Source organism: Coptis chinensis, chromosome 2 (assembly GCF_015680905.1).
Source record: "Coptis chinensis isolate HL-2020 chromosome 2, ASM1568090v1, whole genome shotgun sequence".
Taxonomy (NCBI): Eukaryota; Viridiplantae; Streptophyta; class Magnoliopsida; order Ranunculales; family Ranunculaceae; genus Coptis; species Coptis chinensis.
The window spans coordinates 51,451,304-51,520,678 of record NC_141457.1 but is presented as its reverse complement, the minus strand read 5'-3'; the positions used below and the strand labels follow the sequence as shown (position 1 = coordinate 51,520,678).

The 69,375-nt window shown below is 37.5% G+C and overlaps 3 protein-coding genes, 2 long non-coding RNA genes and 1 pseudogene across 6 annotated transcripts; 3 read left to right on the top strand and 3 right to left on the bottom strand.

The window, feature by feature from the left end:
- Positions 1-2,803: 2,803 nt before the first annotated feature.
- On the bottom strand, positions 2,804-3,724 carry LOC147516467 (uncharacterized). Its single transcript, XM_086593280.1, has one exon. It carries the CDS (start codon positions 3,722-3,724, stop codon positions 2,804-2,806), a length of 921 nt encoding a protein of 306 aa, XP_086449406.1.
- Positions 3,725-23,908: 20,184 nt separating this feature from the next.
- Positions 23,909-26,394, top strand: LOC147516466 (uncharacterized). The gene is made up of 2 exons (XR_015211049.1): positions 23,909-24,099; positions 25,577-26,394. It is a non-coding gene; the product is annotated as an uncharacterized LOC147516466 (long non-coding RNA).
- Positions 26,395-29,691: 3,297 nt separating this feature from the next.
- Positions 29,692-38,869, bottom strand: LOC147516465 (Dynein light chain type 1 family protein). Its single transcript, XM_086589054.1, has 3 exons — positions 38,487-38,869; positions 38,302-38,407; positions 29,692-30,068 (listed from the first exon to the last, which is right to left on the bottom strand). The coding sequence occupies exons 1-3, from the start codon at positions 38,667-38,669 to the stop codon at positions 29,986-29,988; spliced, it is 372 nt and encodes a 123-aa protein (XP_086445180.1). The 5' UTR covers positions 38,670-38,869; the 3' UTR covers positions 29,692-29,985.
- Positions 38,870-40,175: 1,306 nt separating this feature from the next.
- LOC147516464 (uncharacterized) lies at positions 40,176-41,737 on the bottom strand (annotated as a pseudogene). The gene is made up of 6 exons (XR_015213028.1): positions 41,672-41,737; positions 41,402-41,597; positions 41,114-41,228; positions 40,854-41,022; positions 40,341-40,585; positions 40,176-40,243 (listed from the first exon to the last, which is right to left on the bottom strand). The product of XR_015213028.1 is annotated as an uncharacterized LOC147516464 (transcript).
- A 1,617-nt stretch (positions 41,738-43,354) lies between these two features.
- Positions 43,355-45,064, top strand: LOC147516463 (glutamate--glyoxylate aminotransferase 2-like). The gene is made up of 5 exons (XM_086593279.1): positions 43,355-43,393; positions 44,127-44,300; positions 44,392-44,523; positions 44,629-44,694; positions 44,914-45,064. Exons 1-5 carry the CDS (start codon positions 43,355-43,357, stop codon positions 45,031-45,033), a joined length of 531 nt encoding a protein of 176 aa, XP_086449405.1. The 3' UTR covers positions 45,034-45,064.
- Positions 45,065-46,876: 1,812 nt separating this feature from the next.
- On the top strand, positions 46,877-51,401 carry LOC147516462 (uncharacterized). Its single transcript, XR_015213677.1, has 5 exons — positions 46,877-47,382; positions 48,121-48,211; positions 48,611-48,757; positions 49,613-49,761; positions 50,798-51,401. It is a non-coding gene; the product is annotated as an uncharacterized LOC147516462 (long non-coding RNA).
- Positions 51,402-69,375: the final 17,974 nt, after the last annotated feature.

The following is a 69,375-nucleotide window of genomic DNA, read 5'->3' as shown; positions in this document are numbered from 1 at the left end:
TGGCCCTATGCATCTCGATAGAGGGTTTGAAACTCTTTTTGTACAAATCCCCATCTAACAAAACATATCTTTGGCTAACCTGCTCCATCTGGCGTCTCTCCTTGGTATTTTCTATCTCTGCTCCTATAAGAAAAGTTTTAATGGGCGTCATCCATCCTATCTCCTTTTCAACGGTGAGACACACACTCTCAGTTTCTGATGTACTAGGCCTGCTCAAAACTCTTACTTCAATAGAACGACCCTCTGTTCCTGGAATCACCGCGGCAACAAATGCTAACGCGTCGGCATGTCTGTTCTCACCGCGGCCCAAATGAGCAAATTGAATTCTTTTGAACTTACTAGCTTTTTGTTATAGAACCTCTAAATATCGTGCCATCCTTGGACAACGCGCCACAAACCCCCCATTCATCTGACAAATAACCAAGTTAGAGTCCGAGAACACCGATAACTCACTTACTCCCAGATCCTGTGCCATATTCAAACCTGCTATCACTGCTTCATATTCTAACTCATTATTAGAAGCCGCAAATCCTAGTTTCATCGATAACTCCAGCCTTGTGTTGTCAGGAGTCACCAAAACCACGCCAATCCCATTTCCAGTGTCTGTAGCTGATCCGTCCGCGAATACTCTCCAACCATTGCGCATATCCCAAGGGTTCAAGGGATCACGACCAGATTCTTCCTCCTGATCCATAACCATTTCCTCTCCCCAAGTGGGATCCTCGGCTGGAAATTCTGCTAGGAACTCCGCCATGGCTTGCGCTTTTTCCATTTGTTCTAACCTCGATATTTGATTTCAGTAACAACTAAGCATCACCGCCCATTTCAGCATTCTCCTCGACTTTTACGCCTTCAACGCGGCGCGAGAGGCGATTTGTTATCACTACCACCGAGTGCGCGATCGAAATAGGGTTTCAACTTTAATGCAGAGAACATCAACGCTTAAAGCATACTTCGATTCTATCAGTATCGGCGTCTCAGCGGCTAGCATGGTTTTACTCTGAAAATAAACCGGCTTCTCTATCTTCTCTACAATACGCACAAGAACTGAACTTATCGCGTACAAATAGAGATACAATATCTCTCCTTCCTCTGGCCGTGATAGCAAAGGGGCTTTCCCTAAATAAACCTTCAACTCCTGAAAGGCTTCCTCACACTCAGTGGTCCATCGAAAATCTGGCGTTTTCCTCAGCAAGCGATACAACGGTCTGCATTTGTCCGATGATTTAGATATAAATCTGTTCAATGCTGCGACTCTTCCTGCCAACCGTTGCACTTCTTTTACATTCTGAGGGGACAGCATCTCCACTAGGGATCTGATCTGCTCGGGATTGGCCTCTATTCCACGATACGCGACTATATAACCCAAAAACTTCCCCGACGATACCCCGAATGTGCATTTCTCTGGGTTCAGTTTTAGACTTTGCTTCCGCAGTATGTGAAAGGTTTCCTGGAGACCCTTCAAATGTTCCTCTTCCGACATGCTTTTCTCCACCATATCATCAATATATATTTCCATGCCCTTTCTAATCTTGTCCTCGAACATTTTTTCCCCCAACCGCTGAAATGTAGCCTCCGCATTCTTCAACCCAAAAGGCATTCTTGTATAACAATAAGTACCTCCTTCCACCACGAATGTAGTCTTTTCTTGATCTGGGCCAAACATCGCGACCTGGTTATATCCCATGGAAGCATCCATGAAAGAGAATACCTTGAAACCAGTTGTTCTATCTACTAACTCATCCACCGCGGCATAGGATAAATCTTTAGGACACTCTTTATTTACATCGTAAAGTCCACACACATTCGAACCTTTGCCGTTTCTTTTTGGAACCCGCGACCACATTGGATGACCATTCCAGTACATCCTACGCCCCGATTATACCCGCGATCCCTAAGCAGTATAACTTCTTTCGAATCCCTTCCGCGTATTTGGGTCTTACACTTCTCATCTTCTGTCTTATAGGCTTCGCACCCTCCTTCATGTGTAAGTGATGGCAAGCAAACTCTAGATCTATTCCTGTGATATCTTCAATCGCCCAAGCAAATACGTCAACATTCTCTGCTAACAATTGTGTCAGTTTGAATTTCCACTCTTTTGGCAAGTCCGACCCAACTGAAGTAAACTTTTCTTCCTCTCCCACCCCCAGGTTCACGATCTCAATTTCATCCAGAGTTTTTGGCCTTTGATGAAACTCGCATCCTTCAGTGAGTACTGCTTCCTGTAATTGCTACGCTTCTCCCTTATCATTCGTCGGCTTTTCACCCCCTATTCCACGGACCATACTTTTTACCGTCACTTGGTGTATATTCTGAGCCGCGACCGATCCCCTTTATTTCATTACACCCCCGCCGGGGAAGCGGATCACGATAATAGGTAGGCGGAATAGCCTTCATTTCATGAATCCATCTTCTCCCTAGAATGGCATTATCTTTGGACCCCGTGATCTACCACCATAAATCTGGTGAATACCGTCGCCGAACCTCTTTATTCATCGGGCAAGCGTTATTTCCCCATAGGCTTTGTCATGCTTCCATTGAAGCCATACAAATTTGTCGAGAAACCCTCAACGATGATCCCTATCTATACTCATCTCTTCCGCGGGCCCTTATAAACAACATGTCTCTTGAACTTCGCAGTCTATCAACACTTTCGCTTCACTAGATAATTACCCATTGCTATGGTAATCACCAATGCATCTTCATGCGGCGAAATCATCGATTCCAAGTCTTTCGGAGTGAAAGTTATGTTCCTTTTCGCAATCGCGGGTTCGAAACTAACCGCGTCATGCTTGTCACCTCATTAACTTTGTTGTAAGCTCGCTGTCCTTCTCATCTTGTCACGGTGGGCGTTCCTCCCGAGTGTCTCTCCACTGTAAATGACATTTATTGTTCCCAAGATCCTAGCGGGAGCCTGTCCTCTCTCCGCATGACAAACCTCCGCGACATACTCTCTAAGCATCCCCTTCTCAATCATTCTTTCCACCAGCCACTTCAAAGCATAACATTCGTTAGTGGCGTGGTTTCTAATCTGATGATAGGCACAGAAAGGTTTTCCCTCAATCTCTCCAGGTGTATTCCGCGGTCCTTCATAATGCTGCAGCCCCTTGATAAGTGGCAAGATTTCCTCTAACGGCCTATTAAGAGGTGTTTGTTCTATCTCACGGTACGGCTTTCTTTCACGAATATCTCTCCTATTTCGATCTCCCGATCTGTCGGGTCCACGTCTTTCCCCTCTGTTGGATCCCCCTTCTCTCTCTTCTCTCTTACCCCTATCTCTTCTGTCGTCCTTATCCACCGCCTGCACTGCCTTCCCCGATCTCTTTTGTTCCCTCGCATTTCTTTGCATTATATCTTCGTACCGAATATACTTTTCTACCTTTGGGTACAGAGTGTGCAGAGTGGTGATTTCAATTTTGGACACTGATTCGTGCACCCTAGTCCCCTGCTTCAAGCCGTGCTGAAATGCAATGACCGCGGTATGCTCCTCCAGATTTTCCACCCTCAGGGTCTCTTCTTTGAATCTGCACAGAAACTCCCTTAACGACTCCGCTGACCTCTGTTTGATGTTAAACAATGCCGCGATATCCACTACCCTCCGTTTCTGGTGGATGAAATGGTCCACGAAGGCTCGCTCTAGTTCTTCAAACCTACTGATGCTCCGCGAAGATAGGCGGTAATACCAATCCGAAACGCCCCCCTTAAGGCTTGCAGGGAACATCATGCGGCATGATCCGTCATACTTATTTTCCCCGCCACAATGGCATCCGTTGTCTAAAATGATGCAAATGATGATCGGTTAGATTCGCCTTTCCCATCATACCTTTCGAATCTTGGTTGACTGAATCTCTTAGGTACCTCTGAATTCCAGATCGAATCCGCCAGTGGATTCTTGTTGAGGTTAGCAACCTCCTTTTGAGCGGCACTTTGGTTCATTTTTTCTACCGCACGGTTAGCTTCTCTATCTTTCTCGATCATGGCCTGTACCACTTCCAGCGTGATGCCCTCTACCGTATCTACTCCCCTAGACTGATATACCTCATTCTCCCCTTCCATCTCACTGCCCCGGCGATCCCCATGTTCCATGTCATCTTGTGCGGTGTCTCTTTCCTTTCTCAACTCATCGTTCTCGTTTCTTAACCTTACTATTTCTTCTTGCATAAGTCTGGTGGCGTCTGCCGCCACATCAGATATGTCTTCCTCTCTACCCACCTCTCTTTCTTTACTCACTTCTTCCTCTACTACCTCTCGAACAACTTCTTTTCTAGGTCTTCCTACTCCCTTTTTTGTTACGGTGGCCATTTTATCTCGCTATTCCCCACAGACGGCGCCAAAATGTATAGACTGTGATCACTCCTTCTAATCTTACTCGTCTCTCGTTCTTTTCTTTTTTTCTTTTTTTCTGCTCTCTTTTTTTCTCTCTCTCTCTCTTATATATCTCCTCTCCTTCCACGTACCGCAGCGGTTATCTTGCGGTTCTGGTTCCGCTCTCCCACTCTCCACGTTTCGCAGCAGTTCTAGAGTGGTTGGGATACCGCGGATCTGATCCTGTGCAACCTGTCTTCCCACGCTATACCGCATCCGGTCCCTTTGTCACCACTAACCTCCTAGGTCATGTGTACGTCCTATACAGGTATGTTCATCTCTTCCCAAAGGCTTAGACTTCCATGACAAACACAATGGAAATCTCAAGAGACATGAAAGGTAATGAAGGTGGAAATATAATGATTAGAAATGGGGCTGTTAATGGAGGAAGTGGTAGTGTTAATGGAGATAAAGGAAAGAGGGTTGATGGTGGTGGTGGGCGACATGGCGGACATGAGGTGATAGATCTACCTCGTCGGAAGTCTCGGCGTCTAAGGAGGACCAATGGAGGCCATGGTGTGGCTGAAAAACCAAGGTATGGGGTCGGAAATTCGTTTCCAGCACCTTCCCCTTTGTCACTTAGCCTTTTCATTCCGTAAGTGGAAAATAGGAAATAATGATTCCATGTTTCTCCTCAATGATGTCGCACGGTCTGGCTTGATCCATCTACCATCAGATCTGCTTATAGATAAGCATGTATCTAGATGAATAATGATAGTGTACCCACCCTAGTCATGGATGGACCACTTAACCCTCTTTTAGACAAATGATTTGGTGCTGCTCCATGTTGAGGCTGGATGGTCTTCCCACGTCTGACTTTGACCCGTCAGCATTGACTTTGACCCGTTTTTTTTTTTTTTTTTTTTTTTTTTAAAGATTCTCATAGACTTGTCATAGACTTAGAGAATACATGGTGTTTGCTTGATGCTGGGAACATGTTCACTCTAACCGATGACATGTTTGTTTGTAGGGCTCCGTCAGTCGACATTGATTCTGATGATAACGGTGAGGATGATGCTGAAGCTAAAATTGAGCGAGCCACTGCTGGCAACGTTATGCCTATGCTCAGGTGGACTGCTGGAAGCAATTTACCACTCAACCGGGGTCCTTCACTGTTCCGTCCTAAACGCCTTTACAAGAGTTTTGGTATACCCGAGAGTGTTGTTATACATAAGCATGATGACTTGGCACTCCCGGTTGCCGAAAATGAAATAGCCGTCTCTTATGCTCAGCTACAGTACGGTTTGAGACTTCCCTTAGGGAAGGTGATGTCTAGATTGCTGAATTGGTGGGGGCTTGCACCTGAGCAGATGATGATCCTGTTTTACTTGGTAATGAGCAGAGTTCGCTACATCCGTCAATCTTATGGCATCAGACTTGGAACAATAGAGATGTATCTTATGCTCAGGCCTAAGAAAAGGATTTTGAAGGACATTCCTTTCTTCACCGTCGACTTTGTTTCTTCGGATAGGAAGTTCACCCATCCCCCTACTCATTACTTAACATGGCATACACCAGCCTACAGAGTTCAGGGCTGGGCAGGCCGCGAAATGGATGTTCCAAATAATTTCTCAGGTGAGCTCCTTAAGAAATTATCTTATTCGTCCACAGTTTTCTTTGTTCTGCAGCTCAATTTAGTTCTTTTTCTGATAGATACCTGGATTTCTGATGCTGTGGTGAGTGAAGTTGATGAGAATGCGGTTCAGCATAACCTTCAAACCTTGTTTGGTCTCCCAGAGATTATTAGGGACTTGAGTTACCCTGATACAATCGTTGCATGGGTTGCCGCATACCTCGTTCATCCTCTTCAGTCTGTGATGCCTGACACTGCTAGAGCTTCAGAAAAGGGAAATGAAGTACGTGTTAAACCTATGGCATCGAGGAGGCTTCCACGTATTGATCCTTCAGATATTATCCTCCCTGGCTCATTGGGTGATGGCGCTCAGAATTTTGACATAGGTGATAGAGTAGAGAATCCTGCACAGCGTCGATGTTACATCTATTATTCCTCTGACGAAGACGATGTTCCACCGACTATCATGAGGCATCCTGATCCTAGCTTGAGATCCTGCAGCTCGGGTTTGTATTCTCCACGAGCCACCATTTCCAAGTCTACTTTTATTCCACCTTCTCCAATTGTTATGCGAGGCTCTAGAGAACATCCACATGCTGAGGGTGTTGTTGAGGTCACCGCCTCTGGTGTCGTCGCTGAGCAGAACCATGTTAGTGCCGATGTGAATGGAGGGCGCACTCGTTATGTTATTCCTGATACTACGGATGATGTACAGTCGGCTCACTCTGTCCATGTCTCTAGTCACTCCGGGGACCACAGAGTGAGAGACAAGTCTACACATAATTGCTCTGCTAAAAGAGTTAGAAAATTGTTCCAGTTCGGTACCATTTTCACTATCTTTTCAGCATGCCGAGGAGGTCTTGCTTAAGTCCTCCACCCTTTTTCATGAGGCTTGTGTCGAGGCTGAGCTAGAATCTCAACGTTCACGAGACCACGTTACCACTTTGTTAGAGGAATGTTGTCGACTTAGAGAAACAATGTCTGCTCGTGATGAGATGATTGCGTCTAAAGACTTAGAATTGATTACTTTAGCTGATAAGCTCAGGGAGTCCCAGAATGTTGTACGAGCTATGGAAAGTGATCGTCATCTAAGTGAGGAGAATACAGGTCGTGTGGTGCAGGAAAATTGGCATCTAGTTGAGGAGTTGCGCCTGCTCAAGAATCGTGTTACAGACTAGCCAGCTTGACATTTTGCTTTTCTTATTATGTATCTTCCGTTTGTAGTTCGGACATTTTGAAGGCTCCTGCACTTTAGTTATCTTGAATTACCGTGATGTGGCCTGTAAGGATATTCTGAAGGCTCCTATACTTTAGTTATCTTGAATTACCATAATGTGTCCTGTAAGAATATTTTGAAGCCATGGACTTTTCTGAAATGAAAAATCTTCAACAGCGGCTTGGCAATAAAATAGAACTTGAAAAGTATTGGCCTGAATATTAGCAAAGATATATACTACCGCCCCCCAACACTACATGTGGATACGATTCACGTGTAATGTTGAATAAGGAAGTTACTGTGTATACTGGTAAAACTGGGGATTTTCACCAGCATAATGTAAAAAGAAAATAGAATTGATAAGGAATTGACGTTTGGCAATTCACCAATAGAATTCCATTGTAGAATAACTCGGTTGAACAAATACAACCGGGCTAAGCATGTCGCCATACTCAGAATATATATCGAACGATATTGTGCTGCATTTATAGAATGACCCGATTGAAGCGTAATCGGACTGAGCAATTTTGTAGTAATGCTCAGATATAAATTAGTCCATATAATCAAACCTTTGAAGGTGTTATCTTGGACGTTTTGAAAAAGATTATCCCCTTAGCCTCGGCGTAGGCTGGTGCTTTTTGCTATGAAACTCAGAGATGACATTAATGCACAGAGTCTGATTCTATGCATATTGTTTTCGGTTGAGAGGATCAATGTCATTCAACCGTACCAAGCGATGTTCTCTATCCAAACTTGGCGGCGCCTCCAAGGGATAGATTGCATCCAGCACCTAGGATTTTAAAGTCCTAAAAGTTCGGAGTTACCCAGTTCACAAATAGGACCGAGCCAGAGGGTCGACGCCATTTACTCGGACCAACACACAGTGCGCTTCTGTATGTTGGCTTTTTGAACTTCGGGGATTTGTGTTTCATGCCGAAGCCAGGCAAGAGGGTCAAAGCCATATACCTGGACCCGATACTTTAGTCGTACAGGACATTTTTCAAGCCTGGCGCACTCGCAGCACTTGCCTTATCACTGGCCTCAGTCAATTATAAGGATTTGAACAGGCAAGAGGGACGCTCTAGTCTGTACCAAGCTAGACAATTGATGCCATTCAGCTGGGCTTCGGAGTATGCATTTAGTATTCAATACACTTCCAAGTGCAAAAATGAGGCTTTTTCACTTGACCGGGGATGCTGAGCATTTGAATCGGGTTTTGTAAAGCTGATAGAGATTTGATACGAAGTCGTCTATACCAGCTAGGTCCTCTTAGGTTTGAACCTGCAGTGTGTCTAGTTGGAGGGGTTAACCACCAGTCCGAACTTGACCAGGCGTTGTGCGCTTGAACCTGGATTTCTGTAGTGCAGCTGTGCTAAAAATTCATAGCACTGTTAATAAGAGTATCACATTAACTTCCAATAGGCAAATAAGGAATGACAGCAAATAATCATTAGACTTAGTGTTATTCAATGACTCTGTACATGATGTAAAGAAAAACTTGCTAAAATGAGAAGCCATGCTTTACTCGGGACATTGCCAACAAAAGATTTTCACGGCATTATTAAATGATTTCAATGCATCATTTATTTAAAAAAACTTCCTAAGATGAGAAGCATTCCATGCTTTACTCATGACATCACCGGCTAACGATTTTAAGTAATAAGAACCTTTAGATGCCAACCTATCCACAATGAATGGCCCCTCCCAATTTTCAGAAAACTTACCCGCGCTCGGGTTATCAAAATTCTTGGCTTTTCTGAGGACCCAGTCACCAGGTTTGAAGACATGTTCTCTGAGTTTTCTATCATGACTGCGCTTCATGTTTTCTTGATATTTGACTAATTCCTGAAGAGCTATATCCCGGCGTTCATCAATAAGAGCTTTGTCATAAGCTAAGACTTTATCTTCAACCCCAGATCTTATTGCTTCAGTTCTAGCTGTTGGTGCCATGATTTCTGTTGGGAGTACTGCTTCTGCACTATATGCTAAAGAGTATGGTGAAAAACCTATGGACCTTCTAGGAGTAGTTCTATATGCCCATAGGACAGCAGGCAGCTGACGAACCCAGTTGCCTTTAGCTCCAGTAAGCCTTTTCTTAAGGGTATCCAGGATTACCCTATTAGTAGCCTCTGCTTGGCCGTTTGCTTCAGGATGGTAAGGAGCAGAAAAATTGTGCTTTATGCTCATAGACCCACAGAATTGTTGCATCTCTGTGGAGCCAAATTGGGAACCATTATCTGATACTAATTCTGAAGGTGCTCCGAACCTGCAGATAATATCACGCCACAGAAATCACTTTACATCAGCAGTAGTTATTGAAGCCAAAGTTGTGGCTTCGACCCACTTTGTAAAGTAGTCGGTAGCCACCAACAAAAAACGAACTCTTCCAGGTGCCCTAGGTAAAGGTCCCACAATGTCGAGCCCCCATTTTGAGAAAGGCCAAGGGCTGAGAATTGGGTGCAGTTCTGTGGTTGGTAGTTTTCCAACTTTAGCGTGTTTCTGGCACGGCACACAAATTTGAGTGATTCGTTTTGCGTCTCTTTGCATATACGGCCACCAATAACCCTGCGTTAAAGCCTTGTGGGCAAGACTGCGACCTCCCGAGTGATTCCCACAAACACCTGCATGAATTTCTTTAAGTATCATTTCGCCTTGCTCTGGGGTAAGACATCTTAACTGTGACCCGAACCCCATTGGTCTTTTGTAAAGTCGAGCGACTCTTTCTTTAGTGAACAATACTGCGAATTTCCATGCCTCTCGCTTAACCTTCTAAGATAAAGCTTTCTTTATGGGGAGATTTCCCGAGTTCAGATACTCGATGAAGGGCAGCCTCCAATCAGATTGTTCTAGTGCCAAGATTTCTAAGTCCCTTATCTCCAAATCATCAAGAGTTTCCTCTTCAAATTCTACTTCAAATTCAGACTTTTCACTTTCAGTGGGGATGATGTCGCCCCCAGTATCTTCATGGTCGCCCCCAATACTGCCAAGATCACCAGGGTTCATTCCTTGATCTGAATCATTTAATGTGGGATGCTTTCTTTTAAGTTGTTTGCGTAAGGATGCCAAAGTCTGACGATCCTCAGCATCAACTGGATCTATAGATTCTGAAGATGCCCGATCTGCCTGTTCTCTTTTTCTTCGTCGAGTGTTAACAACACAGACTTGCAATGCGTTACACTCTATAACATATGCCTCATGAAGTCTCATTGGTTTTAAATTGATGCTCGGCTCTTGCTGGAAATCAATCTGGATTTCTCTTGGTTCATCTAGCTGGACAGCTGCAGAGAGGTAAACTAGTGCATCAGCGTGCCTGATTTCATTCCTTGGCCTTTGACTGATGGAGATTTTGTCGAATCGCACAGCCAATTGGTGAATGACTGTCAAATATGCTGCCATCCTTTCATCTTTTGCTTGAAAAGTACCACCAAATTGATTAGCCACCAAGCGAGAATCTGTTAGCATTTTCGTATTCTTTGCTCCCGGCTTAAGTCGCGGCATTCATACCATAGATAATGACTTCATATTCGCTTCATTATTAGAGGCCGAAAAGCCTAGTCCGACCGACCTTTCAATTTTCTGTTCTTCGGGCTGATAAATTACACAACCTAGACCAGATCGGATGCATTTTTGAACCGTCGGTGAAGATGGTCCGTAGAGCTTGATTCTTGTCAAGAATCTTTCGCCCTTTAATCGGATGTTCGGGTGAGAATTCCTCGGCTTTGTGCAGGAACCCGGAAGCGTAATGATCGTGAAGTTGTTCTATTTCTGCTAATTCTGGACTCAGTTGGATGTCATCCATAGGAAAATCTGCCATAAGATAGGCCAGAGCATGCCCCTTTTCTGCAGTCCTTGGCTCATAAACAATATCATATGCGCTGAGCTAACTCAACCATTCAATCAGCCTATTTGATTCCTCCTATTTGCTGAGAGTCTTTCGTAGAGGATACTCAGTATAAACCCTCACCGTTCTCCCCTGAAAATACAGCTTCAACCGCCGAGCTGCATGTACTAAGGCCAACGCGACTTTCTCAATTTTGGAGTAACGACTTTCTGCTACGGTTAGTGTTTGATAACAAAATGAACCGGCTTTTCTTCAGAATCATCAACAAAAATGACTGCACTGGATGTAGAGTCAGTTGCAGCAAGATAAATTCCTACAGGTTCTCCAGCCTTTGGACTAACCAAAATTGGGGGAGAAGTAAGGTAGGATTTAACTTCAGAGAAAGCCTTTTCACAGTCTTCATTCCAGGTGGATGCACCTTTCAGAATCTGAAAGAACGGCCTACATTTATCAGAGTATCAATATATGAAACGACCAAGAGCCGCAAGACGACCTAAGAGCCTCTATACTTCCTTTCTGCAGGTAGGGGGTGGCATGTCGAGAATAGCTCGAATTTGCTCCGGGTTAGCTTCAATTCCCCTGTGGGTCATCATGAACCCTAAGAATTTGCCTGAAGATAGGCCAAATGGACATTTGGCGGGTTAAGCCTCATTTTGTATTTCTCTAGTCGATCAAATACTTTCTGCAGGTCAGCAAGATGATCGCATTCTTCGCTTGACTTCACAACCATATCGTCAATATAAACCTCCATAATAACCCCAATAAGATCAGCAAAGATAGTATTAACAAGCTTTTGGTATGTGGCCCCAGCATTCTTTAGGCCGAATGGCATAACAACATAGCAATATAGGCCTCTATGTCTGTGATGAATGTTGTATACTCCTGGTCATCATAATGCAGTACAATCTAATAATATCCTGAGCTTGCATCCATAAAAGATAGTTTATTGAAGCCATATGTCGCATCCACCATATCTGAAATTCTGGGTATAGGATAAGGATGCAGTGGGCAAGCTTCATTCATGTCTGTGAAGTCGACACAAATTCTGAGCTTCCCATTCTTCTTTGGTACTACTATAATGTTGGAAACCCAAGTTGGGTATTCAACCGGTCGAATAAATCCAGCCTCCAATAACTTGTCAATCTCCTTGTTCACTAAGAGTTTCCTGTCTGGGGCCATTCTCCGCGGTTTCTGCCTTACCGGTTTGACTTTTGAGTCGATGTCTAATCTGTGACAAGCGACGCTGTGGTCAATTCCGGGCATATTTGTTAGATTCCAAGCAAAGATAACTCTGTTACTTTTCAATAAGGCCACCAAAGCTTCTTTCTCTGTTTTAGAAAGTTCTTCAGAGATGAAAGTGGTATGACTTTCTTCTTCTCCTATCTGCACTTCTTTCAGCTTATCGACTGTTGGAGGTCCCTTGGTTGGTGCCTCCCGAGGTGCTTTGGCTGCCCTCATTGGTGCTCTGGTCCAACCCTGCTGTAATTGCTATTTCTGCTGAGTGTTGAGAATGGTGTGTCCTCTGACCTCAGACTTTTTATAATCATCCATCGCATGCTCATGGCATTTCAGGGATGCAATTTGGTCACTTCGGATCTTACAAGTTCCCTCTGCTGTTGGAAACTTAATAGCTTGGTGATAAGTGGACACCACTGCATGCATTGCATGAAGCCAATCTCTGCCTAAAATGACATTATATGTGGATGGGCAGTCTACCAGAACAAAGTCAACTCCTACAACCTTAGGACCTACTGTGACTGGCAAATTAATTTTACCAACCTTTTTAGCTGGAGCCCCATTAAAGCCGATAATTGGAGTATCATCTTCCTGAATAAGATCATCGTCGAGATTCATGACAGAATAGCATCCAGAGAATAGGATACAGGCAAAGATGCCAGTGTCTATCAGAATTCTTTGGACTCTGCGGATGCCAACCCATGCTGTAATCACCACAGCATCATTGTGAGGATAGTAGACTCCTCGCTCATCTTCTTCAGTAAAAGTTAGTCCTCCTTCTACAATAGTCTCAGCATAGAACCCAGATTTAAAGTTGATATTGTTTACGTGATTCCAACTACCAATTTTTTGAATCTTGCGCTTCATGCTCCATTTTCTTTCACGGTTGGATGAGCAAACAGCCGCCTGAGCATGACATACAGCTATCACGTCGTGCTCGATCAGATTTACATGAGCCAGCTTTTGAGTACCCTTTAGATACTCCTTCAGCTGCCCCCCATCTGCCATTCTGGAGATCTCCTTCTTGAATGCATAACAGTCATTCAAAGTATGGCCGAAATCATTATGATACTTGCATTTCTTTGACTTATCTCTTCTTCCCTCAGTATCAGGTTTCATAGGAAATGGCTTGGAGAGTTTTCCTTTAAGCTTGTCATACAATTCTGAGGGACTGACGCTGAGCTCTGGAAGAGTAAGATCTTTGCTTGGGTGGCCATCTTGTTTCTGACTTTGTGAGACGCCAGTTTTGGCATCTTTGTTATGTTTCTTTCTATCTTTGTCTCGCTGCTGTTGTTCCTGCTTTCCTCTATCACTTGAAAAATCCCTTTGCTGCTTGTACTTTGAATCTTCCTAAACAGTAGCATACCTTTCTGCTCACACCAGCAAATCCTGAACTGTTTCTGGAGGCTTCAGAGTTAGTGAGTTGTATAGACCAGACTTATCAAAAGGAAGAGCATTTTTGAAAGCTTGCGCAACAACGTCATCTGGGACATTGCTGACCTCCTTTAGCAGCACTCTGAGTTTTCTGACAAGGTCTCGAATGCTTTCTCCTTTCTCCATGTGGAGGCTGAAAAGAGTTCCAGAACCTTTTATGGTCTTCCCTGTTGTAGCGATAATGTTTTGAGAACTTGTCGGGCGAAGCCTTGGAAATGTATGGATTGAATGAGGATGGAGCTCGTTAAACCATGTCAAAGCTTCTCCGCTAAGGGTAGATTGGAACATTATGCACATCAACGCATCATTGTTATTAAAAAGAGCCATAAACGATCTGTACTTCATCAAGTGCTCATCTGGACAACCATCTACATCATCGTAGGTTGGGACTGAAGGTTGTTTGAAAGAACCAGGGGAAATGTAATCTCTGATTTCATCTATAAAAGGAGATTCTTCAGGACCTTTGATTGCCAGTTTATGTCGTTTATCTTCCCGAGTAGCTTTGGAATCCATAGCAGTTCTAATGAGTTCTTGGACTCGCTGCTCATTCAAGCTATCACTATTTTCCTGCAGAGCGACATTGTTCGTGCCAACTCTGTAGGTACGATTTCTCCTTTCAGGGCTCCAACCAGGCTCAGCAGAGTCTTGCCTATGTTGCCTAAAATTTACTTCAGCCCTGCGTGGGTTTAGCTCTCTGGTTCGAGCGTAACCACCCACAGAATTGTGGAGGGCTCCGGTTCTGTGGTTTCTGGCCCATTATTGACTACCCCTTCTATCTCCAACCATCTGATAACCTCCATTAGTCCTCCGGCGAGTGTTCCTCGAACCATTGTATCCTGATTCTGAGGAATCTGAACCTTCAGGACTACGATCAAATCTTCTGTTACCTCGGGCTGGTCTATATTGTCTCTTTGTAGTACCGGACTGCGATAGCGTTGCACGTCACACTCTAGATTGAATTGAGCCGTAGAGGAATATCCGGAAACTGACATTGATTGTTCCTTGGGGTACTGGGAACGTCTTGACACTGATATGCTTCGGTGACGCTGTGGGCTACGAACCAGTCCTAGTACAACGTCAGCACCACCTAAACGCTCCACAATTGGAGTTCTGTGGTTTTGGGTGCTGCTGGAGGCATGGCTCCTTGGATGAGGCCTCCTCTTTTGAGACCTGCTCTCCTTTGGTGCGTAAGATTCCTGGCTGAGAGTTTTCTTCCCTAGGCCTTTTTGTCGTCATTTCTCCTGCTTCGATTGTTTTCCGGTGAAACTTTTAAGCAACATAGACATTAGAGTTTCTTCATCAGATGGGTGAACATTGTGGCTTAGATCCTGAGGGCCCAATCCAGGCCCAAGGCGGCCTTACAAACACCTAGGCAATATGGACGGTCCAGATTGGGTGGAAATAGCACCCGACCTAGGCCCAAGGCGTTGTTGCAGACGCTGAGGCAGCAGTGATGGTCTTTCCCCAGCAGATGCAAATCCGTCTCTGTGTGTGACGACTCGAGTATCCCTAGTTGCATCTTGTTCCCCTGCTGGAACAGTAATTTGCAGGGTCTCCACCAAATCTTCTTTGTCATGCTGGGCGTCCAGATTTTGTGAGGGAATATGACGTGTATATTTCTTCTGAGCATGAACCTCATCAACAACTATGTGTTGTGCTGTCTTAGCATTAAGAGGCAGGTTTTGTGCAATTTCTGGAACTTGACTAGTGGCAGCCACCTTTTGATTTCTTTTGGGTCTACCAGCAGCCATTGATCGTGATATTCAATATAATAAAAGAGAAGAACGTAGTCATGGGTTGAATCCCCACAGACGGCGCCAAAAGATGTCGGGGCAAAAACTGATCTACCTAGACACTCTTAAAATAGAAACTGACCTTCTAAATATCACCACCTTCTGTAAAACAATTTCCAGAACTCGCGCACCTTGTTGGACTTGTTGCTTAGGAAAAAATGTTCTTGTTGTTGAGACTGAACCACTTTTTAGTTCAGTGGCTGCCTACATACCCCAGAGGGATCAAGTCTCTGAAAATCTCCGGAGTATAGAGTTTTTTCATATAGTTCTGTTGTTCAAGACTTTTCAATATGTAACCATCCCAAAAACTAGGGAATATCTGGATATGGATCCTTATCCCTTGTTTTCAGTTACATTGGATAGAATCAAAATCTATCCCTAGTTTGGAGCTGATTATGGGCTTATAGTGAGGCTTGGCCCACATGCCATGTTGGGCCCACGGCTCTAACGAACGGGGCTAGGCCTGTAGATATGTAGGGTCCATCACGGGTGTCATGTCCCATAGATCATGCCCTAGCGGTCCCTAATGACGGCATTGTCTTCTTGAGCATTCCGTCGAGTTGGATGTCTCACTGCACAAGTCGATCCAACGAGGCCACAAAAGAAGAAGATCAGGTAATGCCATGTGGACCATTTATAAGGGTCCACACAAGAGCCACTGACAATCTTTAGGACTCCACCTTCCCCCACAAACTTGTGGCCTTTGGAATCCAAGGTACCAAAAGAAATAAGGTTTTTCTTTAGTTTAGGAACATGTCTCACATCGGTTAAAGTCCTCACTACACCATCATGCATATTGATCCGTATAGTTTCAATTCCTACCGTCTTACAAGCAACGTCATTACCCATCAAAGTGGAACCACCATCAATGCTCTCATAAGAAGTAAACCACTTTCTATTCGGGTACATATGGTAGGAACATCCGGAATCAAGAATCCACCTTTCGGCCATATAGTCTTGTGTGGACACACAGAGACTCAACTCGTCCCCTTCAGAGCCTGAAGCATAACTTGCCTCAAATTTTGCCTTACCTTTCTTCTTACCATCTCTATTGTTCTCTTTCTTCGGGTGAGGACAATTACTCGCATAATGTCCCTTTTCATTGCAATTGTAGCACTTCACATGTGTCAAAGGCTTCTTTGACTTGGACCTAGACTTCTCATTACTTGTAGAAGCCTTTTCATGCGACCTTCCTTTTGCCACTAGCCCCTAACCTGTATCAATGCTATTTTCTACACGTGTCTTCTTCATTAACTCATAAGAAAGAAGTGCACTCTGAACTTCGTCAAGATCAACATCTTCTTTGTTCATAAATGTAGTCATTAGATGCTCATAGTTTTCTGGCAAAGAGAATATTAAACATGCCGCTTGATCCCCATCATCCATCTTCATGCCAACATTCAAATAATCCGCTAGGCGTCGACGGAACTCACTAACATGCTCTTGCATCATTGAACCATCCACCATCATGTACCGATAAAGACGCTTCTTAAAGTAAATCTTGTTCGTCATGCTCTTGGTCATATACATAGATTCTAGCTTGAGCCAAATACCGACAGTGGTATTTTCTCCCATCACACTATACATGACCTCATTAGCAAGACACAACCGGATTGATGAACAAGCCTGTAGATCCAACTCTTCCCAATCATCATTACTCATACTCGCAGCATTTGAGTTAATCCCCTTTAAAGCCTTGTGCAAACCTTGTTGGATGAGGATGTCCCTTACTTGGACTCTCCAAATCCCAAAGTTATTCTTCCCATTAAACTTCTCCACTTCAAACTTAGCATTTGACATCTTAGGAGCCATTTTTCAAGTTACACACAATAACCTAAAAAAAATAATCTCACTTCAGAATTTTATCGAACACCTTGTCTACACAAATTTCGAGCACTATGGTTCTTCACCAAAACTCAAAATCCTAGGTCGTATACCTCGCTCTGATACCAATTGTTGCGAATAGTACAATGCAGAAACAACGTTATCCACAACAAATAGATCAATCCTACGCAAAGATCTATCCTTCTCACTAGACAAGACTTCAACACCCTCCAAGTAATATCCTAACAGTTCTCAATATCAAATAACAAGCATATAAAGTAAAATAATTAATGTAAAGGAAGAACAAACTACAAGACGAGATATATCGTGGTTCGGCAATTTGCCTACGTCCACACTGCAAGTTCCAAGTTTTACTAGATGTCCAGAGTAACAGATTACAAGTTCTCTCAATTCACTCACAAAGAATGAACACTCAACTCACAAGAATTGCTCCCTTATAATCTCTCTATTTCTTGGTTTTGGTTAGGTTAGATTTTTACAAAAAAAAACCTATATTTATACTGTTTCAAAAAAAACTTCCGAAACAGTCGTATCTTGCTGAAATTTGGTGGAGCGCGGGTCGCGCCTAAAGCCAAGCAAAGTCGAGTGCGGGTCGCGCTTAAAGTACTGGAGGTCGCTAAAGGCATGAGCACGCCACGCCTTTGTCCGCCTTGTCCAGACATACTTAGAGCGATGGCGGGCGCGTCCTTAACACCAGAGAAAGAAAAATGTCTTTTTCTCTACAGTAAGATTACTCTTTACTTGAGAGTTCCAATAGACCATTCGGATGTAATTTGATTCCCATATTTCCAACATGAACAACAAGGAAAGATAAAGTCCTTTCACGTTCTACAATAAGTTTCCTCAAAATTGGCTACTACATTGCATAAACCAATTCTCTCAATTCTGGAGAATAAATTTAAAGCACCGCCTTCAGTGTCATCTTTTGCACCAAAACTATTTATACGTGGGTAGACAAGAAACTAAGGAAGTACCATAATCAGAATCGGACACATTGTAATTCGTTTGTTTTAGGATCTATAATCTGTGATATATAGTAAAGATTTTTCTTGTTTGGTTTTTTTTAAATCGTTCCTAGGTTCATATATTCACGATATAGTTTTTGATTGGTGGTTGTTTTACAAGTGTATGTAATGAATTTCTGTGGTTGGATTTTTAAATTTATATAAATAGACAAGAACGTGTCTATGAGAAAACGATTGTGGGTATAATCACAAAAAATAGGAATGTCACTCAATGGTCAAGTAGTAGTGTATGCATATGAAATAGGCCAAACAAAAAGATGAATCTATTCCACGGTTACACCTCATAATGGACAAAACATGTAAAAATAATATGAACCTTTATATCCTTTGTTTGAATGACATGGTCTAGGATCCTACTAGAAATATGCATATTTATTTCTTTTTGTGACCAGTACGTTACTTTGTTAGTGAGATACTCATGGCACCATTGTGCTTCTTTTAGGCATGTGCTAATGTATTTCTAAACAATTTTTATAGTTTTTTTATTCTCTGCCAGGCATATACTATGGAACTGGAAGAATAACTTGCAAAACTTAGAGAGCAAACTGAAGAATTGCAGAAGATACATGTATATTTACTAAAATGCATTTGAAAATTTTTCTTTGTTGAAACTTTATTTGGAGACTTGTCTGTTAAAAAACTTGACAATAATATTGTTGTTGCAGGCTAAAATGATAGAAATGCAGAAAAATAAGGTATAGGATCCTTTCCTTATAGTTTTTTATTCTAGTTCATTCAGTTCTTGCAAATTTTAGATAGAACTCTATCTGCGTTACACATATTGAAACTTGAAATGTTACTATTTCTGTGGAATATGCACTTCCTGCCTTTTGATCTTTGTAACGCATTTGGTTGTTTGTTAGCACCTTTATCAATGTTTTTTTTTTATTTAATTAATTCAATATTAATGTCATTCAGGTTTTGACATATAGTGCTAGTTGAACCATGATCCAGGGTTTAAGTTATGGCTAATCCCGATTGTTAATAATGTTATCATACCAATATCGAAGGCCTGACAGAGAATGCAACGGAATGTACATCAATTGTTACCTAGGCTTGGCGGTTCTTGCATATGGAATGGGAGTCACCTCAAACTATGTGGCCGAATGTACATCAATTGTTCTAGCAATGGAATGAGCTATTGAGAACGACTGGAGGAGGCTATGGTTGGAAAGTGACTCGATGTGGGTAGTTCTCTCTTTCAGCAGGAAAGGATCCACTCCATGAACCTTAACCGCAAGATGGAAGAGGGCAGCTCAAAAACTCGATCACTGGTGCATCTCACATACATTGCGAGAGGCCAATTTTGGTGTGGATGTGGTCGCAAAGAAGGGACCTACTATGATTAGGGAAAAACAATTTGGAGCACAAGCAGACCCCAATTCATCACCCGTATAGAATGTCCTCACAGAACCTACTATAGATTTGAATATTTGATTAGGTTGATGTATTCTTAAGTTTAACCTGGCATGTACTCTCGAGGTTACATTCTTTAATTATTATTAATAATATGCCTACTTGTGTGCAAAAAAAAAAGACGAGAATGTCCACAAGACATCGAAGCTGGTTGATCCACTTATGCAACTTAAGTACTAACAACATAGACCACACCATCACTTTTCCTATTGTATTATTCAAAATAAATAGAAAATAAAAATAAAATAAATGAAACAAAACCAAAACCACTGTTCATCTTCTCCTTCTATCTAACCGGAGCTCAGGTCGAAAAACGTCCACCAATCTCTTAATCCATATCACACAAGCACAAATCTTTTCCGAAACCTAAAACCCAACCCCAATCATTTCACTTCCATGAAAGCCAAATGCTAGAGATAGAACAAGTGGGTATGTTATGTCACTTTAATTTGTTAATTGAACACTGGATCTTTTGTATCAATGTCATTTGCAACGAAATGAGAGAAAAGTTGATCCGCCTCACCCCCCCCCCTTCCCCCGCCTTCCCCTGCGAGGGTCGTTGAAGAAGTGGAGAAGACGTAGTTTCTGATTTCCCACTTTTTTATTTGAAAAAATAAAAAAGAAAAAGAAAAAATGGTGATGGTGTGGGTTGTGTTGTTGATCCATTACTTAAGTTGATTATGTGGACTAAGAGCATCTTTAGGAGAGCTACCAAAAAAACACCAAGCAACTTTAGGAGCAACATCAAATTTTTGACATCAAACTACGCGGTTTTGGATAAACCGCGCCATATAGCCCACACGGTTTTCCCAAAACCGCGCCATAGAAACCTATCTGACAGGCCCAAGCCCACCGGTTTTTCCAAAACCACGCAGTTTTCCAGAAACCACGTGCTATAACCATTTAACCCTCTTGGTCATGCGAGGTTCTCTTCATTTTTCATGTTCCCTCTCATCTAAACTCATCTCCTTGAGCAAAAAAAAAAAACACTACCAAAACTCTTGACGATTTTTCAATGGATCATTCATCTTCTTCTGATTCTTCATCGAGCTCGAGCTCGAGCTCTTCAAATGATAACACTACAGTTAAAACTCATAAATTAGTGGCTATTGCTCTACCTTTGGTTCGACATCGTCTGAGTTTATTGCATCAGCAAGAAGCGGAGTCTTCTTATAGACCACATGGTGGTTCAAAGAAAGGAAGAAAATGTAAGAATCATCAGTACGAGGCAACACTGGCTCGTGTAAATGCTAACTACTTCGGCGCAAATCCTATATTTCATGACCACGACTTCCGACGCCGATTTCGTATGGGTCAGTCATTATTTACTCGTATTTTCAATCATCTTAATCATAATATACCATATTTTTAACAAAAAGTTAATAGTGCGGGTAAGTTTGGGATTAACCCAAAAATAAAAGTAATTGTTGCTATACGAATGCTTGCTTATGGGACTGCAGCTGATCTAGTAGATGATATGTTACATGTTGCTGAGTCAACTGTTCATGAATGCATGCACTATTTTTGTGATGGAATTATTAGAATTTTTGGAGGTGAATACTTGTGCAAACCAAATGCTGCAGATATTCAACGTTTGCTTAAAGAGTCTGAGGAATGCGGATGGCCTGGAATGCTAGGAAGCATTGATTGCATGCACTGATAATGGAAGAATTGCCCATCCGCGTGGCAAGGGTCTCACACTGGCCATAAGCATAAACCAACAGTGATTTTGGAGGCAATTGCCGATCGTGACGCATGGATTTGGCATGCTTTTTTTGGAATAGTGGGTTCTCGCAATGATCTTAATGTGTTTGACCGCTCACCAATATTTGATGATATAGTCAATGATGAAGCTATTCCTTGTAACTACACTGTGAATGACCATCATTATGATATGGGCTATTACTTGGCTGACGGTATTTATTCTAATTATGCCACCTTGATTCAAACGATTGCACAAGACAAACATTTTGCGACGAAGCAAGAAGCTGCTAAAAAAGACATAGAGCGGGCGTTTGGTATATTACAGTCGCGTTGGGCTATTTTAGCGAATCCGTGCAGGTTATGGTATTTGGAGAACATGGCTATTGTTATGAGGGTATGCATCATTTTACACTATGATTGTAGAAGATGAACGCGAAACGGATATCCCACAGTATATTCCTGATTTGGAAATACCAAGTAGAGAAGGTGCATCTGAAGATCAACGCCAATTTGTTCTATCTCATTGGGCATCTGACATCGAGAGGGTTCGTTCAAAAGTTGTTCATGATAGATTGAAGATTGACTTGGTCGAGCATTTGTGGAGTAGGCATGGGCGGCATGGTCAGACTTGATTTCTATTTCTATTTGCACTTCATTTGGACTTTGTGTTTATTTATCGTTTCAATTTCTATGTATTTGTGTTCCAAGTTTATTTCTATGTATTTGTGGCTTATGAAAGGATTTGTGTATATGAGAATTTTGAAAATACAAAGTGGATTCTGCCGAATTTTTTTTAGAATGATAAAAAGTATCAACTTTAAATTAAGGTAACTTAACTCAAATTAAAAGAAAATATTCAATTAAAGTACATTCTAATTAAAATCAAAATACAAACTCAAATTAAAGTATGTCATTAATTAAAAGACATAAATTAAAAGACAAATTAAAATACTCAAATTAAAAGACATACAAACTCAAATTTAGACTATGCAATACTTTGACTACTACCAGTGATATTGCCAAGTCGATTCTTCATTTTTTGTAAAATTTCTGCCCTTTTGAGTTGCCAAATTTCGCGCTCGTCTTCGGGTAATCCTTCTAATTTCATTCCTAGTATTTTCGCATCATTTTCATCTTCTCGAACTCGGAGCGCATCTTTCTTCAATTGAAGTTTTTCTTTTTGGATTTGGAGCTTCCAATCCATTGAACTTTTCTTCAATTGAAGTTTTTCGAATTCCATCTCATCTTTCTTCAATTGTCTTTGAGCTTCCAATTTATATCCTTCTTTGGTGGTTTTAGAAAGTTCCACCAGAAAATCATCAAGTTTCTTAGCGGATTTCTCCAATTTAGAATCACCTTCTTTTTTCTCTTTTTGCCTTCTTTTCTTGTCTTCTTTCTTTCCAAGAGGCCTATCCTCAAGCCCATGAACTTGGTGTGGATCATAATCTATTGGTTGAGTTGTCGCAGTTGATATTGGAACTGATGAACCTCCTTCCCCACTGTTTGACTTCGACTTTTTGGTGGGATGCAAATCATTTCTCAACTGTAACCTTTTCCATTTGGGTGAGTCTTTCACCATATTATAGCATTGCATCCACTTCCAAACCCCATTATGCATCACATGTGCACTTATTGCTTCCTCAACCTACCAATTAAGCAAAAACTAAATTAGAATTGAAAAATATATTTATGAATCAAAATAACAAATAAAAAGTAAATACTTACCATCATATTGTCATTATAGCCACTTTGAGGAGATGCTTGAATCTTAGAAAGAATAGCATGAAACTTGTTGATATTAGCTTGAATGAGAGTCCAACGGTGTTTCATGCCCGTCAAGTTGTGTTCGATCATTCTTCCTAGATTTGCATGAAATGCATTTAGAATTCTAGCCCAAAAATCGTTCGACTTTTGCTCATTTCTTACTACACCATTTTGACTAACTTGTAGCCAACTATTGGTGAGAGCAACATCTTCTTCTTATATCCATGAAGCCCCTCTAGATTTTGATTTTGGTTCTTGACTAGTCATTGTTGTTTTAAGAGTAGAGAGTAGAGAAAAGAAGTGAGTGTAAAACTATGGTGTGAGTGTTTCAATTTATAGGGTTAGAAAGATATAGCCATTTTTTGCCCGTTTTTTGTCTGTTGTTGTCATTGAGAGCACGCGGTTTTAGAAAAACCGCGCCATAGAAGTCCATTTAGTATCCCAAGCCTACGCAGTGTTGGCAAAACCGCGCGGTTTTTCTAAAACCGCATAGATGATTTGATACAGCACCAAATTTGGAACCAAATATTGGCCGATTTGGTATTTAGTTTGGTGTTTTTTTAGTGTTTTCATCAACATGTAACTCTCCTGAAGTTGAAAAAATACCAAATTGTTGGAAATTTGGTGTTTGATGCTATGTTGATATCACTCCTAAAGATGCTCTAACCAGTTTAAGACAAGTTTTTTTAGCTTGTGTCCACAAATTCGTTCTCCAAATGGTTTGGTTACGCTCGTTGTTGGGCCGTTGGGGTTGCAGATTTAATGCAAATTATCTATCAGCTGATATGGGCCGACGAATAAAGCCCGGCCCGAATTAATCAAATTCCATAAAACAAAGTGAGTGTCTCAGTTTGTTTGTTCTTCATTTAACAGCTCCGGCTCTCAAGGTATTTAAAATTTTCTCTTGTCATTTTTCATCTATGTTTCGTTTTGTTATTCCTTATGAATTTTTTTGTCTTATCGTTTTTTTATGTTAGATTTACTTGTCCTCTCTGTCTGTTTCATGAAATATGTCTATGCTTTTACTCGTTGCTCTACAATTGTTTGAATAATTACCTGAGAAGCATTTGAATGAGTTTATTGGATTGGGTTGTTGTCCTAAATGAGTTGTTGTAATGTTACGGAAAATGTAGTTAGTTGGAGGTATCTTTTAGTATAGTATAATATGCCATAGATGGTTAGTTGTTGGTTGTATTATTTTGTCATATTAAAAAAAAAAAAAAGTGGTTGAAGCCAGTATGTTACTAATTGGAAAGAGAGTGTTAGTCGTAAAGGAGAAGTGAATATTATGTTCATGAGCAAAAATAAGAAATGGTAGGGTTTAGGAGTGGGTGATCATGTGGTTCGGATTATTGTTGGATTACAGAAGCTAGGTTGGGTAGTGATTGAATGTTTGGTACTGGTGGTGTTTATTTGGTGAGTAGCTAGTGAGGTGAAGAGGGGAAATCGGGTCCTGTTCGTAGAGAACACAATAAATGGGTGCTGATCCAGTGGTGCTGGTTCAAGTCTAAATGGTGAGCATTCAATTATTAAATCTGACAAGCTTTGATAACAATCTGGTTACGTGCTGTAAAGATCCTACATCGTTTGTTCTTTCCTTTCTTTGTTACTCAAGTTCCAACTCATTTACCTCAACAGACCTTGAGTTACTCTTGTCCTCACATGCCCACTCAATATCTTCTTTGGGTCTTTCATTTTCACCTATAACCTTAGGCATATAATCCATGCATGTATATGATTTCCATGACCTGTTGCACAAATGCTCTAAGTTTGTCCACTTTTGTTCTTTGATTCAACACGAATGCACAACCATTCTTTGTCGAATTCCAGTTTTTGCCGAAAAGATAGTTTTATTCATTACACCTATTTCCTGCAAATGTCACTAAAAACACTCTTATTAAAGAAAGATAACTAATGCAATGGACTAACTAATATTGGAATGGGTTCAAATATGTAACAGTTTTATGCCGATCTTGTGACTGCAATGTGACTTTATCGTACAGTTATGGGAGCTTTGGTTTCTTATAAGTACTATTGTTGGTTGTATTATCTTGTCATACCAAACGATATGATTGAAGCCAGTATCTTACTGAAGTCACATCTGTTGCTTGCTATAGACTATGGATAGCATTCTTTCCTCTGGTTGTAGTTCATTATATTAGGTTTTATGATTTGGTATGGTTCATGAGAATGTAGTTGCTAAATTGAACAGAAGAAGAGGAATTTTTTTATTGATTGCGTGTACTGTTTTCTTTTTTATTTGATGTTTGAATATTTTGGCAAGTTGGTTTTGACATGGTCATTATCTATGTTTGATTATTTGATAAAATCTACGTTGTAAATACTTGTTGCTGATGTTTACAGATGCAAATTTTTGTTAAGACTCTCACTGGGAAGACAATCACACTGGAAGTTGAAAGTTCAGATACCATTGATAATGTGAAGGCCAAGATCCAGGATAAGGAGGGGATTCCACCAGACCAGCAGAGGTTGATCTTTGCTGGGAAGCAGTTGGAGGATGGTCGAACACTTGCAGATTACAATATTCAAAAGGAGTCTACCCTCCACCTGGTTCTACGTCTGCGTGGTGGTATGCAGAACTTGGCTAGATTTCCCTTTGTTGCTAATCATTTAATGCGAAAATTTGCAAAGCTTGGCATGGGGGCCGAAAAAGAGAAAATCGTAACTTGGTCCAGGGCATCTACCATTATACCGGCAATGGTTGGCCATACAATTGCTATTCATAATGGAAGGAAACATTTGCGTCGTAAGATAACAGAAGGTATGGTAGGTCACAAATTGGGAGAATTTGCACCTACTCTGACTTTCCGGGGGCATGCAGGGCATAAGAAGAACGAGAAAAAACCTCGTAGTAAAACAAAGTGAATATTGGTGTTCATCATTTATTGGTGGGAGGTGAACCTTATGATAAAGAGTAATTAGAATACAGTGCTCGTCGTTTCTCTTTGTTTTTCTTAGTTGCCTATGATGTGTGAACATGGATGGTTTATCTGATTGAAGGCTTTGTTATTATAGTCTGTTTGGTTTCAATTCTCGTGTTTTTGTTGTTAATCTTTCTACTGCTTCTAGTTAAATAGTCAATCTGTAGCAGAGACTAACAATGTAAGTCCTAGACAACAATGTCTGAATAAATCATCCAATTATGGGATGTTTGATGCGCATTAATTTATTGGATATAAACATTTCGATCAAGAATGTACTTACCTACCATAATGTAAGAATGTCCGTCTAAAAAATTTAACAGATGTATCAATAGAAACTACATTGAAAATTTGTTGTATTTATGTTCGTTGTATTTTTGCGAACCAAAGGCAAAGTTGAATGTACTTTTAGTTCGTTATCTCTTTATTTCTCAAGTAAAAGAATTGACTTCCTGAAGTGTTGAACACGCTCCATATATGTAATTTGGATTTGGAAATGAAAATTGCTTGGGCCGTGTGGACATATTATTGCGGGCCGTAGGTCAAGGAACCCGCTAAGCCATTCTCCTTTCGGCCTAGTATTTAGTTAGTTATGAAACTACCATGGAAGCAAGCCATACGGTGCCACTTTCTCAACTCTATATTTCCATTTCTCCTTCATATCAGTTGAAGTCTACTTTTTTTTTAATGTTATGGCGAAAAGATATGCAGTTTTACAAAAGAAGCTTGAAGAACTGGAATTAGAATTAAAGGATGCGTTCAATTTCCCTATAGAAACACCAAGTCACCAACTTCTCTCAGAGAACCTTGACCGGAGATTCGGGTTCTTTCGAAGCCTTCTCGCCGCAGAAATGGACTCACATCCTTCAAAACCACACCATTTGCATCATATAGACCAAAGGCTTACCGAACTCGAAACTGCATTTCAAGAATGGGACAATTCCAAAACACTTCCGTTCACCAACCATATTGATGATAATGCGTCTACATGTTCGTGTACTGAGTCTTGTTTTGACGACGATGGTGATGATGATTTTGTTGATATGGGTCGTGGTGAAATGACGGTTTATGAGAACCCAGAGTTTGATTTTGTGGAAGAGAAGAAAGACGTGGAGGAAAACATGGAGAGGGTTAAAGAAGATGTGAAAGAAGAGAAGGTTATTGGTAGTAGAAACTTGGATGGGAATATGAGAATGGTTGTGTTGTTTGGTTTGGGAGTTGTGGGTTTGGTCATGGCATGGATTTGTTATGCTTGCTTCTGCAGTTACAAAGAGGATATGGACATGGAGTTTTTCTTAACCCCGACTTGATTATGTTCCTTGCTTCTGCAGTTACAAAGAGGATATGGACATGGAGTTTTTCTTAACCCCGACTTGATTATGTGATTGATTTAGTTATAGCATGAAGACATTCTTATGAAATACATTCTTGTTGTATATATTTGATTGCAGTTGTTCTTTTTGCAATTTATTAGTATGTAATACATTCTTGGGGGAGCTGCCAACCGTCTCTCCTTTCTGCAAATACTACTACATATGACTATATGAGTGGAGCAAACTTTATATATGTTAACATATTTTAGTTCCTAGCCATTGTCACCAAGTACCGTACGGGTTTAAAAAAAAAAAAAAAAAAAAAAAAAAAAAAAAACACGTAAAAAACGTGGGGCATAAAAAAACGGGTTTAAAACAGTAAAACGGGTTTAAAACGTATAATATGTATAATACGTAAAAGAAACGGTAAAAACCGATGATAAATAATATAATAGATAAGGAGTTTGATTTTCTATAAAAGTGGGAAAAAAAATAGACACATAAAATAAAAATAATAATAATAATACAAATGAAAGAAAATTCAAATATATGAAAGTATCAAATTATCATTACTTATCCAAATACTAGAATTTTTAGATTCAGTGCCAAAACACTACTCAAAATAAGATACTACTAATCACCAACCATAATGGCATAATTAAGTACTACAAATAAGTTAATAACTTTAAAATTTCCAATTAATTATTAATAGTCCAAAGCAAAATAGAACGGTCTCAATAAGTCAATTTAACGCCCACTCTTCAAAAAGGTAAACTCCAAAACCCTTTTCTTTTCTAGCGTTTAAAAAAAAAAAAAAAAAAAAAAAAGTTTTAAACGGGAGATTTTCAAAATCTCGGGTTTTAAACGTTTTTTAAGTTTAAAACGTTTAAAACGCGTTTTTTTGAAAAACCCGGGTTTTAAACTGGAGTCAGACGCCTTGGCAATATCTCGGGTTTTAAACGCGTTTTTTTCAAAAAAACGCCGTATTTGGTGACAATATTCCTAGCAGATGTGGGACTTATATGTGCTGTTTACTTGTTCAACCTTCAAACACGTTTTTTTTTTGTTGGTAACTAACCTTCAAACACTTCACAATTCACATAAGACGTATAAACACAGAAGTATACAACTAAAATAATCGTTTGACGGTCTCTATGGTTTCTTTTTTCGATAGGATCTCTATGATTTCTATACTATTAACAAATAGCTTATTTCAATCAAATTGAGATACATATATACTTGTTTGATTTGTACAATTTTCAGTGCAACATTTGTGTTGCATAAAGCTTTCTCGATGCAACATCACAATTCACAGAATCACAGTGCGCTGATAGTAATGATGCCACATTCACGTTGAACCGAGAATCCAGAGCCGCCAGGAACAAATAGACGTGTACATATGGCATGTGCACTCTCTATTATTTGCACAACATTTTTTTTTTTTAAATTACTGTTCTTATCAGTCATAGCATCTCCAATGTCCAATGAAGGTCAACCCTTCCATGATTGTGGTGATCAAAGTATCTAACAACTCAGATAACGGATTCAAAATACAGCCGATCAATCGAAATTGATTGCAGATTGAGTTTGGACAAGATCACGCCGACCATAGTTTTAAAAATACGCTGTTATTGTCTGGTCCAATTTTTTAACCAGATATGTATTAGACAACCAGAACTAGAATCAATGAACCGGATATCAAAGAGGAGAGTTCTCATGACTTGTCAACAGAATTATGTTTGCATCTTCTGTAAATCAGTGACTTCCTGAGCATTATTAGAATTACTTGTAGCCAGCTATAAAATAGTATCAACTTTGACACAATCTGGAGTGATCCCAAATTTACACAATCTGTAAAGGCGGAGTTTACCCTGAAGACGAGCACCCACCTGTAAAAACCTTAAAAGCGTGCATTGAAAGCAAGGAGCAACATAGCGGAGACCCTTCACATTTCCAATATATGGAAGTGTGGTACTATAGTGCCAAGTCTACAAGAATACAACCGTAATGTTTATCATATACCATGATTATTGGGTCTGTGGGAGCAACAAATATTAAGACGAGGTTGCCTTGTTACTTGAGAAATTTTTTAAATGTAGACACCAACATCCCTTTACCATTGTTCTTGGCTGTCTGTCAGGGTCAGGTTGCTCAACATAACTTTCACGAAAAGAAACAGCCAGAGATGATAGCTACATAAGCATCATGGTAAAGATTCCAAACATAAAAGAAGTTGTTCCATTATAATGCTGATTAGACATAGAGACGTTTTACGGTTTCACCTCAATACAATCTAATATCACCTAACTTAAACTTAGTAATGGAGGTTTAAGTCTAGCTCTGAAAAACGGCATTCAATGGAACACAACTGAAGTGTATCCGTATCAAGCATAAGAACTTCTTGGCAGAGATTTAACAGATGCAAAGGTTTTCAATCAATACAAGGAAGACAAGTTTTATGCTAATGGATAATGATGAACTTATCCTCTTCCTCTTTTTATCTTCATCACGGTCCATGTCAACCAGACTTGAATAGAAGAATTGCTTTTTGATCCAAATAGAAGTACACAAAGTGGTGTGTCTCATGAGTCACATATGAACCTGCAACAAGAAAAGCAATTGGTGACTGGTCTGGGAGAATAGTTTCACCAACTATTAATGCATTTGTACGGTGAAGAGAAACCGCTCTTAGAATCGATTTGCTATATGATAAGGAAGATGTGCATGATTCTTATCATGACCTTAATATCCAACAATTGACTGTTCTGCTACCACAATCTTGTGTCTACTACAAGTAAGCATACGGCACAGCCTCACTACATGAAGTTCTTGTGCAGGCAAATTAGTTTTGGTTATATGCAATAAGAAGCTTAGTATAATCTGTGTTCTGTCTAGTGGCTACTACATTGAGTGTGATGAGTGTAAGTCATGTTAGTGCGTACAGAGAGTGCCCAAATAGTTTTGTCATACTTCACCTAAGAATTTCTTCCAAACATCTGGGATGACACAAACGTCCAATTCACATCTGATAAATCATCAGGTAATTCTTGTTTATTGAGATTTTAATTACAAAAACCTCTGCAAGCTAAAACTTAATAAAATCTTGTCCTGTTGAATGCCCAAGTCTAATTCGGAACTTCAAGAACTGAATTTTCTGCTACCATCACTGTATCACAATAGCATCCTTTCTATTCTATACTAATACCGAGTCAACCTGAACCAATGCTCCACTACTGGGGTAGTAAAAGTATGGTACATGCGTATTCAACAGTGTAGATGACACAAACCAGCAGAGATTTCAACATTTGCTTCACTCACTTGCCTAAATCTCAACCCCTCAAAGACCAATCTCTTGGTTGCAGGCATGTCAGAACTCCTTGCTGATTCTTTAGGTGGTAGAATCGCAAATCCTCCCATTAGCTTCTTGGGTCTTCCCTTGATAACCTCCAGACTTGGCATTTACTGAAGGATTTACCAATTATTAAAAAGATTACTTTCAAAATTCCCAACTGCTCCTCTCTTATGCATGTAGAATTCAATCAGCACACTTCTGTCCTCTCCTCCTTTCATGCTAATTATCCCAAGACCATTTTTTTTTTTAAAAAAAAAATATTTAGAGGGTTAAGGCAAACCCACACCGGTTATATTAAAGGATCCTAGCCCGAAGGCTCTTGCCAATGTGCCACTTTGAGTAGACCCAACCGCCTCCACCTTGTCTGTGAAGACTTGTTTTCGCTCATTGGTCTGTCTATTGTAGCAGCACCCAGTCTTTAGCCCAAAGACTCACCTGCCCCAAAGGCCCATCACATAATTACACAAGAAAAAAATCCCAACCAACACTTGGTGGGATTCGAACTTGCAACCTCTCCTATGAGGAAAGGGATACACAACCAAATTGAGCTAGAAGCTTGTCCCAGGACCTTTGATTTGCCTAAAAGTTTTTTTGTTTTTTGATAAACCACCTTTGTATTCATGAATTGTTCCAAAGATTACAAAAACATCAATTTAACCAAAAGAAAATACATGAGTTAAAGAAATAAGTAGCAATAAACCCATGTGAGAATTACCTTAGTTTTGTATTAGTGGAAGGTTGGAAAAAACCCGTCCGCTCGGGTACACAAAAGCGGAGTAAATCTCTTCCAAACCCCTAGCCGCTAGGGTTTTGAAAGCACCCCCTCCCCTCAAATCACTTAAACAACAACTTAAATCTCCATTTCAAAATCTTTAACCCCAATCTCATTTCTTTTCATTCCTTGGTTGTTATACATCTCTAGCAGCAAGAATGAAGAAGAAGAAAACGAAAAAAATGGTGGTTTCTTTGCGGCCTAGTTTAAATCGTGGTTCGATCGGCAATAGTCTAGCGCTAGCACTTAAAGCAACTCGGTATTGTTTGAAGGATTTCGTTAGGAGTCTCTTCTCCACTATTTTGGGGTTTGTTTTTCCTTTTATGACCCATAATAAGCCAGCTCCAGTTTTTTTTTACAGGTGTTTTGGATGTTGTACGAGTTTTTTGTTTTAGTGTAGTGTTGTTGATTGTGGTAACAAGGTGTAATCTTCTAAATATGTTAGTGTTTTTGGTTTGCTTGGTTTTGATTTGTCGTTGCTGTTACAATCTTCAATCATGTTGGAATGGGTCTTGCTCTCTTGCATATCTAACCGCCTGGCACCTAGTGTATTGATGTTTGGAGGTGTTTTTTTGTCGGGCCATTGCGGCGCCGGCACACATGATGGGGCATGTTAATCTAACGCTTTTTCTAGTACAAAGATTTTTTCTTGGTGCTGACCTTCGGGTCGATGGAGATGAAGGATTGTGTTTCAAGCGTGGTAAGGATTGTTGCTGCATGGGTATTGAAGAAACCAGCTAGCTGGATCTGATTGGTTATGGTATCCAAGATACGAAATGGAGATGATTGATTACTATTTGTTCTTTGCTATATTGAGTTTCCATCTATATTTTGGTCTTGCTATTTGTTTGTACAATCACAATATTATCCTTTAATGAAAAACGGTGGATTATCGGAAAAAAAAAAACCCCATGTGAGCAAACCCCAACAGCTTCTACTCCTGTCGACCACCTGCAACCATGGAGTCATCAATGTGCATCCACCAATCTATCGCTACTTCAAAACCTTCAAAGCACATATCTCCATCCTGCATCATCCAAAAAGACCCAAAGGCCATTAACCAAGACCCGAAGGTCAGAATTTGAGACCCGAAAGTCTCAATCGTCAAAGTGACGTTTCCAAACGAAAATTTCCTACCAAATACACAACAGATGTGCGGTAGTGGCCTGACTGGAATCCATGCTAAGGTATCGATACACCATAGCAAACAGAAAGGGGGAAACGGAACGGGAAACCAACAAATGAAACGGGTAATTCAAAAAGCACAAACAACACACTATGTTTCTGTGGTAAGATGACTCAAACTTGTGGGTTTGGAATTGCAACTGCTACAACCAAACCGAAGATAGCAGAAAATGAACACCAAACAACACTAGAAACTATATACAAATCATGTAAGGCACAACAGACCCCAAACTAGTGAAGAAGAAGATCATAATGATGGATTACTTCAAACAATTATGAGTGGAAATACATCTAAGCACTTGACTCTTGCCGATCGCAAAGCGGTTTACGAAAAACAAGATCAGAAACCCTATTTTTTTTCTTCTTGTTCATCTCTACCATAATTGAAATACAAGAAATAAAAACTATGAAAAAAAGTTTGGGGTGATGAAATTGGTATGAAATCGATGGATTTCAGTGTATTTTTGAGTGTGGTGTGGTGTGGATTTAAAGGATTTGAGCTGTATTAAGAGATTTGCGCAAGAAATTGGTTTAGTTTGGGTGGAAATTTGGAGAAGAAGATATTGTTAAGAGAGTTAATTTACAAGAAGGTATTATCATTCAGAGATACTACATTTGAGTGTAAACAGTACTCTCTCTCAATAGTACTTCTCCAAATTTCCACCCAAACCAAACCAATTTCTTGCCCAAATCCTTTAAATCCACATCCCACCACCCTTAAAACTCACCGAAATCCATTGATTTCATACCAATTTTTATCACCCCAAACCTTTTTTTTCATAGTTTTTTTATTTCTTTTATTTCAATTACGGCAGAGACGAAAAAGAAAAAGAAAAAAAATGGGGGTCTGATCTTGTTTCGGTAAACCGCTTTGCGATCGGCAAGAGTCAAGTGCTCAGATGTATTTCCACTCATAGCTGTTTGAAGTAATATATCATTATGATTTTCTTCTTCACCAGTTAGGGGACTGTGTCTTATATAACCTATAATAAACCATATATGTATATAGTTTCTAGTGTTGTTTGGCGTTCATTTTCTGCTCTTTTTGGTTGTAACAGTTGCGGTTCCAAACCCACAAATTTGAGTCCTCTAATTTTACCACAGAAAGATAGTGTGTATTGTTTGTGCTTCTTGAATTATCCGTTTCGTACTTTCATTTGCAGGTTTCCCACTCCATTTCTTCTTTTCTGTTTGCCATGGTGTATGGATACCTTGGTTTGGATTCTAGTCAAGCCACTTCCTCACCTTTGTTGTGCATTTGGTGGGGCACTTTCTTTTGGAAACGTTACTCTGATGATTGAGACTTTCGGGTCTCAAGTTCTGACCTTCGGGTCTTGGTTACTGGCCTTATGGTCTTTTTGGAGGATGCAGGATGGAGATATGTGTTTTGAAGGTTTTGAAGTAACGGTAGATTGGTGGATGCACATTGATGACTCCATGGTTGTTGTCCTATACAAAGTTGCAACTTCTTTATGGCCAGGACCAAGAAGATACATCAAGCCGGCCATGAATATATCAGATTTTGCAAGGAGGAAGGAGGATTAGTATGTTGACCCTAAAGTATGGGACGAAGCTGCCTTTTGTGGCCTTGGGTGAAAAGCAAAGATGAATTCTTACGAGCAAAGCAGGTGGGGATTTACCCGATTAAAAACAATCACTTCCGGACAATGAATATCCGAATTGACTGCTCTTCCGTATGGAGTGTGCTGAAACATATGACTTACCAAATGGAGAAATTAAAGAGATGATACTTGGAACTGAAATCAATTTGCACAGATTGTATGGACATTGACTAGTTCTGGACCTGAAATATTCTCACAAAACACAGATTACCAACTCCTAAGACCTATAGAAAATAGTTATATGGTCTTGAATGGTGGGAAAGCTGCTCATTCCAAAATATTCCTTTACTAATTCGTAACTCTTCGTGTGCCCCTTGCTTACCCAGGATAGACACACTATCAGGAAAATCATCTCGCAACTACTTGTTGTTTTAGCAGTACAGAAAGAGAGAACTGGACGCAGTTGTACTTTAACTGCTCGTATATTTGTACTGAACGCAGTAAAGATCCCGCCCCCCGGGTGGTATTTGAAGCAACCTGGTCGCTTCAATAAGACTGCTCATCCCATGGCTTGAAAGATTGGAAGTCATTCACACTTATAGGTTGTGCAACAGAGCAGAAAACTTTAGACATGCTTAAAAGAATAGCAAAAGACACCAAGATCCACAACTTATTACCTCTAGGAGAAAATTTCCAAGTTCCCAAGTATATCATGGCCTGCCTGATACATCTAGGAGAATGGAGAGTGTTCCTGGATCATGTAGCAATCTTTGGGAGAATAATGTTTCCATTTGGCTGAGGGATCTAATATTTGGCCGACTATTTTTTCATCACTACATCTCTATTCATAAACCTCTCAAGTGGCTGCACTCTCCTACCCCTAGTTCTATATGTAAGAGTCCTCAACTAATTCACTCACTTTCCAAACCTAACATAAAAAGTTTGAAATGAACTAAAACAAAAAAGAATAACACAACCCCGTTTGAAGATAATCCATTGGCATCCCCAATGTATTTGGCATTTGGGTATTATGTTATTAGTTTCATTTAGAAAATTTTAAATATTTATTGTGATAATAAAGCCGCTAAACTTTTCTTTGAGAATGAAAAGAGTTCATCAGAGTCCCCCACAACACTGATATAAAGTCTTGATATGAAGAAAAGGGTTCAAAATTATCATTTGACAGTTGAGTCCTTTGTTAGGGTGAGAGTTTGTATGGAACTTCATGCATATTCAATAGTACCTCGCAATCATTGTATCACAAAATGTTAGTGCACCAAAAATTTTGACGGTAAAATAGTAGTGGTCTAACATGCATATTCGATGAATGTTTCCTGTAGCTTCATGGATACGTATAAAATTATTGCTCTAACATTTACTGATGTAGACATAGAATTCAAGTCAAGCCCATGGGTTGCATTAGGGGACCCCTTTTAGTTGGTTTATTTTATTTAGTTATTTGTCATGTGGCATATTTTCATTGGTTTGCTTTGTTGTCAGTTAATATAAATAAGGGCTTGTAGTTAGGGTTTTACTAGTTGTTTTTGTGTTTATGAATTATTGAGTGAGATTCAATAAAATGTGAGCTACAAAGTGTAGATTTTGATTAAATGTTGCTTCCACCGTTGGAGCAAATTGATTTTTGGGAGATTTGTGCAGAAAATACTGTTCACGGGGACACCGCTTGTGGCACTATTCACCCAGTTACTGTTCACTACAAATTGTTCCTTGAAAAAATCAATTTTTGTTGTTATTATGGTGAATCATAAAGCAACTCAAAGTCGTCCTCCCTCCATGGATACTCGCATGTCTCGTTTAGAAGAAAACATAAAAAACATGACACAGATGTTCCAGAATCTGATGGAAGCAAGATTTTCAGTCCAAAAAGAGGTGCAACAACCACCTATACCACCACAAAATAATGGTTCAGTGGTTAGTACTGATGATGCGTCTCAGGTTGATGATTCAATCCCTCTTCTAAACTCTTTTGCGCATATATATCTAGAAAACGATGGAAATAATAGAGTTGGCAGAAAAGATAACACCAGTAGGGAATCTCCTCTCAATGAGGAATGTGAGGGTGTACCCCTCAATGATGGCGTCGCTCAGCTGCCGGCAGGTGTTAAAGCCCCCTATTGGGCGCTCCACTAATCTTTGATAAATACAAAGATGAGTCTTTTTTTTATAAGCATGAAGATCCGATTTGGGGAAAGTTTGTGAATCACTTTGACAAACGAAGTGATTTGTTTTTCAGAAAAGCACGATTGCAGGCTTGGATTTCCTTAAAGAAAACCACATATGTTGGTGAAGTTACAAGCTTTCAAGACGAGTCATTAGTACCAAAAAATTTTGATACATCTTCTAGTTTCCTACAAAGGAAAAATTCATGGTCGGATTCCTTTCAGCTCAGCTGGGGTGTTGGCCGACTTCCTAAAGCTTGTGGACGTGGTTCTCTTTACCTGAAAATTTTGTTGATCAAAAATTTGAGGACGAATTTTTTTTTCAGTTGGGGAGAATGATGTAGACATAGAGTTCAAGTCAATCCCATGGATTGCATTAGGTGGGACCCTTTTTAATTGGTTTATTTTGTTTAGTTATTTTCCATGTGGCATATTTTCATTGGTTTGCGTTGTTGTCAGTTAGTATAAATAAGGGCTTGTAGTTAGGGTTTTAATAGTTGTTTTTGTGTTTATGAATTATTGAGTGAGATTCAATAAAAAACGAGACTTTTAGGGTTTTGCAAAGTGTAGATTTTGATTAAGTGTTGCTTCTACCGCTTCAATCTTACATTATTTACACTTACATGACTTATCTTTCTTTCATTCTTTCAATGAAAAGCCATCTCACTTGTTATATTTGAGTTCCATTACATTTATGTAACTCATAGCTAGTACATAGTATTCATGGTTGTCTAGATGAGCATTGACTGATTGACATGCAAAATACTCTTGATATTCCCCATCTGTTATTTGACTAAGTTCGATTATCACATACAAGGATTCCAGCCTACCACATCGTTTCTATCAATATAAATATGAAGGGTCACAACATTTTCAGTTTTTCACAATAACTATTGAACTAAAAATCTATGAAACATCTTTGCACTATCCGTTCTCATGGATAATAATCATTTGGGCCATTCTTCTTTTGGGTGAAACCATTTTATTGCTTGATCCCTGAAAATTACTTATAAACTATGTTACATGGATATGTGTCCACAAGACACTTCATATCAGTGTCAGATACAGACTCACGTATCCGCGTCAATGTAACTTAACTTATAAACAGTCAATCCCTAAAGCATTGTTGGGTCTGACTCGATCAGTGTTCAACCCAATTCTCAAGGACTATAGGATCTAATTCTTTTATACAAGTCAACATTTGGGCTGACACAATTTTTCCAAGCACTTAAGTCTTTATATAGTGGTCTCTATAATGCACTGAGCTAGTAAGCTTAGTAATGTAGGTTTCCTCATCCTCTTCTTATATTTCGTTTAACAGTCCAAATCTACTTACCAAAGGAAAAGAGGAGACAGTAAGTTTACTTCTTCTGACTGTTTCCCAAATCTCAGCTCTCTTTCAACAAGCAATGCAAGAAACCAACTTACCAACAACAACACACACTCGCTTCTATCGGGACACATATCAAATATCAACACGCCACCATCGCGAACAACCGTCTACTTCAAAAGTTCATATATACTCCTACAACAACTCATGCCCCCAAACCCATACCAATGACTACCATATCAATTACACAGATCCATTACAAACACTAACAAAACTAGATTTGCTCTTCATAAACATCATACCTACCAAACCAATCAAAATTCTAGACCAGTTCATAAATGTGCAATTACTTACGTAAGATACCATAACAAAAAAACATATATACATCCAATACTAAACTACTAATAGTGCACACTCACTAAAATACAATGAAAAGTAAAAAGGGGGGGTTACCGAAATTTCTTCCAACAATACAATGCCAAGTAGGTCCATGCTTCTTATCAAAATCCTTCTTGATCTGCTCAGCAATTTCCTTCTCCACACTATGTTTCTCAAAAGCCTAAAAAAACATAATTAGAAACATTAAAACAAATATTTTGCAAAATTAGAAAAATAAGATAAAAATAAAAATGACTAACAGAGATGGCAATATCAATGGCTTCTTTCTGCATATCTTCATTCATGTCAGCACTTTTGATAATAACTTTCTTGGCAGAAGAAGAAGAAGAAGAGGAAGAAGAAGATCTTTTGTCATCCCCCGAGGATAATTTTGCTAATGAAGCTCCACCTCCAATGCTTCTCTTGGTTTGAGGGTCAGCCATTTTTTTTTTTTTTTATCAATGAAAAAGAAAACTTATTATTACTTTCAGAGGGTGTCTGGTTATTATTCAGGTTTTTCCCTGACACACACAAACACTGTTCTTTTGCCTGACCTGATTGATTACACTTTTATTTTTTTGTTTGTGTTCTGTGCGAAATGTTGTGTTGTGTATTATTGCCTCTACGAGTCTATGGATTCATCATAATAGCACGAAACTACGAAAGTAAATGGATTTGCAAAGGGGCCTGAAACTTGACCCGAGCCTGATCTAATATTTTTTGGGCCTAACCACCCAATATAGTTTGCTAGTCTGGCGAAGCGCAAGTCCTACAATTAATTTCAGATTTTGGGTTTAATCTCCCTGGTTGATACATAACTAGCATAAAAACCCCTTCTAACCGAACGCATGCATAAAACTCCCCTATTATTTAAAACATAACATTAAAGCCAAAACAGACCAAAATACCTCTGTAAAAACCGGGCTGACATCATCAATCTTTACTTATAATTTCGACTTAAGGACAAACCGGGCTGACGTCATCCTATGTAAATTTGTATTTACATATGACAATATAAAATTTACATATGACGGCATCATATGTAAATTTATATTTACATATGAAAATTCATATTTACATAACCTGTGTCACCTGTCAGATGTCAGAAAAAATGTCTATGAAATTTCATATTTGCATATGTAAATTTGTATGCACATATGTAACTTCATATTTGCATATGTAAATTCATATTTCCATAACCCGCGTCACCGGTTAGAACTCAAATGTCAAAAAACGCCTATAAAAATTCAAATTGGATCAGTAAATATAGTTTTACAAAATGTGTTTATATAACATCAAAATGAACAATCAATGGAGAGCCACCAAGGCCCACCGGACGACGAGAAAGAGGGCTTGAACAGGTTCTACAGCAGGTAGAATTTCAGGGTTCCTATTTAAACCAGAATCGCACAATTCCCCAATTGAAGGAGACTCTTCTTTCTTTTGTTTATCCTGAATTTCCAGCACAACCTAACTACTAGAGCCTTAACTTTTGGGCATCAGCATAAATTAACGACTTCTTTAAAATGTATCTTCCACATATTTCATGGTGGAACTACAACTTGTTACATAATAATAATCAACACTTCAGAGTTGAGTTACAGAACAGAATTGAGTTAAAGATATTTCTTACATAATTACGAGGTTACAACACACTTAATGATACAAGACACCGATGATACAACACACAACACGCCTCTAACCAAAGAAAAGGTCTAAAAGAACTCGCTGATCGGGCATGATAAGAGGGGCTAAAAGAGATCATACATACAATGCTCCTATGACCCATTGAGTGCATATCCGAACCCAAACCGTTGTCCACCAACATCTATAAGATCAAAACCGCCGATTGTGAACTGCTCCAACCTGTAAGAAGCATGCTTTCAATACATGCTCGCCAGAGCAAAAATCGATGAAAAAACATATCTAATATGCAACTGGGCCGGGCTTCAGGTTTCCTTCTTTTCTTTTTTCCCATCTTCTAGATCTTCTGATTGAAGAAGAGGTTTCCTTCCACCTGAAAGAACAAAATAAATACCAAAAGATAGTAACACTTATCAACACTTCCTTTGGATTGAATTTCAACAGCCTATACCGAAGTTGTTGAGAAATACCCGACTTGGGCGAGGATGGTGGGGAAAGAAAAGTAGTGGATGATCCAGCACGAATAGCAGAGTACATTACGGATAAAATGGTTGTGAGCATCCCAAGAATGAGGGTGCTTGTAGATACACCTTTGGACTTTTTATGGAGACCATTGCATATATAATCTCGAGGCTCACTTGAGAGAGCAAAGGTACAACAAGCACGCTGTAATACACCGAAATAACATAAGCGGGCAAGAGGCTGCCGTTTACCTGTTTTGATGTCCAAAAATCCTGAACTTGGTTATTATAGAACTTATAGGTGGTCATCAAAGTGATATGAAAAAATAATAATAAATCCAAAAATGAATCAATGATAACATTGAGTACACCAATGACACTGAGGTTTCGTTATATTAGTCACTGGTTATTGGGAACTATTCTCCCAAATGACTCCAGTTAACATGCACTCTAATCGTTTGGGGACAAGCATCCAATATAAAAGATAAATGATAAATAAATAAAAATATCATACCTGAGGATGCAATGCAAGAATTGCATATCCAAATGCAAGAATCATGGTCATGAGGATGAAGAAAACGTGAGACCACAGTCTTGGCCTGCAGGGTTGAACCAAATGAAGAGAAGTCCCGAGAATGTAAATGCAAAGAATGTAGCATCCGGACCGATATCGCAAGTAATGCAAAGATACCTGTAAGAAAAGAAAGATTAAGGATAAAATGACTCTATCTAAACTAAATCAAAGACAACTGTAAGAAGGTATTATATGCAACACATTTCACCAACCACTTCTGTCGTCTTTTTCGACCCATGAATCATTCCATGTATAGGAGAAATCTAGTAACATGATCACTTGAACCAATAGGAAGAGGCCTGATCCAAAAATTGATATCTTTTCTGTAGACATGTATAATGACAAATATTAGAATTAAGAATAGAAATTTTAGAATCAATTAAATGAGATTCTTGGCACACGTGCTGTATGCATAACACATACACTAAACTGTGTGTCAATTGATGGATCCCACAAGATTTTTTAGATTTGTCTCAACAAGTAGAGATAAGATGACCATAAATCGTGATGACAACATTTGGAAGGAAAAACATAAGGATGATCAGCAAAGCCCACACCACAGTCTTCAAAATCCATCCCCCATGGTGCCATGAATCCCTTCTGTCATTTTGGTCCTTGACACCAATCATAATGAGAGATAACACTCCAAAAAACAACAAATTTGCCAAGCTCACTCGAAAAACTGCATTTTCCTAATACCATTCTTTTGAAGGATGATGAGTCGAGGGATTTATCCCTGTGAACATACAAAAGATCAATTTCCAACTGCGGACCAAGCATAATCTAATTCACTTTCTTCTTCTTCAATCTTTCTTTTCTTTCCCGATGCCATTTTGATGAAAAAGGGTAAAATGGGTAATAAAATAAAATAGAAAATAGAAATCGGACTGGAATTTCGCTAATATTGGAAAGCAGGGAGTTTATGTGATATGGGCCGATAAATAGGGAGGTTATGTGATATGGACCGATAGGAAGGGGTTTACACTCATCCAGATTAAAACCAAGGGGCTGAGCCCCATTTCTTGCAATTAAATTACACAAATTTAGGCCCAAACATATAAATTGACCAATAATTTCGGTTTTAAACACGGTTGACCAATAATTACGGTTTTATGACAAAAACGGGCTGGCATCAGCATCTATCACTAATAATTTCGCTATAAGGACATTTTTGGGCTGACGTCAGTAAGTTATTTTTTATTAATACCAATTATGACCTTCTTCTCCATCTAGCAAAAAAGAACTCAAACTAGAAATTTGTAAAATACTTTTGAGATCTAAATGTTTCCATCTTTGAGCTAGTTTATTTGTGTGTTGTGAACTTGTGATTAGTGATTTAAGATATGAGAAAACATTTATCTTCTTCTCCATCTAGCTAAAGCGAAAAAAAAAACTCCAACTAGAAACTTGTAATTTTTTTTTAGATCTAGTTGTTTCCATCTTTGAGTTAGTTGATTTGTGTGTTGTGATTAGTGGTTTAAGCTATAAGAAAACATCTTATTCTCTTATGACAAACACTCTTCTCATTTTTCAATTCTAGATTATTGATAATTGAAAAATAATTGGGTCGATTTCGGCACCGGTTCGACAAACAATTGAACAACAATTGAATTTCTTTTTCAAATCTTTGAATCTTGTGTTAATCAATTGTGTGATTTATCTCAAATTCGATATTGTTATCGTCGATGATATTTTTAAGTTTGGAGTAGTAGTCCGATATACATGCAAATACCACTATGCATGTGTACAACACACATGCACACATCATTATGCATCTGTACAACACACATGCTGTCACACCCCAAATTTTCAGAAAATTAAAATAAGAAATTATCCAAGATATAAATATCTCAATCGTCACCCTATTCAATCATCTGAAAACTCAGGATGAAACGAAACCCTAATAACCCATTATGAAACGCAATATTAAATATCTGAGATCAAACTAGATCAAAATAACAACTCTTCATTCACAAATAAAAAAAAAAAAAAACTAACCAACTCTATTACATCTGTTCTGAATCAAAACTTTCCAGTTCAGAAAACTTAAACCAGAAGACTCCAAGAGCAAATCCAAATCACGTGTCCTCATCCACTGCACTCCCCCATCTATGTTTCCAAGAACACACCCACGTTGCAAAACAAAGCAAACATGTGTCAGCAAATTGAATTTGCTGGTATGATTAAGACTAAATATAAAATAGCAATACGTTCATATCTTTCGAATAAAGAAATATAATATTCAATCATTTCAACTTGGAAGACAAGTTAGTTCCGTATTCTCAAAACGACATGCAGTTTCTTCCCAAGTAAAATTTCAACCCCCAATATACATTTCCAATAAATCTCATATAACATTATTTATCATGCTCACTTTCCAAAATAACACACAATATAATTTCCACTTACATTCAACTTATTACATACACATATGATAACTTATTTAAATATGAATTTGATACACTTTACATTTAAGCCAGCACGTCGTGTTAGGGGTAGGACAACATCTCTGTTTAAAAAGTTAATAAGTCATACCTTCCTGCAAAACAAAGTTAGATTTCTCAAACGTAATTATTTACAGTATACATCTATTTCACTCTCACTGCAACCATCATGGGTATATATATAATCCGGCATAATATATCGCCAATATTAACTAACATTCATATCACACCACCATATCCATCATATCATAATATATCACCAATATTATATATATATATATATATATATATATATATATATATATATATATATATATATATATATATATATATATATATATATATATATATATATATATAATATTGGTGATATATTATGATATGATGGATATGGGGTATATATATATAAAAGCTCGCGCACATTCTCTCTCCTCACTATATCGTTCTATTTTGCACCTCGAGCAATATGATTGGTTCCTAAAAAATCGGATGGAATAATAATTAGTGACACCTCCCCAGATTTATTTAAATCTCCCTAATCTATTCTTAAATTGCTATCACCTCCCTACTTCCCCTACCAAATACCAATCTGGAAAATCCAAAGTTTCTTTTTATTTATTTTTTCCTGCGAAAGCAACTCTGTGTGAGGCTTTCGGTCTCTCTTAACTCAAAACCCAAAATAAAAATCCCACTCTAAAACCTTCAACTTTCATACAGTATTCATTACGTGGGAAAACTGCTTATTCTTCTGGTTTTTATATGTTGGGATGTGATTAGGTGAGGGCCATGGTGATTATAAACCCAGGAAACCCAACTGGTCAGTGTTTGAGCGAAGCCAATCTGCAGGAAATACTAAAATTTTGTTACCGAGAAAAGTTGGTCCTTATGGCAGATGAAGTTTATCAGCAAAACATATACCAGGATGCACGACCCTTCTTAAGTGCGGAAAAGGTATAATAGTTATATGTTTCTTAGCCCTCATTCCATCCTGACACTTCTGGAGCTTACCTTGAACTAAAATCAATCACTCGAACACTGATAGGTTTTGCTGGACATGGGTCTACCTATAAGCAAGGAAGTCCAACTTGTATCTTTCCACACTGTGTCTAAAGGGTATTGGGGAGAATGTGGACAGCGAGGAGGGTACTTTGAAATGGAAAATATTCCTCCACAGGTTCTTAACTTTTTTAATGTGACTTCTTCTGCAGAGTATTCTCTCATTTCATGCTGTATTTAATTGCTAATGTTTACATATCATGTTAACCTGGATTGCAGACGTACTGTTGACGAAATTTATAAGATTGCGTCCATATCACTCAATCCAAATGTTTATGGACAAATATTTGTAAGTAATGATTCAGTTATGATGTCTCAAACTTATCATGTAACAAGTGAAAACCAAATAGCTTAAGCACATTTTAGCTCATTCTTGTCATATCCTATCACTTTCTGACTCCCTGTGCTATTTAGGCTCATGCTCCTATATATCTTATGCTCCTAGATTCCTCTGGTAGATATATTTAATGAGTCCTCTAAATGGATTTATTTGTTCTTTTTTGTTTAGATGGGTTTGATGGTCAGTCCTCCCAAGCCAGGAGACATCTCATATCAGAAGTATGTTCAGGAGAGGTATGAACGGAAAATTCAACATCCCATTTTTTTTCTTTCTTCTGTCTATTGTTGATAGCTGAAATAAAAACAAATCTATTTTGTTTTTTGGTTGGTTGGTTAGTTTTTCTGTTTTCACCATAGGTAAAATGTCCTTAAATCGTTATTTGGTTGGTTAATTTAACTTTCTCTTTTAAATCATGGAAATATGTGATGGATAATAGAGTAACTCCTTCATATATTTAGGAAGCCATGAGCTATGAAGTTGGGATTTGTGAGAGCCCATGTTAAGTCAGTCTACCAGGCACCAAAACAATCAAACAAGAACAAAATCAATAACTAATTAAAAAATCAAAATACTATAAGAAAATCATTATAAACAACAATCTAACTCAGACCAAGAAGAAGACAATCAGAACCTCGCTTTGCCACTTTGTTATCATGATCCTACAAATATCAAAACCTCTCTTTGTATTTATTCTTCTCTTGATAGATATTTTTGCGAAAAAGGTTAGCACTTTTTTTTCGAAAGATTTTGATTTGGTTTATTAGTTATTTTGTTCTTGATTTGATTCTATTAATGATTGATATCTTATATGTTTTTTAGTTGAATCTTGACTGATACAAGTCGGATTCTGTAAATGAGTTTGTCGTATAATTCTTTTGTTCAAATATCCATTGCAATGGCGAAAAACAAGGAAGAACAAGGTACTACTATTTTATATTGGAAAACCAGCAGGTGCCGACTAGCAAAGTCGGTAAAACCTTTGGGTGATGATACCAGAGGTCTGGGGCTTGAACCCCGCCAGCATCAAAGAGTTACTGATCTCATTTAAAAAACAGGCTTACAAATAAAAATTAAAATATATATATATATATATATATATATATATATATATATATATATATTGGAAAACCACCATTTTAAAAAATATATTTTATATGACAATAATAAACATTACGCAAGACGAAGACAGTGCCTTGCCTCCAATTTTCATGGATCACACCTCCTTAAATATCTTAGGTATGCCTTAAATACATCTTTCTGATAAAAAAAATATATATGTTGCATAATGGATAAGAAAGCAATAGATAATTTCTTATTAATCGTTTGTTTAACTTTCTCTTTTGCAATAGCATGTATTATATTACTTTTTATTGTTATTTGGAAGCTCATGTCAGGTGTATAATGGTACATTCAGATTTATTTCAATATCTAATAATGATTACTCCTCACTTATTCCACGTGTGAAGGGATCCATGCATCATTCAGTGAATGCATACAATTCTAATTTTTCTATATCAGTACCATGCATTGTCCTTAAATTTTTAGATATTATACAGAAAATTAGTTTAACTTACTCATACTTCTTTCACGTTCCTGTCTATTTTATCAATCTCATTGATTAGGCATTCACCAATTTTTTGTTTCAAATGGTTAAAGGATAAAAATTGAAGATGGAAGGAAACACAATAACATCGTTCATATCACTTTCTCTTAAATAGCAGGTATTCTCCTAATTTTGATCAGTACTTCGATTTTTAAATTTGAGAAAAGTTAAAAATTTGAGAAACAAATAGTATAGTTTTTTTATAACTTTGATTTAAGGGTACTGATAGTTGCAACTTGCAAGTTTGGAATGAGCGGTCCTGATGTTTTGGACAATGTGGCTTATGCTAGAGCCTATAACACTGATCACCCGTTGATCACCCGTTAAGGCTTTTGCTAGAAGCAGCTTCAATGATGGTAGAGACTAGGTCCGTTACTCCCTGGATGTAATTTTTTCCTTTTCAATTCCTTTGATAAAAAAAAAGGGGGGATCTTACATCCTTCTTTCCCAGCCTTCTACATATTTTAGATGGTGACTTTGTTATGCAGCAATTTGTGCATGGACTCTCCTCCAAGAAATATTGTCCTCTCAATTTGGATCGATAAAAGCATGAATACAAACACGAACACCCCATCAAACATAGAATTAAGGCGTAAAGGGCTGCACTCACTCCATACGCTGTTCAGAAGCACTCACAAGCAAAACATGTTAGACAAATTCTCGATCAATTTGAAGATTTTACTAAAGCAACTAAATGATTATCGCATTTTTTTTAAATTTTTTGTTACCATCACATTTATGGAGGTCATGCAAACACTAATGGGTTTAAGTCCACGTATTCTTTGTTTCATTTATTGTCAAGTGTGGTAGCTAGATAGTCTTATGTACATGAATCGTTTGAATTTAAGTTGGGAGTTGAGATTGATTGAATTGGGTGAGAAGGAAAGAAAAGGCCAGATCAAAGTTCTTTAGGGACTACTATTAAAAATATAATTGTTGGTCTTTTATGAAACCGGTGGATCTTCAAAGAGAACTTGGTGATGAAATTCAACTGGCCGCTTTAGCAGGATTGGATACTGTGATCTTTGGCCCAGGTGAGTTACTACTTGATCAAACTTAAATATTCATTATATGTTTCATTTAGGATACCCTTGGTTATTGATTTCATGATAGCCCCGATAAAAATTTTGTGACATAGAATGGTTCACGAGTTTACATTATTTACATACATCAGGCGATTCATTGTTTGTTTTCCCATTGATGAAGATTCACTGTATCAATTTCTAATTAGTAGAAGCATGTAGGATGAGATGGCGTAGACTGCAATGTTAAGAAAACAAATAAAATTGAACAAAATGTGATCACATGTAAGATTGGTTGACCAAGTGATTAGATATAGAGTAGTATTGCTATGTTTCTGTAATAGTGGACAAGAGAAAGTGATGTCTTATAACCAAAGCATAACTAAATGGCAAGGCCAAATTTAACTAAATGACAGGCCTAAATGCTAAAAAATGTTCAGGATGGCGTAATTTGAGTTTTCCTTTTGAGCTTAGTTTCGATGTTAGTTGTGTTGCATATAATTGCATTGTCGAGGATGCAACAACAGCCAAAGGTTTTCTACTTATTGTAAGGTGGCTAGAGTATAGAGTAACATTATTCTCTCTTATCATATTTGTAAATCCAATTCATTTTGAAGACGATACTTTAATTTCGCTAAATTTAGTATCAAGGTTTTAGTTTAGTTAAAGCATTCTGTTTCTCTTTATCTTTTAATGTGATATGCAATTATTGCAATCCGCAACCTCAAAGTATATGATTTTGTTATGCAGGTAGTGATTGTTCATTCAATTGAGTCCACCACCTCACGTTGATATTGGGATAATATGATAATTGGGAATGCATATCATCACAGTTCATCAGGTACATCTTTCTTTACTCCTTTAGGCAACTAATTTGTTATTTTTGCAATTTATCTCGGTAAAAAAAATAATTGTTAAGTTTGCTTCAATTGACCATTAAGGTTATTTGATAGTTATGTTTTTCTAAAGGAGTTAAGACATTGATTTAAGTAGGCCTAATAATAAATTAAGTATCTATTGGCATTCTTTCATAGACCATGTACACTCCACATATTTGTCTTTAATGGTTTGATAATATTAATCCATGAGATAAGTTCCTGTGTGTTCTGGGAAAATGGGTATTTAGGACAATCTTGATTAATTTAGATACTACTATTTTTTAACAATGTATTTTTTTTTCTTCCCATTTTACTACTATTATTCCAAAGATGAATGATAAATAGATCGATCTGTGATGCAGATATTAGTGAAGGAGAATATTTCTTCTATTCAGCGGATGAGGATCTCAAAGGTATATATACTATTATTGGACTGATCTTACTATCCTCAAAATTTGTGGACAAGATATCAAATGGTGCAATACTCGATAAAAAATTGTCACGTACAGGTAATTCTGAGATATTAGTAGAAAATCCGAACTTTTGTTTATTAGGATTTAAGAAAACAATGGATATATTTAACGTGCGAGCTTACAGGTTATAATGCCTTCAGGCTTACCTTCGATGCTATATGTTGATCATGAAGAGAAAAGATAATGATTTTGTGAAACAATTAGGTGCTACATTCTTGATAAGATTATGAGTCTAAAAGCAGTGCTTAGGTAACCTTTTGGTGTAGTTGTTCTCTCTTTAAACTTTTCAGAATAGTCACTTTGTTAACAAGGAAAAAGAGGAACCTGGAATGGAGCCTTTGTTCATTAGGACGAAAAGATGATTTATGTTCAATAAAAAGTAACCATACAACCCTTATTAATCTATAAAGTACGGTTATATTAATTTATTGATTTCTCAATTTATTTTTTTTGTTTTCCATAGGATTTGACCTATTGGGTTAGGTATGATTTTACTGGTAAACCCAATAGAAGATATTTTGCACGTTGATTTAGATTCAACTTGACATTTGACAGCTGTGGCTTTAATAGGAACAAATACTTAATTACATGGAAAAGACATATCAAGACTGTGTATATTAGTTAATTGCACTCCCGAGAGGTTTTTAACTCTAGCAAGTCTTATAAATTATGCAACACAGAAAATATTGGGCATTTGTTTTGTTAATAAGTAGCTGCACTAAGCCAAATGCACATATGTGACTTAATTGATTTTATTCTTGCTTGGTCTATTTGGTTGGTGATGCATGGTAGTTTCGAGAGAGATGTGATAGAGTTTTTTTATTAAAGGAGATAGGGTTGTATGGAGATGTATGGCTACTCAGATAACCTATGTGTATCCTTTCTTTACAGCTTAAGGGGATTCTAAAGAGGATTGTGGATGAGCTGGGAGGGTATATATGCACCAAGTTTCGATAGCATGGACTTCGATGCTTTGCGACTCATTACCCGGATTACATTGTGATTGTACTTAAATGAACTTTAAATAAGCACCAAAATTTGTGAGTGAACTTTCTACACGTCTATCACATTCAATTGGATTGGTTAAACTTCTTTTAGCGACAACCACTGTATGCTTTTTTTGATAGAATCGTTTATGATAGAAAGTGCTAGAATAAAAGTGCAGAATAAAATTAAGCATACAGTGGTTCTAGCGACAACCACAACAAATTAAGCAGAATCGTTTATGATAGAAAATTTGTAATTGTCCTTTTTTTGTCAAGACAAAGATTGGGATGCTATTTTAGCTTTAACCTTTCCAAGTCGAATAACCCTATTGTACTTCTATGCGACTCATCTAATTTCTGCTTAAATATTTAAAGTGTTCTTTACTTCTTTTTGATGAATCGAGAATTACATAGTACGGGGTGGTCACTTTTCATCATATATTCTCTTTTTCACATATGGTTTTTGTTGTTTAGACATGCATTCTGCACTTCCCTCACCTATGGCTACTATGTGGGTACAAGGGCATCCTTAGTTGCATTACTACTTGGACGAATAATTCAATATACGAATCTGTTAAAAATGATCGGCAACGTAATGTTCAAGAACTAAATTTCCTTTTCTTTTTTCTTCAAGTTATTTAGATTTATTATTTGAAGCTGCCACAACGTGTCTTATGAAAACAAAATGTACTGACAGTGCTTTTTCTCAGCAAAATTTCCGCTTCAGTAAGCATTTTTTTAAGTCTTATTATGATGGACATTGGTTTCTCACTTATACATGGAAGACACGGATTCTTGCTATTTTTTCCTGGTTAGCTCATTAATATCTAGCTGCAAACGGAGAGTTGCTTCAAAATAATAGGAGAAGATGTGCTTTTATTATTTTGCTACATGTCAATTTTCAAAGCAGAAATTACCTTTGTTGTTCATGTTACTCTGTCTACATTTTGCTTTATGTTTGTGCTTATGTTGTTACTTCTCACCACTTTGCATATAGAAGTTTTTTGGTGTATATGGTTTCTCTCATCTGAGAGCTATAAAGTGATATGTGCATATAAACTAAAGTGTTACTATATACATCAAATTTTAGGTGGGCTTCAATAGCATCTCAGTTGCTTGGGAGAACCGATAATGAAATTAAGAATTTCTGGAGAACCCACTTAAAGAAGCGTCTCCTTGGCATGGGCTTGACACACACTCTTTCATCACCCATGGGTTCAAATGCTGTCTCATCTGCATTTCCTTGAACACATCATATGACGCAATGGGAATGTGCCAGGCTTGAGGCAAAGGCCAAGTTATCAAAAGAGTATTACTATTTGGATCTTCTCATCAATCCAACCTTTTGTCAGTTGAGAAACCTGATTGAGACTATTTTCTTTGCATATGGAACTCAGAAGTTGGAAAATCATTTCGAATACAAGCTGCACAAGAAACAAGTCAGAGCCCCAACTCTCGGTTATCATCCTTAACAAAATACAGCGTTGGTTAAAGGGTTAGCGCAGATGTGGAATAAGTCAATGCAGGAGTGACCACCGAAGTTAGCAATCAACACGAGGACATGGAGTATAAGAGGTGCAAGTTAGTCCAATGCACCACTTACGATACGAAGGAGGATGTACACTAGAAGTCAATTTTTTTTATTTAATAAAAGTTTGATTGTCCTTACTTGCCCAATCTGCTTAATGATTACATTATCCAATACATAAAAGCTAGCCAATCATATATGAAAGCGGATGCTATATGTAGGAAAGTTGTTGAAATAATGGTTACTATCCTCTACACCAAGCCACCAACTAAATTTAGATTTTTTGCAGGTTTTAATTCGAAACTACTTATACATTTAACCACAATTACACGTCAAGTTCACTAAGCTGAAAAATATTAGTACATTCTTTTTGAATCAATCTTTTTATTCACAAAGTTGAGGTTCATTGGTCTGAAGATGATAAAGTCAAGTGTAGCAAGTCCAGCCAAAGGCGGGCTGATTATTTATTTGAAGCCGATTAATGTTGATTGTCAAATAGAGACTATTGTCTTTCGAAAATACAATGAATTCTAAAGAAGGGTAATCTAATTTACACAAGTGAAATTGTTTAAAATTTTGTTCATTGATTTCCTTTCAATACACACTATGTTTAATTACAAATTATTGCAAATTTTCTTACAACAAAAAAACATTTTATTTAAGGGCATCTGTTTAGTGAACGGGTATGAAATCTAAAAGCCTGTTAATACAAAAAAAAAATAGCATTTTAGTCTAAAAAATTATTGGCTTTGGGAATTTTGATCAATTAATTTATTGTCTGAGTTTCAGTATAGTTTGGAAGTAAAAATTTTTATACATAATAATAAAATGAAAAAAATATATATATAAAAACGGTCCCCGTTCATTGAACGGGTCCAAAAAGCTAGTATTAATTAATGTTCATACACACCACCATATCCATCGTATCACGCTAACCATATTCACATTCCTTCATAAGAAATTATATGCATCATATCATAATATATCACCAATCATATATAACAACTCGCTCATACTTAAAGCCAATATTTTTCTTTAAAGCCACTCGTCTACTTATGAGAACGAGAAGAATCACAACCGGGGAGTACATTCATCCCTTGTGAATATCAACTCACACAAACCACATATATATTTCTCATAAGAAATCATATACCTCATAATACATAAATATTCATATGCAATAACTCAGTCATACGAAAAATCAATATTTACTTTGTTTATTACTCGTCTACTTATGAGAACGAGAAAAAAGTCACAACCAGGGAGTACATTCATCCCTCGTGAGTATCAACTCACACAAACCACATAAACATTTCTCATAAGAAATCATATACATCATATGCAATAACTCCATCACACGAAAAATCAATATTTTACTTTGCTTATTAATTATCTCATTGACTCATTTATTAAAAGACACAGCCCAACCTTTAGTTCCTACTCCACGATTTGCACTGCATACATTTGTCAAAACACACATATCTGTGTGCCTCACTCACACCGAGTACCACTACAAGACATATGTCTCAAGCGGGGATATCACCTCCATGAAACATATTTTCATCTTGTAAACTCGTAACTTGTGAGTCACAACCATCTCTGGGATTTCCATACACATACATAAATCCTTTTTTGGGCATAGCAAAATATAAGGTCATTCATGGCACATTCAATGAATACTTTGGGTCATTCCCGCCACATTCAAGGAATACCCAATCATAACACTAACAGGTCATTCATGGCACATTCAATGAATACCTTAGGTCATTCCCGCCACATTCAAGGAATACCCATATCTATATTCCCATACACTCAAGGAATACATGCCACCCGCAAGGCGAATGCCTTAGTTCCTCTTTAATGTGGCTTTTCACATGACATCATTAGTCATAAATATTTCTTTTCATCAAAGAGGTGTGGAAAGATCTAAAGATGTGGGCGACACATTAAATTTTCACCGGACACTTTTACACTGGATTTTTAACACTAAAGAGTTCTCATTTATTATAATATTTTCATTACAAAACAAACATCGTCTCAAACAATAATTCATTACTAAAAATTCCAAACACAATAACTAATCAACTCACCTCATTATCATTTATATAAATAATAGATATCAAAAAGTTCAATCAGGAATAACACATTAGTTAAATGTCTCGTGAATATATTTTAAACAATCATAATCACGTACATAATTAAGTACTAACTTTCTACACATAGTTATCACAATAACTAATAACTAATATATAATATAGTGGCTGTACTTTTGCTCAAAGCTGCCTACATATCTAAATTTTTCAAGATTGGAATCAAGCCTTCGTAGTTCTTATCAGCCACATAGTCAAAGTCAAAGAACAATAAAAATTTATGTTTTAAGGTTGCACACTTCATTTCCCTTTCATTCATCATTTATATATATTTTAAACACAAATTTTAATGTAACATGTCACGTGAGATAACATAAATCTATATTAACATTTAGTGTATATGCAACAATTGTACTTGGAATATAATACAAATGTGAAATTAAGCAATCAAGATTCAAGACACTCGTATGTCTAAGTAAAATCATTTATCTCATTACAATAAGAAAAATTAACTAGAGCTCCCCTAAAAAGAAAATATGGTAGGTTATCTAGTTAACTTGCCAAAACAATAACGATTCCTATAGCCATCCAAATGATACCCCACTTGATTATTTGAAAACTAGGATAGGCATGCTTACTTTTTCATGTAGAACTCAAAGTCCTAATGTCATTCTAACTCAGAGTAAAAATAGTTCAAAGTTTGTAAAAATCCTAATTTTCAGCAAACTAGATTTCTAACCGACTATCTTCTGAATAACACAACGCTTTCCACAGGTGTCCAAATGCATCGAGGATTTTTGCGTTGAAAAACTAACACACAGAACTTACTTTCTTATGTTTTACAAAAATACTCAATCTCATTCTAAATGTTCGAAAACTAAGCTCGAACACAATGCACGGAAACTGATTTTTGACGCACTGTTTTCTACCAATCAAACTTCCAGACACCATAATTAATTATATAGGCCTCGAAATGCGATGAGGCCAATTGGAATAGAAAGAAGACTTCTAGATCTTACTTTTTCATGTTTTCATAAAATTCTAGTTCAAACTCTAACTAAATCAAAATTTAGCTCGAAATCAGACCAGCGCTAAGCCGCTAAGACATCTAAAGCACGCCAAATCATAAGACAAACGGATCCAAATCTTAAGAATAGAACCGGCCCACTAAACAAGATTAGAACCAGCCCACTTTAAAATATTAAATACCCAGCCCACAAAAAAAACTTAAAACCGGCCCACAGAAACAAAAGACTTTGACTCCGGCCCAAGCCCAAAAGTCTAAACAAACTTAAGCCCACAAATTCTATTTCTTAAAACAATTCAAACCCACAAGTCTTATTTCGGCCCAAGCCCAAGCCCAAAAAAAAAAGACATAATCGCTAGAGGTAGTCTCCTTCTTCTGCCTCATCTTATCAGCTAATCTCCACCGAATCAACGACCACAATGCGACCACCAAACACCATGAAACAGTTCGTTTTTGTTCTCTAAAAAACCCAACCCATTAGTATAATCAAAACTCAAATCCCTCACTACTCCAAAAATCGATTTTGACGCCATTAACAAACCTTGGGAGCTTCACCTCTACACACCACCAAACACCACCGAAACAGTTCGGTTTTGGATTACTAATAAAACCCCACACTATAATATAATCAAAACTTGATTCCCATCACTTACCCAAAATCTAGTTCGACTCCATTAATACCTTTACAGAGCTTCAACAGTTCAACCACACCAAAAGTCAAAACACCCAACTCAATCAACAACCAATAACCAACCGACATAAATCAACAACCCACTTGATCATCCAAACAATTTTGTTCACACAACTAAAGATAGTATAATAACCTATGTTGTGTTTACGAGCATGAAGGAATAAAAATTTGAGAACGAATAACGCCCCGTAACCATCGTCAGAAAGCAATCCCCATAATCTTTCCCTTTCTCTATGTTCAAAATTTCCGTGTAAACTCATGTGTAAATTTTTTTTTTTCTTTCTTTTTCAAAACCCCTGAAAACAGGGATGAATGTTTATCTCTTTACCTTTTCTATCTCCACTAATCTTTATCTTTTTTATTTTTATCTATTATTATTATTATTTATTATTATTATTATTATTATTATTATTATTATTTATTGTACTAGGAAAAATAGAAAAAAGCGGAGTGTTATACATGCAAACACCACTATGCATATGTATACCAACATGCACACACTATTATGCATGTGTATAACACATATGTAAACACTATATATGTGTATATATGTGCAAAACAAACATGCAAACATTACTATACATGTGTATACCACACATGCACACACCACTATGCATGTGTGTAACAAATATGCAAACACTACTACCACACATGCACACACCAATATGCATGTGTTCAACAAACATTACTATGCATGTGTACAACATGAAATAAATTAAAATTTTCATGTTAGTCCAAACATAAAATGTGAGTGTGCTTGAAAATTCACGTAGGAGTTTTCCCCAATAACTATAATATTTTGATTTTGATTTAACTAATAAAAACTTAAATAAGGGTAATATTGTCTTTCAGCAGTGATCAACTTGGTTTGTCTTGGAGCCTTAATTATTTGCGGAACCAAACTAGAAGCGAAATTTAAACGCAATTTTGTCCTATGGCTCATTTTTTGTTCAGTATTTCAGTGTGCTCGTGTAAAATGTATTGGACCTTCAGATTTACTTTGCATGGTGTAGCAGAAGTCATGTCTATAATTTTACTAAATGTTGGATTGTTGAGTAATAAAAAGTTGCGTGATGAGAATACAAGCCCAATGGCCCGTTCAGATCATAGGTTTTTTTAAAAATAAAACCAACAGTAAATAGGGATGTTTGCATGCCGCCCAGCCAGGTTTGTTTCCATTGCCTTCCAACAAACAATTCGAGTTAGAGGGACTAGTAGGCTCGCAACAGATTGGTCTGTTTTGAACCTTGTGTCAGCCCAAAGAAACATAATTTCGAGTGTCGATCTTTGATGACACAAATTTGGGTCCAATATCCAAATTATCCAGGAGAGGCATGTACTCAAATGCAGTGGCACAACCAGAAATTTATTTTAGGGTGGGCAAAATAGAAGACGAATTACATAAAATATTGTAAATTGACTAAATTCCAAACACACTGAACATTAATTATTAATTCAAAAACTTGAATTTACATAAGAGATTTACAAGTATACTTACACAATAAAGATCCATTTTCTCGAAGTGTTGTATACTTGCAAGCTCATAATTGTCTCATAACCAATGCTCTTAAGGGTATCTCCAATGGGAGTGTAAACAGTATAAAGTGTAAAGTTTACACTCCAAGTGCCAAAAAACTCCTTCCAATGGGGATTGTATATCGTAGATAATATGTTATTAATCAATATATGGGGTGGGGAATTTCCCACCCGGCTATTAGTTAATAAAAAAGCTCCAACGACACTTATAGTAACGTCTGTTTAACTTAAAAATGTGGACGTCATTTCAACTCACGTTTGAAGCTTATTTTTCTGTTTGCGACGATCTAAGTCCGTCGCTTAGTGATTTATAAGTTATTGAGAAGCACAGACGTTGTCTTGAATGACATATGAAGATGAACCACTATTTGTTTTAAGCCTTTGCGACGGGCTAAACTCGTCATTTTTCATTATTTTTAATAGGCTGTGATAGTTTAAGTTTGTTTTACACAAGTAGTAAATATATTCTTTATGTATTTGAGAGTTAGATAGAGTGTATAATCCGGATGTAGGGATGTCCAAACGGGTACCCGACCCGACCCAAACCTAATTTTTCGGGTTTTGAATGGGTATTGGGTTACCCGTGACCGGCCCTATTCTTTGCTGGTCGGGTTCAGGTTCGGGTATTTGTTGGATACATGTGACCAAACCCTACCCTAACCCTATATTTCGGGTACCCGTCGAGCTTGAGTTCGGGTTTCGGGTATGATAAAACCCGAAATATATGAAATAAAAGAATATTAGATCTCTTCATCAGGAACGTCATTTTCAGCTATTAGATCTCAAGATCTCAAGAAAAACCTCTTTTTCATCCAATTAATCAAAAGTTATCTTCTTTTATTGGATTTGATCTGTTTAACTTTAACATCGTAAAGCCACCTAACAGTCATCAAAGATTCAAAGCACACATGATTGCATTTTTTGAAAAGCAGAAGAAGACAAAAGTAGACCAAACAAGGCAAGCAATTCCAAGATAATAACTCAATAAGATTGATGGCTTTTTGGGAGTTTCAGCTTCTTGTGGTGGTGTGAATCCAACTTGTTGATTTGACAATAAGATTGATGGCTTTTTGGGAGTTTCGGCTTCTTGTGGTGGTGTGAATCCGACCTGTTGATTTGCTCAGCCTTGGTGACCACATTTAGAAAGAGATATTTGAGGAGGTGGTGCAAATTTTCTAAGTGAATGCAAACTTAGCAGCACCATCAAACCCACCAATCTCTTCATCAAGAACGTGTGATTGGGTTGTCTTGTTCTTGGGGAGTTATTGGAGGGAAGAGGGAGAAGAGTAGTAAGGGTACGGTCAAAAGTAATTTGTCTTGAAGACCAAAAGTAAATAGTAATGAGCAAAAGACCAAAGTTTGTTGAAGATAAATAGATAATAAATGAAATTTAGAGCTGTTAGGAATTATGGTCTGGTTCGGGTTCGGGTTTTGGTCGGGCATTTTTACCCTCTATAACCGGGTTTTGGGTTCGGGTTCGGTCCAGATATAGTTTCGGGCTTTTTAACCCTTTTAACGGGTTTAGGGCCAAATTATCGGGTCGGTTCGGGTTTAAATAGTGTGACCAAACCCGACCCTATGTATTTCGGTCTGGGTTCGGGTTTGGGTTTTGTCGGGCTCGGGCAGGGTTCGGTGTGGGTTTTTTTTTTCGGGTTTTGGGCGGGTTTCGGGCAGAATGGACATCCCTATCCAGATGTAGTAAATATATTATTTATGTATTTGAGAGTTAGATAAAGTATATAATCTTAAGTCTTTTGAAAATGTTGCTGCAATGACTCGAACCCTCATTACAACCACTAAAACTGGATACACAACCACTACACCACACAATTCTTGTGCTATAATTTCTGAAAATTATATATATCATAAGATATATAAAATGGTGCATAAAAAACAATTTTGGGCTTTTTTGTTATGACAATGTCTATAGGCCCCATGTAAAAGTTTGTCTAGGGCCTCTACAATCTCAGAGCCGGCCCTGGCTCGTAAGTATCTCATTCTTGTTGTGACCGCACTATCGTTTAACCAATGTTTTGTTTTCGATTTAACTACTTAGTTTGATGTGTTAAGAGCTAATTAGTTATCTTTCTTTTGTTCAAATATATTTCCCGACAAGTAAGATACTACAATAATCCAATTTGATGATAGAAACTACAAAATTATAAAATCTAATTTTTGGCGTAATGAAATTTTTTAACAATAAATTAGATTAACTTACCAAATGAAAATGGCTTGGCAGTTGATACAGTGTGTGAGAAGATAAATCCACAAAGAAAATTTTCACTTTGTTACGGTGCTCTTAACCCTTGCTAGCAATTCACCAAATTAATAATTTGCGAATTGAATTTTTGAAGGGTCATACATATAATACTTCCGAATGTTTGAAAGATTCGGAATAATTCGCGATTTTTTGCCTTGAAACGAATAATTTGGTTTTTGTCGAATTTTTCTAAAATTCGCTCTAAAAAATATAATAAAAAATTTGAATAAAAATTCGGCTGCGCCTTTGTTATTTTTTATTTAGTTTGTGTCCTCACTCTAACTTTAACTCCCTCACTCTTACATTCTTAGTGATAAATTAATCCAAAAGCTTTGCTTTTATACTTTTTTGACAATATTTAAATTGTCATGCTATAGTGTGTACGTATTTTGAATTTGAACTGTAATTTCAATCCAAGAACAAATAAATGAAGGTACATTCAATTGGTTTCAATGTTTGGGTAGCTAAATTGTTTGGATACTAGGTAATGCGCGTGCCTCCGGTACGGATCTTGGGTTTTCTTGATTTGAATTACTTTAGGAACGAAAATTTGCCCACCAAATAAATTATGTCTTGGCACATAACCAACACTATTTTTAAGCACCCGTGAACACAAAGTGTGCATGCACCAATATATTATGGCATAAACTCTTGCCATTCTAACATTTTGGATCCTGTTATAGACCTACGTAGACAAAATCCAACTCAAAGGAACAATAGTTCCAGAAAGGAAGCAAGATAGCCAACAAATTAAAACATATATAGTCTATTAGTTTGTGCATGATAACATATGAAGAAAACTATGTAGACCGTTTCACTTTCAGTAAATTAATATTACATAAAAAAAGAAAGAAAAGAAATAATGGTAGACAACAAACACCCTTTTTCTTTTTGGGAATGAGCTAAATCAGTACATATAGTGTCACAGCCCGATTTTCTAAACAATTAAAATAAATGAATATTTGAAATATAAATATCTCAAACATCACTCGTTTCAATTGTCTAGAAACCCAGGCTATGACGGGGGGATACAACACATGTCAAACCTAAAACCCACATCACAACAGGATCAACTTAACAACAAAAATCTCCAAATTCCTCAACTATCACTTTATTAAAAACTTTCTTCCATCCTAATACAAACATAAACAAACTTTAAGAATAACAATTTCCAACATCGTATTCTCATGTCATATAAAAATGTAACCTACGTTATTACATCCTTCCAAAATATCAGACCTAACAAAACTAACGGACTGCTCCAGGTCAACTCCAAATCAAACGCCGCAGTTCCACTTTCTTCCACCTATGTTCCCAAGAACACACCCACGTTGCCAAAACAAAGCAAACATGGGTCAGCAAAATGGAATTTGCTGGTATGAGTAGCCTAACCACATATAAATATTATCATACTTTAATTATTCAAACAATCACTTTATATTATCCCATAACTTAATCATTCACGGCTTGGAAGGCAGGGGTAGTTCCGTCATTTTAACCGCATAATTTCTTCCCAAGCAAGACTTCCATTATATAACTCATTATAATAACTTCGTTTTAATATCTAAACCATTGAATTAAAACTTACCGATATTCATGGCTTTGTATAAGGGGGTAGGGATCGGCCCCTCAAGACAAAATGTTATTAAGTCCTACCCTCCCAAGAAAAGAAAGTTAGAACTTCTATATAACCTTTGTAGATATTGTATTAGGCATTCAAAAGTAAACCCAAACACACTCGCACAATCAACTTAATTTCTCTTATTAATTAATCAATTACTTTTCTTATACACATATTTCACAACCTATGTACTTTAGGTCATTCCCGCCACATTCAAGGAATACCCAACTCTACATTCCCGTACACTCAAGGAATACAACTAACCCGCAAGGCGAATACCTTAGTTCCTCTCTAGGGTAGTCCAAACAATCTGGTCATTCATGACACAATCAATGAATACCCGGGTCATTCATGACACATTCAATGAATACCCATATATAACGCTAACTGGCCATTTATGGCACATTCAATAAATGCCCACCTAACATATGACATCAACAGTCATAAAACTAAATTCCAAAACTTGAGTCGTGGAGAGTTATAAAAGAGGTGGTAAATTTGTTTACGCATTATTGCACTTTATTACATATATTATTTCAGAGAACGAAGGAATATCTTGATTTATGTATTTTTGGTTACGCGTTATTAATATACCGATGTCTAAGTGTCATAGCGTTGTATAACATAAAAACTGAAATATCACATAGTAGTTAATACACATACACACGTATATTTAAAGGTCTTAGCCTAAAGCCAAGCATGCTAATAGCCCTAGACCTATCCTAATAGCCCAAATCATAATCCGAGTTAAAAGTCAAATTGGGTCAACTGGTCAAAGTCAACCCTGGTCAAAGTCAACGTCGACCTGCCAAGGGTCAACAGCAATCAACCAGTCCAAACTTATCTAACCCCAAAAGCCCAAAGTCTAATACAAAAATCCAAATTTGAAAATCTAAACTAAAGCCCATAAGCCCACCCACGATTGGGCCCAATCCCAAATCGTGAGTTACTGTTCATCTTCCTTCCTCACCTAAAACCTCCACCAGCTCTAGCCACCACCGGCCAGCCATCACTCAAGATGAGTTGGTTATTTCCAACCCACACTAGAATTGGGTCAGCCCAAGCCCAACATAAAAAATGAATTTCGCTATCATCTTCTTCCTCACTCCACCAGCGCCATCACCACCACAACAGCCACCACCGCACCCTATAAACAAAAGAACCCAGCGGTTCCACTCCCCTTCAAAAACCCAATATGCCGATATCCAAAAATTTAGATTTCCTTATACTGCGAAAATCTCAAACCGACGCCATTAATGGACCTTTGGAGCTTCTACAGCTCCTCTACCCACTTCAAAATCAACTCTCCAATAATCCACCTCAACCCAACAACAATCGCACAACAAAAGCCATACCAAACAATCATTCAAACAAAAACATGACGATTTGGTTCGGGTTTGAACGCCATTAATGGCTGTTCAAACCTTCACAACACTCCTACTATAATCCCACCACCACCAATAACTTCAATCGTCAGAAACAATTCAAAGATAAAGCATTCCTCAAACATCAATGAAAACAGTTCATGGTTAAACAAAAAAATAGTCATGGTTACACTCACAACAAGTTTGGATAAAAAGAAATAATGAAATACTCGATTCCATTCATGGTTAAACAAAAGATAACGTCTTTAACCGTCCATCGATATCAGGACGGTTCTGAGATATCGAGTTAGCGTTAAAAGTCTAGTTTTTCTTTGTTAGGCCATTTAGTTCAAAACGATACATGCCACATGCGTATACAACCAAATTTCCAACAGTCGACAGGCTACATGCGTCTACATGCTACAGTCGACAAAAAAAACAATGATCCAACAGTAAAACAATGTTTTAAAGATTTTCAAAATGAAATCTTTTATATCGTTGAATGTGAAAGTATCTACTCACCTGTAGCGCTCTCCGATTATCAGCCAGCTACCAGAAAAACCTTTCCTTTTCTTCTTTCAGTAAAACTCCCCTTTTTTTTCTAAAACCCTCGCTGTGTTTTTTTTCCAAAAACTCTACGTGAGAAAACTCCCCGAAAAACAAGGACAACACTTATCCATTTATCTACGGGCTTTTATCCGTCCGTAACTGCTAGATATCCTATAACTGTTTTATCTATTATCTATTTTCATTATTATCTTTATTATTATTATTATTAGGAAAATAAAAGAAATAAAACACGGGGTGTTATATATAGCGTGACATGCAAGGGATTTAGTCATAGAGCATAGCATAGAGGAGCTTCAAGCTAGTTTGATCTCAAGTTCCTGGTGAAAACACTTCCATGGAGGAGCTTCAAACTCGTATTTGATCTGAATAACCTCATATGGTCTGATACAACTCGAGCATTCTTCTTTATCACCCCAAATCCCTAACATAGATTAATAGAACAAATCATTAGTAAAGATAAAAGTTGAAATAACAAATGAAAATAATCAAGATGCAACACATGCAACGGTTAGCATTGGGAATCTTAGAGTTATGACACTGATGAGAACACAGTGAGGTTCTTGAGCAAAAACTATGTGAGGCTGACAATCTAAAGTTGAAAAGAACAAATTAAAAAATGAAAAAAATCACAAAATCAAGACTGCTGAGAACATGAAGGGGTTATTGACCTAAAAATTATTTGATGTGGACAATCTGAACCAACATTATGCATTTTTTTAGACTGTCCAAGAAAATATTCCATAGCCCATGGTAGAACTCAAAATGCAATAGAAGCACAACCAATGAAGCAATCCCCACATACCTAGAAGCATGAAAGAAACACAATTAAGCACATATTGACATACATTTTCAGGCCTGATATTAAAATGCAGAGAGTTCAATTGAGGTGGTACTTACAACTTTTAAGTGTTTGTCTTTCACAATAATTGAGCAGAACAGCTCTGCCATCTGTTAGTTGGCAACCAATATTCCTATTCCATAAGAAAAAATGATGCTAGAAAAGAAAACAAAGAAAAAATCGTAAAAACTACATAAAAAAGAAAAGAAAATGTCATAACTAAATAACTGAACTGAAAGGAGCACTGATCTAAAAGAGTGCAACGCAAAAGAATCAGCAAAGCAGATGAATTAGGTAAATATTGAACGAAAGCAACCTGAATTACTACAAAAAAAAAATCGTTCCTTCAAAAAAGAAACTATTATTTTATTTTTATGTTTTTGCTTGGTAAGTGAGAGTATATTAAAACTTGAAACAAAAACAAAAGATGTTGTATAGGGTGGCCAACATGCTGACCACTATTATTTTAATTGAATCCATATAAGATACTACAAAGATGTCATTGGATGAAGCACTGGGCAAAACTGCAAAGAAGTGCTATGCACTTGCACAAAGTTAATTTATGTGAAAAGAAACTAATCATTTGAATTTTATGGAAGATATAACATGATTTGAAGAATAATCCACATAAACTACGACACAATAGATTAGTTCCTTATGCTTGGATAGTCAAGTACCAAACTGAATTATAAAGATACTCTTTAGCCTTAACAGTTACATACCCTAGATTATATATTACTTTAATAACTTAACATGAAAGTGCAGTTCACTATTAATGATCTATCCGTTAAACATAATATAATGGCAACTTCAAAAAAGTGATTCCATCTACTTAAGCTTCTACATAGAAAGAAGAAGAGAAAAAACAGTGAGTGAAGGGGTAATAGACGTACCTTCATTAGATCATGGTCGTTGCATTTCGCGAATCTTTTAGAAAATTAGAAAAAAGTCCTCCCCTTCTTCCATCTCTTTTTCTATCTCACCATGGAACCTGTTAAAAACTTTAGTCATGTAGAGAGAAAGGACCCACACTGAACAACAATTCCGCTGAATGAAACAACTTCACAAAAAAATTCAATAGAAATGCAGGAAAACAATGAAGAAATAGTAAGTAAAACTGAAGACGTAGTACTTTGACAATTGTACCCAAAAGTTATTGTTTGGTACGAATAAAAACTAAAATTAATGGTAGTAAGAGGATTGTTTAAATCATTATGTATTGTACCTTAATAATAAAAAAAATCAAATTTCCGAGCCGAGCTAGTCCATTTTTATAGTGCATCTATTGTCAATAGACTTACATAAACTTTGGTAAGTAGTAGAAGATAATGCTAACACTATCAATAGATAATACACTGGCATCTATCAACAATTTGAATATATTTCATGCCATATAGTGCAAATATCTACGGATAGATATTAAGAACCTGTTGTAAGGAAAGTCTCAATTGTTTATCTAATAGTATAGTAAAGAGCATCCGGAAAAGAAAAAGAAAAAAGGGAAAAAAAATGTATTAAGCGTAAGAACATTGTGTTTTCGAATCAACTGTATTACCAAACTTTGATATTGTGGTAAATTCCCATCTTGTGCTCAACGTGCGATTCAGTTGCAAACTCAAAATTAAAATTTGACAAAGCAATAAGGAATTAGGTTACCCAAACTGGTTACCTTCAAATTTCTCTTAGTTCCCAAAATTGAAAGGAGAAGCCTACTCATCCATCAGCTATAGAAGACCAAGTACACTAACAACTGAATTTGATAAAAAATAATTAATCATTCATAAGTCATAACTATAGCAAAATCATTAGAATGGGAAAACACAAAAAGTCAATGAGTAAAGAGAACGAATAAGAATAATACATGTGAAGAGTGACCAACCACATAAGAATAATACCGCTAAGTTCCATTCCAATTAGTTGTGATTTTCACCATTTTTAGCCGCCACATATTATAAATGATAATAATAATAATAATAATAATAATAATAATAAAACTAAAAAATAGCTGCAAGAGTTTAAAATATTATTCATTGTATTGCTAATGCATTAACTAAATTCAATTTTTATGCCAAGTAGTTGAAATAGCAATGAAGAAATTATGCTACATTGTCGACAATTGATCCCCCATACCAACTATCCCGACTTTTCAAGAGATAGAAAAGTATTCAATGAAAATGGAATAGCATAACTTATTGTTTTATTGTTTTGACTCTTCACGTTAAGTCAACTTTGTCACAAACCTCACCTCAGAGCCATAATAATTAAGAAAATAAAAGACAAATGTGAACCAATTAATATTTTTCATCACACTGTTATACAATAAGGTAGCCCGAGTTAAGACTACAACAAAATCATAATAAGAGTTGTCGTCACATCACAATAAAAAAGTTAACATTTAAACTTAAGTAACAGTTCTAATAGTCAATTCTAAAGCAGTTCTAATAGCCAATTCTAAAAACTTTAACATTTGACACTCGACCCACTCCAATCAGCATGTGTATGTGCAATAGCCAATTCTAAAGCAAAAAAAAAAGATTTTAAAATAACCATGTTGTTTTCCCTGCTATCAATGTTGTATCATGTATAGACTAGCAACTTGGTATTTGGAACAAAAGTACCGTAAACACCACCTAACCTTTAATTGCTAAAAAGAGATGGTGTTATTCTAGCTCACTTTATAAAGAAACTCAATAATCATAAAATAGTGTAAGCTTAACCTAATCAAATATTTATATGCGACAAAGACTCTTTGTGAACCAATATGAAGCTAAAGACAATGAGAGAAATGAAGGCCAAAAGAGTACAGTGGTTGGTATGCAATTGGTTGCTGGGATGGAGTGGAAGACATACAAGGAATGTAGGCAATTCATGAAGGATTTGGCCATTGATCAAAATGTTAAGTTTACTTATCACATGATCAAAAATGACAAATAAAGACTGAGGTTAAGATGTAAGGATTCTGAATGCAGGTGGAGAGTGTTTTGTAGAGTGTCAGGTAAGCATACTTTCAAGTTGAGACAGTTTGTACCTACTCACACTTGTGAGGCTGATGGGAGTAACAAGTATGATCAAGCCAAGACCCTTTGGGTAGTTGATAAGTTGGAAGAATATGTGAGAGTTCATCCAAATTTGTCACCACAGGACCTCATGGCAGAAGTGTTATATGAGTTTGGAGTTGATATTTCATATTAGTCTACTTAGATAGCAAAGTCTAGAATGTTGGAAAGGATTAATGGAAACTATGAAGAGAGTTATACTAAGATATCTGTACTAAAAACAAAAATACTGAAGAGGAATGAAGGTTCAATTGCAAAGTGGTATATACATGGGGAACATAGGTGAGTTTGTTGGATTTTTTTTTGGCCTATAAGGCATCATTGAATGGATTTGTTAATGGATGTAGACCTATCATTGGTCTGTGTAACGCCTGTATTTAAAATATGTATTTATTTATTAATTAATTAATTAAATTATTTATTTAAGAATCGCTGGATTGGATTTGGGATATGTGGGCCTGATTTCTGGGCCCGAGTGTGTATTGGGCTTAGGTTTCGAACCCAAGTATATATTCATATTTTTCTAGAGAATAGGGTTTGGAGATAAAAATAAAATAAAAAATGGAGGCGGAGATAAAAGCTCGTTGACTAGAGCGTTGGAGCGCGACGATTCGGACTAGGAGGGATTCGTCGAGCTGTTAATTCAGGTGAGTAGTTATGTTTTTTCTTTCTCATCGAAACTAGAGTTTTAGAATAAAAACATTTACTGCCGAGTTTTTTCTGCTCAGTTTCTTTGTGCTGCCCTTACTCTTCCTTAGATATTTTTTGTATCGTGCCGATGTGGTAAACTTGCCAAATTGTTAAACTGATTACTGTTATATATGGTTTGTTGCTCTTAAATTATTAAAATTATTGAACTGTTGAAGCTTCAAGAAGCGTTAATGGCGGCGCAAGATAGAGAGATCGTCTCTGTTACTTTTTAAACTTGTATTGGGTTAAATATATGGCGTGTTAGTTGGATATAATATTGGTTGTTGGATGGAATACGATGGTCGGGATATCGATTTAAGCTTGTGATGTCGGGGCTGTTGAAGCTTGGAATCCGGCATCAATGGCGTCGCATGTACTATTTTTTTTATTGAACTTGTTGTTGTGGTGTTTTTTTTAGTTGTTGGTTGATGTCGAAGGAGTTAGGGATGGATGCTTGGTTGTTGGTCGGAGAGTGGGGGCTGTGGGAAGCTTTGAACAGCGTCAATGGCGGTCGGGGGTCGAGTTTTGGAGGTGAGGGGAATCGGGATTTGTTGGTATGGGAAAATTGGGTTTTTCAATATGAGTCAAACCGCTGGGATGAGGGGGCGGTACAGGTGAGGAGTGGTGGCCAGCGCGAGCTGGAAGTGGTGGAGTAGAGTGCTGGTAGAGGGAGAAGACGACTTGTTTGGTCAGTTGGGCTTGGGCCTGGGTTGGTTTCTTTAGGCCCGATGTTATTTTGTTTTGGTTGGGCCAGTTTTGATTTAAGTTTTTGGGCCTAAACACTAGTTAGTTGTTGGGCCGAATTAATCTTTTGTTTTGGACCAGTTTTAGTTTAAGTTTTGGGCCGGGTTCAGTTTAATTCTCTGGGCCGAACCCATTTTTGTTTTGAGCCAGTTTCTAATTTGGTTTCGGGCTTTGATTGTGAACTTTTGACTGTATAATTGTGCTACGTTTTATGTTGTAAATTGTATAAACAAAGCAAATGCAAAAATATTGGAAGCCTGTATAAATTGGTTTGTCATTATCTAATTAAGATTTGACGTGAGTAGTGTGTAAAGCATATAATATATTGGCACGCAACAAGAGGAGAATTCTTATAAGACTTAGATATATACGTTTTTATGAGAATTAAACTACACATGGACTCAAATTCATGGACTTTAGTTTTGGGCTTTTTGATGGTTGATCAGTTTGACCTGACTTGTGATTTGGACTTGAATAATTATGCGTGCTTTGATGGTGACTTGAGTTCACATAAATATATGGAACGAATACATTACATGATTGATTATTATTATGAGTTGCTACTTAAATGAATTGTAGTATGTATAAAGGCTTGAGATATTCCATATGGTGTAGTGCAATATATGATTGGCACGTGAAATAATAAGTTTTGAGATTTGATATAGAGATACTTGGATATCGTGCAATGAATAGTATTGACACATGATAATGTGGATTGTATTATAATGAGAAACGTTGAGCTTCAGTACAATTAAGAATACTGGCATGAGATAGAACAAGAATTATTATTAAGATATTTCCAAATATGGTGGCTTAGTGCAATAATTTATTTGGCACGTGATAGAGTGAAATGGTTATGAGATACTAAGGTATGACACCTGAATAAATTACGTAACGAAAATCCTAGAACCTAGCTACTACAACTCATGTGATTTGACCCTAGTGATGGGCATATATAATATGATTGGCCCTTCTGGCGTTTCAGTGAATCTGAATGGCCCTTCGGGCGTAAGTAATGTGATTGGCCCTTCTGGCGTAGCCGAATAGTGGCTTGATTATTCCGTTAGCAAAATTAGAACGAGACGCGCGATATTTTATGCCGAATAGTGGCAGTACTTACATAATGGCTTTCGTGTGAGGGTTATCTGGTGTGCGGTATCCCGCTCAGGTTAGTTACGCACGGAGTGGTTCATTATGTGAGGGGAGGCATGTGGATGTACATGTTCGGCGTTGGGAAGCGATTGTGGTAGCCAGGGAACCTAGGTAAGACATAGATACGACGTGATTTTAGGAACACGCAAAAAAAGCCTTAAATAATATAATTATGGTAATATGTTGGTTAATGATATATCTTTAAATATATGATTGTATATGGCTTTGCCGAAGGGTGGGTCAAACTAATTACTTGGGCAGAGACGACCCACTCTGTAATTGATCATGAAAAGCGGTACGTATAGAATATGTTTGGTTGGTTATTAGTTTAGTTAGAACCTAAGGTACCTCGGGGGATGAACTAAATACCTTTTATTATACGTATGGTTCGTTGTGTGGTAGTGGGAAGGTAAGACGCCTCAGGGGAGGAACTAACTGCCTTACATGTTGTATGTACATATCGATATGATTATTTTTATTATTGGAAGCTAAGGCGCCTCA

Bases quoted from the DNA above. Each gene is read 5' to 3' on its own strand.
- LOC147516463 (XM_086593279.1), top strand. From the start codon at position 43,355: ATGAATTTGATACACTTTACATTTAAGCCAGCACGTCGT. The intron at 43,394-44,126 runs GTTAGGGGTAGG...GGATGTGATTAG, and splicing joins CATTTAAGCCAGCACGTCGT to GTGAGGGCCATGGTGATTAT. The intron at 44,524-44,628 runs GTTCTTAACTTT...GATTGCAGACGT, and splicing joins TGGAAAATATTCCTCCACAG to ACTGTTGACGAAATTTATAA.
- LOC147516465 (XM_086589054.1), bottom strand. From the start codon at position 38,669: ATGGCTGACCCTCAAACCAAGAGAAGCATTGGAGGTGGAGCTTCATTA. The intron at 38,408-38,486 runs GTTAGTCATTTT...ATGTTTTTTTAG, and splicing joins CCATTGATATTGCCATCTCT to GCTTTTGAGAAACATAGTGT. The intron at 30,069-38,301 runs GTAACCCCCCCT...TTCTTGTTGCAG, and splicing joins TATTGTTGGAAGAAATTTCG to GTTCATATGTGACTCATGAG.
- LOC147516467 (XM_086593280.1), bottom strand. From the start codon at position 3,724: ATGATGTTCCCTGCAAGCCTTAAGGGGGGCGTTTCGGATTGGTATTAC.